We start from the raw sequence: 72,089 nt of genomic DNA on the forward strand, positions 1-72,089 counted from the left end.
TAAAAAGTTAAAAGGCCTGGGTGTGTAGCCCAGAGGTAGAATGCCCTGGCATTATATATATAATTATATATATAAATATATAAATTATATATAGTTATATATTATATACAATTATATTAAATATATAAATTATATAATTATATATTATATAACTATATATAAATTATATATATATATAATGATATATAAATAGATACTATTTTCTGATAAAATACATTATTGCACCAAAACAAATGTATATGCATTTTTGCATCCTTCACCAAAATTAAGCGGACTGATTTTTCCAAAGGAGTATTATATGAGAATATGCAGAAATATTCACCTGAGGGAATTTCTTAGACTCTCACAGACTAGGTAAAGTAAGTTATGAAAAAATATAATCATCACTTCTTATGTGTCTGTACTGATATTTGTGAATATTATCTTCATAGAGCAATTGTAAAAGAAATTAGAGATTGATATTTTGTGTCATGCTTGTGTCTAGGGTTATTTATAAGATTTGATTTTAAACACTCCACATCCGTTTTTACGATGACAGCATTGAATGTGGTAGCAGAATGCTTGAGCCTACTTTTCATTCCACTTGAACATTGATCTGTGAAAAAGCTGTAGCAGCAATGTTAATCAATGCATAAAGCTAGCACTGCCATTCCATAATTCACCCAGATAGAGACAAGAAATGGTGGACCCCGCGTTAATATGTGGCCACACTCATCTGGATTGCAGTCAGTTTAATTTAAGCAGGAGCCAAGTAGATCATTTATCAGGATTGAATGTATTACTGTAATTCATTGCAGTGATTGTAAGGAAACAGCAGTAGAGGAGATGTGTGGCTGTAAGTCATAATGACTCAACCTGGCTGCTTGCTTCCTATAGTGCTATTTTCAGCTAGAACAGTCTTTCTCTCCAAAATTCTAGTACACCGTTGACTTATGCAAAAAATGAGCTGGGATAAACAAAGCATCGCCTTCCACAATATATTGAGAAAGATTAAAAGTCAGTCCATTCATTTCAAAATAAAAGAGGCATTTGTGAGATAAATACATTATGCTGATCACCAATCCTCCCCCTTTTTTACAAAACATTCTGTTCTTCATTCCAGATTGCAAAATTTTGGCCTCATATACTTCTTAATATTTCTATAGCTTTTTGGAGAATTTAAGCATTTTCATCCAGGTGTGCCCATGCTAGTTAGCATTTAAATGCTGAACAATGGTAGTTAATTTTATTTTCCTTCACCACAATGAGGCCTCATATCAGGTGAAATGAAACTGGTTCAGTTATGTAATATATGTTCTTCCACCCAATCTTATTTTCTTTTCTTCAAATATAATTAAAACAATGATATGTTCCTGAATTATGTAAGTGAATTGCAAAACCTCTCCACTGTTTCTCAGTGTCCCCTCAAAGTCATTAATTTTTTACCATATTAGTAATAAAATAATAGATAAAAGCAGTTTTAGGTTTAACAATATATTTTTTACTATTTATATTCTGACTCAAACATTGGAAAAGAGCCTTTTGAGGAGTTACCCCATGTAAGCTTTGTGCGCGCCCTCTTTCTCTCTCTCTCTCTCTCTCTCTCTCTCTCTCTCTCTCTCTCTCTCTCTCTTTGGATAAAATTTCTGGGTGTAATAGCACACACCTGTAATCCTGGCAATGGTACAAACTAAGGCAGAAGGATTCCAAGTTTCAGGAGCGCCTCAGTAACTTACTGAGACTCTGTTTCAAAATAAAAAGCAAAAAAAAAAAAAAAAAAAAAAAAGCTAGGCATTTTAAGTGTATTATTTGGTTTTCTAAAGCATATTCATATTGTTATACCACTGTGAGTACATTTGAAATATCAAACAACTTATAATCTATTTCATTGTGATCTTGTGTTCTTTATCTTCCTAATGAGCCAATACCTATCTCTCTATCTCACTGTCTAGGGTCCTAGTAAACTAGATACTCATTAACAGGTTTCTACTTATTAACAAGTTTCTTACATTTTTTTCTGTGTCAACATTTAAGTACTCTATAGATGTCCTCTAAATAGAATGGTGATTAAAAAAAATACCAATGTCCAAGTATTGACTCCCTAGAAACTAAAACTTAAGCCCAAATTCTAAAGTACCACCTATAATATTTATATTTCATTTTTCACCCATCTCCCACTCAAATCACTCATTTTGTCCACACTTATCTGCTAGAATTATTGGACCTTACTGTTTTAGTAGCTGTGAATTTTCCAGTGTATTAATTTTGTGAGTGTATGTGTAAGTATATGTGACACTAGGCATTGAACTCAGGGGCAGTCTACCTCTGAGGTACATCCAAGTCTTTTTTTATTTTGGAAAACATTTTACTAAGCTATGGAAGGCCTCACTAAATTGATGAGTCTGGCTGCAAATTTGAGATCCACCTGTCTCAGCCTCCCAGGTTCTGGGATTACAAGCATGTGCAACCACATCAAGCTACTGAGTATTAATTCTTTGAGAAGGACCATCAACCCTTTTTAAATTTTTACTTATTAAATTATTATTGGTACATTGTAATTATATATTGTAGTGAGATTCAGCATGATAGAAAAAAACACATACACAGCATGTGTTACGTGTTTTCTTCCAGATCCCACTCTGCTCCCTCCAAATTTTTCCATCATCAGACATCCTTCTTCACCTTTCCACATCCCTCCCCAAATCCCTTTCCACTAGTGGCTCTTCTCATGTATCTGATGCCCTCTTTGTTTCCTGGTCTCTTTATGAGTGACTGGCTAATCACACTAAGTGTAATGTTCTTGAGTCCCATCATGTCTCTGCAAATGACAAAACTATCTTTTTTTATATGAGTAAGTAAAATTCCAATGTGTGCCTATACCATAATTTCATAATCCATTTATATGTTGATAAACAGGCTGGTTCCATAATTTGGCTATTGTAAATTGCTCTGATATAAACATGGAAATCCATATATTCCTCTAGTAATTTGATTTCAGTTCTTCTGGAGAGATCTTCAATGGTGATATAGCTAGATTACAAGGTAATCTAGCCTTTGCAGTCTTTCGCAGTCTTTTAAGGAGCACCCACACTGATCTCCATAGTCGCTGCATTACTGTGTAACGCTATCAACTGTGTATAAAGGTTCCTATGTCCTCACCTTTTTATCAACATTTGTTGTTGTTTATATTCTTCATGATTGACATTCTAACTGGAGTTAGATGAAATCTGAGTATTGTTTTAATTTGCAGGCCTTATTGCAATTTGCATTTCTTCTTTGAGAAGTGTTTATTCAGATCCATTGCTCATTTATATTAGATTTTTTCTTTATATATTCTAGATATTAAAATTTTGTCAGAGAAGCCTGCTCTGTATTTCTATATTTGTAGGGTTTTTGTTGTTGTTTAATTGTTGTTTTTTTTTTTTTTTTTTTTGTGTGTGTGTGTGTTAGCTCTTTTCCCCATTCCTTTTATAAGCTTTTTTCCTCTTTCCTGTCTACTCTCTTCTCTCCATTCTTTTGTTCTTTTTTCTTTTCTTTTCTTTGTTGTTCTAAATTTATTTCATATCACTACACTTAATACCCAAATGCTCTACACTCGCTACTAGAATGCTCCTATACATGCACTATCTCTAATATCTATTATATATTAACTTACTACATTCACAATCTCAATTTTCTCAATCCTATCCTATACCCTATTCTTGCATCCATTACTCCGGGTTCTTCCTCCTTATTCAACCCTCACCATTGAGTGCAACACAATTTTCTCTTCTTCATACACATTGAAACCTCGAAATCTCTACTGCTGAGACTGAACCAGATAGGTGAACCACCAGAAAGGACTTCTAGACACTAAGGACAAACTAGCCACAGCTAACTGAAAAACCACCCAGTATCTCACATATTGAAATGTAAAAATGTATAGAGCATAAACTGTTCTGCTCACACCTCTGAGCCAACTCTTATAATGGAGGTGACATACAGGTCCATGGATCTTAACACCTGGAACAAATCAATGTCTTATCCCTAAAGTGTTAGGGCAGAGATGGCTCAGTCAATTGATTTAAAATGTTTGTATACCTTTATGTTATTATTTGAAAATGAATTTAAGAAGGCTTTTTATCTCAAAGTGCTTAATCATTGTAAATTTTGGTAAATTTTAGGGGAATTCTTCTATTTATCTTTAGTCATTGTTATTATTAGAGCTTACCAATATTTTATACTAAATTGGCATATCATTTATCAACATTCATACTTCTCTATTAGGTATGTTGTGTTTGTTAAACACTATTTTTCTAAGAAAAACACTTATTTTCTAAATGGAATTAATAGTTAATAATGCTGGCTATACCAAAATAAGTTTATTTTTGTAATTTTTGACATGATATTTTTAAAATCTGTATGCTATTAGTGGTATAGGAAGACTGGTTCTGGGTTCAGAAGAAAAATAAAATGCTTGTAAGTGATTTTGGATGAGTACTTCTTTCATTCACTTACTAAAAGTAATATTTTCATTTAATAGTCAGAAACTAAAGATGCAAAAGTGCTACATTACAATCAAGCAGAATGCTACTGAATAAACAAGTATACCGATTATTGCCAGTGTTCTAGGCATTGTAATAGAGGCATAAGAAGTGTTCTAAAGAATACTGTGGAGAACAAAATTAGATCTTTTTTGAGAGATTGCATATAATTTTATAACAAAGGAGCCCCCAACTGGGCTTTTAAGTAGTAGGAGTTGTATTGATAAAGAAAAGGGTAAAAGAAAAAAATGTGAATAAATTAATGAGTGTGACCACACAGGCCTATTTGAGAATGCTTGATGTTCCAAACAATGCTTGTGAACTTGGGCTCTACACTGCAATACCATTTTTCACTTTTCATTCCAATCAAGATAAAGCAGGAAATGACAGGACTGACACAAAGAACCAGACCTTAAATGCAGGCTTCCTGTTTCTTTGGGACCTTACCACTATCCTAAGACTTTAGAAACCTTCTGCATTTGATTTGATTACTGTCAACTCTGTATGACAATAAGAATAACCATACTTTGAGACAGTTTTAAGGTCGGCTGTGTTGTTGCATTTTTTGCCCTTTTTCAAGTAAAAAATATATTTGAGAACTAAAAATCTTTGGAGGAAGAAACTCACCTTTCACCTGATAAATACTCTTTTTTTGGTAGATTAAAAAGTGTTGATAACATTTGTAAAAGGCATCCTTAAATATGATTAGTATTGCCCTTTAAGTTTAAATTTTGAACTTAATTTTTTATGCTTTTTTATGCATTGTAGTCTCATGCCATAAGGTAGTTCATATATATAGTAACTACATCCAGAAAGCAGTTGGGGAGATTTTCTTTACATCCCTTTTCACTCTGCACTTTCCCCATATAAAATATTGAGTTTGATACTGGAATTTTCACATATGTACATAATTTCAATGGAAGTGTACCTTCATTAATTCTCAATCCCTTTGACCTACCCTTCCAAAGAGATCCTCCCTGGCTTGATTGAAAGTTTTTCTTTATTAACTAAAATACCTGTTATATAAAGTCCCTTTTAGCTGGGCTTTGTGGTGCATGCTTGTAATCCCCACGCTTGGGAGGCAGAGACAGGAGAATTGCAAAGGTTTGAAGCCAGACATGCTGGCTTAAGAAACCCTGTTTCCAAATAAAAGATATAGAATAGGTCTGGGAGTGTAGCCAGGAGGTAGAAGGGTTTCCAGGTACCCCAGTACCAATAAATAAATAAATAAATAAATAAATAAATAAATAATAAATAAATAAATAAATTCAACAAAGTCTCTTTTATATGGCATTTACTTCATAGCTTCTGCCTTAAGAGAAAACATATGTCCAATCACTTTCTGTGACTTGTTAATCTCACTTAAAAGCATGTTCTTCTGGTCCATTAAATTTTTTGCAAATAAAATAATTTTTTCTTTTCTCTCTCTCTCTCTTTTTTTTTTTTTTCTTGTGTGTGTGTGTGTGTGGTACTGGAGATGGAACCCAGCAGCTTTCCACCTCCAGGCTATATGCCCAGACCTATATTTTATTTTATTTGGAAACAGGGTTTTACTAAGTTTCTGAGAGCCTCACTAAGTAGCTGAGGCTGGCTTTGAACCTATGAGAGCCTTCTGCTTCAGTCTCTCAAGTACTGGGATTACAAGTGTGCATCACCACACCCAGCATTTTTTTTATTAAGTAGAATTTCATTGTGTGCAACATTAAAAAGGTATTAACTAATCTAATATAAACACTATAAATTTTTGGAATTTTTCTATTATCATTTTCTTATATTGCCAGTATGAAATAGCAATTTTAAGATATAATATAGATTAAACCAAAATACGACTTAAACAAAATTTAACCTAAATTGACTAAATTATAACTAATAAATAATATCATATATTTAAGGGAATTCAATTCATCATTTTAAATGTCAAATTTTCCAGTTGAGGGAATTCATCTGTCTATTCCATATGGATACATTTTTCTGGCTTCCATGGGAAGACAATGGTAACATAAAATTTCTAACTATGGAAGATAAAATTTGACATTTAAAGATTCTATGTTAAAATGTTCAATCAAATAATAAGGTACTAATGCATTTTTTGTGTGTTTACTATAAGACCAGAAATTCAAAACATCTAACAGCATAATATAGAAGTACTATCTTTCCCTGTGATTTTAAAACCTGGGTGTATTTTGAAAGGGCAATCAGAAAGTCTTTGCAAGGCATTAACTATATAAAATAGAAGAGCAATATAGGGTGACCAGAATGAAATTTCAGACTTTGCTGAGAGAGCCTTGCACTTTTCTAAAATTAGTATAGTAGAAACATACATACATTTTAACCAGGATTGCAAATTAGAATAAAAATTTGAAGAAATACGTGACATGACAGATTCAAAATTGTATTGTTCAATAGATGCATGAAGGGATCATCAAGAATAAGCACAAAGCTTCCGGGAAGATGGCGACCGAGAAAAGCGGGGCTTAAGAGCCCCACTAACAACCAATCTCCATTACCACAAAATCAGCGCCTTTCATAGCCAGAAAACACCATCACCAGAGAAACAAAAAAATCACCAGGCTCCAGAGAGAAAGCGGTCTGAGAACAGAGTTGAGAGCCACAGAGGAGATACACCGGCCTCACGCCCAAGGACTCGGCAGCAGCGCCATATTGCCGGTCGCAGCGGCGAATTCACCAGATGGCTACAGCAAGCCGAGGAGAGACGCTGTGGAACAGCCAGGTGGGATTTTTCAGCACAGGGAACATCTAAAGCTCCCAGTGGCTGAGCTCAGCACACGCTGCAAGGACTCAAAGCGGAATTCAAAACCAAGAAGAAATAAGCCAGCCTCACGGCCAAGGGCGTAGCAGCGGCGCCATATTGCCACTGGCGGCAGCAGCAAAAAATTCAATGAGTCCAATACAGCTACATCTGCAAACTCAAGAACAGTGAGTCAAATTGCGGGCCACAGAGGAGAAATCCCAGTACTGTACTTCCTGGGACTTGACCCAGTGGGGGAGTGTGGTGGCAGAGATATCACACCATAGGAGAACGTGCAACCTGGCACACCCCACAGTCTAAAGCAGCCTCTATCGACTCCCTGGGTTGGAGACTCTGTGATACAACCCAGTAAAGGAGTAGTGGGGTCTGAGATACTACAGACTCGAGATTCAGAGCACCTTAAGTGAAGTCATAGTGACTCAAGGGAAGAACCCAGAGAAGGCACAAACTTCCGAAATCATGGGAAAGAGGAATAACAATGGAGCAATAAATGCCCACAACCCCACAACATCAGAACCCGATAAAACAGAAAATCAGAGATTTCTAGAAGATCAAATCAGGAAAATAACTCTAGAAATTATAGAGGTGCTTCGAAAAGAACTCAGAGAGAGCCAAAAAGAGATAAAGGATGCAATTAATGAAGTAAAGGCCTCAATTCAAAGCACAAACAACCAATTAGACCACATGGAGAACAGAATCTTGCTTTTAGAAGATGATCATTCCAAAAATGAATGCATAGTTTCTAATCAAGAAAAAAATATCCAACAGCAGGAATCTGACATTGAAGAAATATGGGCCCATTTTAAGAGAGCTAACCTAAGAATAATTGGAATAGAGGAGGGAAAAGAAAGTGATACCAAAGGGCTCAACAATCTCTTCAAGGAAGTAATAGCAGAAAATTTTCCAAACATAGAGCAAGAGGCTGATACAAAGATCCAGGAAACTTATAGAACTCCCCTTAGACAGGATCGGAGAAGAGGATCCCCACGCCACATAATTGTCAAAATGACCAATGTGGAAGCCAAGCAGAGAATCTTAAAGGCAACAAAAGCAAAGGGCCAAGTGACATTCAGAGGCAAACCAATTCGAATCACTCCAGACTTCCCAAACCAAGTCATGAGAGCCAGAAGGGCTTGGAGTAACATATTCCAAACTCTGAAAGAAAACAACTTCCAGCCAAAAATTTCCTACCCAGCAAAACTTTCTATCAAATTAGATGGAGAAATAAGAAGCTTCCATGACAAACAGAAACTGAAGGAATTTATGTCTTCAAAACCAGCGCTAGAGAAAATACTCAAAGAGATTAACTGCAAAGAAGAAATAGGTAACACATACCAGAACCAAACAAACAAGATTTTCCATCCAACAGACAACTAAGATTGGTTATCTGTGGAGATTCATTTTTTATGCTAGTCTTTTACCTATCTCTAAATTGTATTGTTTGCCTTTATTGTTGTTAATTTTTAGGATTTCTAGTTGGAATATTAATATACCTTCAGATATAGCATTTGGAAATATTTTATCCCATTCTATCAGTAACTTTTAACTCTGTTTATATTGTCTTTGGATATACAATTTTTTTTTTTTTTTAGGGAGTTTGTATACTCTTCTGTTGCCTGTGCCATTGAAATCATATCCAAGAAATTACTGCCAATTTCGATGTTGTGAGGTTTTATGACCCAGATTTTCTTCTAAAAGTTTATAGTCTTAAGATTTATATTTAGGTCTTTTATCTATTTTGAGTTAATACTTGTATATTGGATTAGTTAAGGGTACAATTTTATTCTTTTCCATGTAATTATTATTTTTCAACAATAGTTAGTTAAAAGATTATTATTTCCACCACCAAATGTTCGTGGAAACCTTGTCAAAAATAACTTGTTAATAAAGGGAAGAATTTAGCTCTGGCTGGTATTTAACTCCAATGGTTTATATATCTGCCTTTAGAACAGTACTACACTGTTTCAATTATTGTAGCTTTATATGGTTTGAAATCAGAAAATATATATCTTCTAGCTTTGTTCTTTTTCAAGATCGTTTTGGGTATCTAGAATCCATATTCCATATTAGGATAGATTTTTTTCTGAAAAATAAATATATAAATATATGATAGTTTCACCTAAAAAATAGAAAAAAATATTATCTGGTAAGAAAGAAAGCAAAAAGAAATATTAAAATGTTATCTTTAAGTCATCAAAAGCTTGGTATTAGACAAATGAAACTGTTATGTGAGATTATCATTTTTAATTTTGGATAAATTGCTATAATACTAGATGTCAACCACTAAGCCAAGCATGGGAAGGAGGGATGGGGACGGAATGGGGTGGGGATCGGGTGGGTGATGACTGGGCGATGTGTGCATGTATGTCTACAAAAGTTTGTATCCCACTATGATGTATGAATACAGTGCACCAATAAAAAAATAAATAAAAAAAGAATAAAAAAAGAATAAGCACAAGTTTTTGTGATGGCCCTTGTGTGTTGAGTTAGCTGCCTATGGTGCCTGGTTGTTTGGTCATCAGTCTAGCTGTTGCTGTGGAAATTTATTTTTTCAATAAATTTGCAGTCATATTCTGTAAATTTTACATAAACAAAATATTTTGAGTACTGTTAGTGTCCTTCATCCAATGAATTGAAGACTTTGAGAGCAAAAAGAAAGATCACCTGAAAAAGAAGAACTTTGGAATCAAGACTGAAAAAAAAGGCCATAATTAAATTTCCAGCTATTTTTTTCTGGCCTGACTTGTGTGCTATGGATCTAACACCTCAACTTTGAATTTTATCTGAATTTATACTTTGCCCTTTGCCCTACAGTTATTGAATCCACCAGCTCCACACTCTATGAGCCTGGATGAGCTAATTTATTAAAATCAATCCTTTTCCCCCCACTTTTCTTTTGCCTCTTTTCTCTTTTCCTCTTTCTCCCCCACCATGAGATATTTGTGTACTTAATACTCTGTTTTCTTGGATAATTTGGATTAATACAGAGTAGCTTTACAAAATATTTTAAATAAATTCAATTTTCACAAGAACTGCTTCTGAAATAAACTTATTGCTTTCAAACCATGTACCCTAAATATATTTTGGTTGAAATATACTGATTAAATCCTATATATTTTCAAAATATACATAAATTTATGTCAACTAAAATTTCAACAGTGACCTAATAGGCTGATCCTAGTTTATCTACTATGTGTGTAATAAATAATAATACAATTTTAGTTAATGCAATGAATTTTTATAATTGTGAATATAAAGTGAACATAAAGGGATCAAAAACAAATTAATGCAATTGGAAAAAATTATAGGAGAAATATAAAATGACATTCAATGAGACAGGAAGAGAAATAAGCCAAACATAGCATATAGTAAAAGATGAAAATTAATGACAAATTAAAATGAAAAGAAAGATCAGTGTTGAAATTTATTGACAAAATGGAATAAACTGTTCAGATTTAAGAAAGTGTCCATTAATTCTACTAATGTACATAATGTGGATTCAAAAACATATCAAAGTCAATTAGTTAGCCAATCATGGAGAGATGGAGGGGGAAGGAATAGTGTGGAAATTGAGTAAAGGCTAATTAAGTGATGTGTGCATGTATGGCTCTACCATCTTGTACTCCATTAAGTTGTATGACTACAATGCACCAATAAAATAATGTAAAGGTTAATTCTTTTTTTTTTTTTTTTTGGTGGTACTGGGGTTCCTGGAAGCCCTTCTACCTCTGGGCTACACTCCCAGACCTATTTTATATTTTTGAAACAGGGTCTCTTACGCCAGCGCGGCTGGCTTCGAACCTGCGCGATCCTCCTGTCTCCGCCTCCCAAGCGCGGGGATTACAAGCGTGCGCCACCACACCTGGCCTAAAAGTTAATTCTCAAAAACAAATAAAAAGACATTAACTCTCAGTGATCAGTAGGAATTGTCTGAATTTCTCCTTATGAAATATAGAACTACAAAAAGTAAAGCCAATTTCGTATAGTATAAAATGTTAATAATAAAAATAAAAATAAATAAAAATTTAGTGACTATTATGTACCAAAAATATTATTTAAAATAAAATGCTATAGTGTTTGTGTGAATCTTAAATATAAATCTTTACCTTAAGGATAATTCTGAATATTTTTATATTTCCATAGGATTTAATTATTTATAATATTATGCTCCTAAATGAAATCATGCTTGGACCAAGAATGAAAGATGTTCTAAATCTGCCACATTTTGATTTATCACTCTCAAATCTGATCATACACAAATTAATGCTTTAATTGCTTCTATACCCAGTTGAATTTGAAATATGATTTAACAGATTTATTAATCTTCTGAGTCTAACTACAGCTCTTTATTGCTTTTACTCCTTAGACAAATTTATCTCTTTGCTATGAAGTTAACAAATAGCCTACAGCAAAAGAGGAGTTTTATACTGATAAAATTGTAATATAAATTTATAATGGTAAACCATCATATTACTTTACTTGTTATTTTTTCTAGTATATAAAACTAAATTGTTAGCAAGTGGAGTAAAACTAATAAAGTTGCGGGGAAAAAGACCTGGCCTAGCCTGTGGGTATGTGTTTCAAATTATTTTATATCACCAGAACTGTAAAGAACATAAAAAAAAAATCTGTTTAAAAGTTTTTCTTGTTGGGGTTAAAATACAAAAAGACTAACATTTTTAATAATTTATTTCAGAAAAACAGACTGGTACAATATTCCGAAGAAAAATTAAAGTGAAAGAATATCATTATATATCCATTAAAATTCTTGATCAATTTAAAATATTCATAATATTTAATATTTTAGAATTTTATATAGAAAGTTCAATAATCTAGGATCAAAAAGTAAAATAAAAAGGTTTATAGTTACTCATTCAGATGAATAATCTAAATAAATAAACTTTTACTAACTTCTATCACTATTCTTTTTTGTCCTTTTATTGGTGCATTATAGTCTCACATCTTAATGTATATCATGTTGACAATTACATATATGCATATGCTATTGGTGCGCCCCATTTCCCATTTCTCCCTCTCAACATGGAGTATTCAGATTGATGTTAGTATATATTTACATGTATATGCATAGTCTATGGTATTATTTCTATTAAGGAACCAAAGTCTCCATCTCTACCCTTATATCTTTTCCCTGGCTCCCCTGAGATTTCTCATGTTTCCCAGATCCTTCCATTTTCTTGCAAATTATTTAATTTTATTTTTCTTTATTGCTGAGTAGAATTCCATTGTGTGCATTTCCCAGAATTTGTAATCCATTCATCTGTTGCTGGACACCTAGGCTGGTTCTATAATTTGGCTATTGTGAATGGTGCTGTTATAAACATGGATATGGATATGTTACTGTAGTTCTCTGGTTTCAATCCCTTTGGAAAGATACCCAGTAGTGATATGGCTGGGTCATATGGTGGACCCATTTTCAGTTTTCTATTGGACTCTCTACACTGATCTCTAGAGTAGCTGTACTAGTTTGTAATTCCAGCAACAATGTACTGCCTATTTCCTCACAACCTCACCAACATGTGTTATTTGACTTCTTTATGATTGCCATTCTAATTGGAGTTAGATAGAATCTCAATGCTTTGATGTTCATATTCCTGATTGCTAACAATTTTGAACAGTTTTTTTTCTCCTATTTGAAGCATGCAAATGAAGTGGCTGGTGCATTTGCATTTACTTTTTATTCACTGCTTTGACCTTATGAAATTCATATTAACTGCTTTTTATTTTGAAGTTCTATATCTGTCATGAAATTGAAAGATTCAGAAAAAATCTCAAGGATCTTAGCATAGTTCATGATTCCACTGTTAGCTTTCCTGATTTCAATATGGAATTTAAGATATTCATATTGAATATTTCATATACTATTATAACAAATATGTTTTTTATAATAATCAGTGAGTAGGAAATTATATGCTTTACTATCCACTCTCCATCATTAGCAATTACTTATGAAAAGACAATTTACAAAACTTACAAAAATGTAAAAATTATTTTTAATAATAATTTATATAAATACCTTATTTGATAAAGAATCAAAATAATCATTTGCTGTATCTTTTTTTTAATTCTTTCAATATTACTGATCATAGAGAGGCTAGCCTTTTTAAATGAAAAAAAATGTTAGATAACTGGCCAGAGAAAATGAAACTCCATTTTGGGAAGGGTTTCAACTTACTGAAAAAGTCCCCTGTATCTTTCTTCTTTCTTGCAAAAATTTCCCCATATCTTCCTTGGTTTAAAAAAAAAGAAAAGCAAGGGGCCTTTAATTCAAATCAATAACTGACTTTTTGTGAAAACAGTGAATATTAGTCTAATTCATCTCACTTTACAATGTTATTTTATTTGAATAATAGCTAAGTAAACACATTATCACCACTGCTTTTAGTTTATGGTAATAGAAAACATAGTTAAATACTATTCATTATTTCAAATGTGCTGACAATAGGTTAGACATGCAAAACCATATAATCTTACACTTCTTCCCAATGATAACAATAAAGGGCACATTTTAAATTTAGAATCTGAAATGCAATGACATCTGCTAGGTAGTTCTTTTTACAGAAATATGCCCTAAATAAATTCAGAAACATATTGAACACAACTAATCTCAAGATAGTCAAGTGTCGAATTAAATAAAAATAAATCACATTGTCTTTTCTCTCAGAAATCTTACATTTACTAGAAAAAATTAATATAATAGAGTTTTATATTCACCAAAACAAATAAACAAACAAATAGTTCTTATGGTATCAAATTTAAATTACTTCTGTAATGTTATTAACTTAAAATCAGCAGTGATAATTTGGTTTTTTTGCTACAAATGTGAAAGATTTTCTTAGGAGCAACACTTATTAAATAAGCAAAAAATAAAATAAAATTTTAAATATTTTTCAGAGATGCAAGAATTACAAGTAAAATGGTGGTTTTATTTTAGGAGGTATTTGCTGAAGTAAGTTGAAGTATGTTAATATACATGTTCCAAACCAGCAACTCATATTTGTTCATGTTTATAATGATATGTATTGAGTTATATTTCTTCATTTCTCACTGATGTTTGCCTTTACACCTCAAGTATTTACCTTTTTGTGATTTTTATCAGCATTATTTTTGGTAATTGACACAAAACTTTTTATGACATAAATTATTTGTAATCATTATACTAAATATATGTCTCAAATTTTAATTATATTTAACATTGCAATAGGAATTAGTTTGCTTATAAACAAAATTGTAATAAGCTTAGTAATTAGCAAATCATTAAGGAATACAATGATTTAAAACACTAATAGTATATATCTTTTGTTTTTATTTAACAGATCTATCCATATAATACATATGTATTGAAAAGTAACTCCTCTATATTATTTTATGATATCAAGAATAATTTTAAATGACAAAAATATTAAATCAAGTACTTTCAATCTCCAAGCAATGTTTATAGACCTTTTGATTTATTACTATTTTTATTTTATTTTTTATTTACTTTTAATATATTTTTATTGGTGCATTATAGTCAAACATCTCAATGGAATACAAAACTTGTGAGGATATACAAGCACACAGCACCCAATTAGCACACCAATAAAGCACACTTTATCCAATCCTCATCCTATTCCCTCTCCCTCCCTCTATCCCATGCTTGATTTAGTGACTGACTTTGACATATTTGTTTAAGTAAGTACATCACGTGATTTAAAAAGATTCTGTCTTCCTCCCTCTCATTCCCTCTGATAGGTCACCTTAATTGCTCCTCCATATGGCCCTTTCTTCAACTAGATTTCCTCCTATTACCCATTTCTTCCTAGTTTTTGCATATTGGGGAAAGCATCTGATTTTTTTATTTCCTGTGATATTTCCCTGTGGATACCGCATTGCAGGCTCTGATCCCATTCTCAAAGGCCCCAGCACCGGCCTTGCCTCATGGCAGGCTCCAATCCCTGCCTCACTGGCTCCAGCACTGGACTAAAGCCTCATGGCAGGCTCCAATCCTGGCCTCAGAGGCCCCAGCACCAGCCATGCCTTTATTTAATTTTAAGATTTTAAGCTATATCAATTCATGTGCATTCATCTATTCACATGTAAAATTCATTAATTCATAACAGTTTACCCTCATACATACACTCTCAGTCCTCTTTCCAGATGTAGATATTGTTTTTTTGGTTTTAGAATATAAAATATTCTGCCGGGTATGTTGGCGCACACTTGTAATCCCTGCGCCTGGGAGGCTGAGACAGAAGGATCACACAGGTTTGAAACCAGCTGCAGCTACTTAGTGAGACCCTGTTTCCAAATAAAATATAAAATAGGTCAGGGAGTATAGCCCGGAGGTAGAAAGCCTCTGGGTTCCACCCCCCAGTACCACCAAAAAAAAAAAAAAAAGATAAAATATTCTATGACGGTCAATATATTATGCTGCATATTTGACAATATATCAAGGTAAAGTTTATATAGCATAATATTTGTCCACATTTGGGTATACAGTTTAATGAGATTTAGAAAATTCTATAGTATGTAAAATTACCATAATATAGTTTTCACATTTTCTTTTGCAATCAAAGCAACCACTATTCTACTTTTTATTTTATTCACTTACTATTAGCTGGACATTAAAGTTAGAAACAATTTTTATCTTTATAATATTGTTCTGGATATTCACACATGATTGTTTATAAATTTGGGGAGCCTGAGACAGGAGGATCTCAGGTTCAAGGCCATCACTGAAATACTTAGGGAGACTTTGTTTCAAAAACAAAAATAGTAAAAATAGGACTGGGGAATTTAGCTCAGAGGCAAAACACACTTGGGTTCAAACCAAAGGACCACGCATGTACAATAACAATAACAAAACACTGCTTATACAAATCTTTGGCTATAGGTGTGTCTGTGATTATGCAAACATATACATCTTAAAATTTCATTATTTTTCAATTTTAAGTATTTTCTTTACCAATATATCTAAGTAGCAGATTTCACTATACTTTTACATTTTATTTACATGCATGTTTTTAAAAAAAACTTCTGATTTTTAATATTTAGATAAATATCTTTGTATATAATAATAATAATAATAATAATAATAATAATAATATTTTTAGAAGTGGCTCCAAAGAAAAATGAAAATATTTTAACTAAGACCATAGGTTATATTGCATCATTTAAGTCTCAATTAGAGTCTTAGTAAAATGTTAATTGGTAGATGTAAATTTTTAAAATTATTTTCTGTTAAGCAAGGTTCTATAGATTTATTTTTATTTGACTTTCTCCCCTTTTTATTATATGACTAATCCCTTATAGATACTAGCCTAATTAATCAGAATCTTCAGGGAATAACATGAACATTTAGTTTAAATTCTGATTATTTAAAAACTAATTAAAGATTGGTTTGCTTCCATGCTGTGGGAAAATTAAAACCTAAAACAGATAACATTTTAATGACCAAGGAAAGTTTCATTTATTAATTATTAATGATAATTGATTAAGTTATTTTTCTCTTCTCATTCTGAAAATTTATTTTATAGAATAGTTTAAAATTTAAAAATACTAATGCATGAAATGAGTTCATTAGTAAATTAAAATGCTACTTTATTATAATAGCAGTTTTTTAACATTAAAATAACTTTTGAATGAGCAATCTTGATTATTTTTTATTTAAACACAACTGCTGAGGAAGCTGTGGCAGGAAGATCAAAGGTTAGAGGTCAACCTGGGTAATTGAGTAAGACTCTGTTTCAAAATAAAATCAAAAAGTTAAGATGTGTTTTGATCAATATTCTTATAGCTATAATCTAAAAATGAATCATGAAACTTCAAGGAAAGATTTACTGTCTTATGGTTTTGTATTCAGTCCATGTGAGGCCAGGGACTGAGGATCTCACGGCAAGGAGGCAAAAAGTAGAGAGAAAGAAAGCAAGTAGATTATTAACTACTTTATCATGCTCTTAGTTCTTTTATATATATGTTCAACCTAAGTATTTTTAAAAAGGGCTATATCTGATTTTTAATATGCACATAATATAGGATTTTACAATGGGCTGTGCTGCTCACATCATGGAAGCCAGAAGCAAGAGAGAGAAAGACACTGAAAGGAACCAGCCACACTTCCAAGAACCTACCTCTAGCAACACCCTACTTGTTTATTCAGTATCACCCAGGTAAATTCATTACAATGGACTTATATACTGCTGGAATTAGAACCCTCAAGATTTAATTGTGTCAACTCCAAACACTAATTTATGAGATCTTTAAGGGACCATTTCATAACAGCTTATTACTCAGTAGTAGAATTCTTCCATAGAATGTATGAGACCCTGGGTTTGATTCCCAGTACAATGACAACAACAACAACAACAACAACAACAACAACAACAACAGCAACAACAACAAAAATTTTACCTATAAATTAAAAAAAATTTTGTATTTTTATTTAAAATTATTAAATGATAATCTATTTACATATCATAAAAATCAACTTATTCTAGTTCATTTTTAGTAAAAATATTTGAAAATGCCAAATACTCCTAACCCATTCTAATCTACCTGTGAATCTTATCAAAAGTAATATAGGGCATCCTATATAAAAAAGAGTGAGTAATAAATTATTTGGGTTTTAAAAAATATCCAACAAACACATCACAAATTTTTAAAATTATCATTATTTTATATGTAACTTTTCAGGCATAAAATTGTAATTGCATATATTAAATTGAAATTAATTTTGACTTAGATACCCTTTTGTGGGTGCATTATAAGTCTGGGCTACCAAAACACAGCACCATAGATGGGATGCCTTAAATAAAAAACATGTATTTCTCATTGTTCTGTAAGCTAAAGAGCCTAAGACAGGCTGATGCAGTTGGCTTCAGGAGAGAGCTTCCTGCCTGGATTGTAGGCCTTTTTTCCTGAGTCTTCACATGGCAGAAAGAGAAGTCTCTATAGTGTCTCTTCACCTTTTCACATGGCAGTAATCTCTACATTAGGCCCTCACTTTGTGACCTCATTTAACCTTTTGCACCTCTTCACAGATCCTATTTTTAAATGTAAGCATGTTAATATCTAGAACTTAAAATGTGAATGGTGGAGGAGGTACAAATCAGTCTAAAATACATACCAAAATGATCTAGGTAAACAATATTGAATGAATCCACATTATTATCTACTTTATCATGCTCTTAGTTCTTTTATATATACGTTCAACCTAAGTATTTTTAAAAAAGGGCTATATCTGATTTTCAATATGCACATAATATAGGATTTTACAACACAGGAATTTTTTTTTTTCTGGTGGTACTGGGGATGGAACCCAGGGGCCTTCTACCTCGGGGCTACAGTCCCAGACCTATTTTGTATTTTATTTGGAAACAGGGTCTCTTAAACCAGCTGAGGCTGGCTTCGAACCTATTCGATCCTCCTGTCTCAGCCTCCCAAGCACGGGGATTACAAGCGTGCGTCACCACACCCTGCTCAATATAAGAATATTTTTATCAACATATTCTCATTTTTATATAAATTTTAAAAAATGAATGCTGAATTTCATCATAATTTTTTAAAACTTTTTTTATTGGTGTGTTGTAGTAATGCATTTTAATGGAGTACAAGGTGATAGAGGCATAATATATACATCACCCAGTTAGCCCTTACCTAATTCTAACCCCATTCCCTCTCACCTCCCTCCTTTTCATGTTTGGCTTAGTGATTCAAGTTGATTTGCTTGTGAGTGTACATCATGTCCATTAGGAAATTTTCTTCTCCTCACTCCTATTCCCCTCAGTTAGGTTGCCTTATTTGCTCATCTCTGGTTTCTCCTTCATCTAGTTTCTCATGACCCATTTTCTCCCTAGCTTTCACATATTAATGAGAAGATCGAATTTTCCACTTTCTCAGCATATTTTTATAATCTATTGCATTTTCTTTAAATATTGACAAATAAAATTAGACTACATTTGAACTGGGAAAGTAGACCAGTGGTAGAGTGCCTGCTTAATATGTTTGAGGCCCAGAATTTAAAGGATAGCCCTAAAACAAACAAACAAAATTAGTCTATATTATACTCCAAAATTAAAAATAATAGTTTTTTGTTTGTTTTTCTTTGGATATCCCAGTTTCCCAATTATTTTAACTACTAAGTAACTAGTAAGTACTTAACATTAGAGTACCACTATCATGATGCTAATGATGATAATCTTAAAATAATTAAAATAATAGCTAATGTGTGAAAATAATTTTATACAGTTAAGTAATATATTAAAATTATTCTACATGAATGATCTAATCAATCTGAAGAACTTTACAATTTATGATTATTATTATAATATTTTAGAAATAAATCTCATGCCTCATCTGATTTGTCTTTGTCTTTATGATCCTAGAAAACCATAGCTCTGAAAAGAATTTGTTCATTTAAATAAACTCAAATTTAAAACAGTATTAAAATAATAGAATAGAAACTCATTGTTTCTATATGGCTATTATAAATAATTTAAGCCAACTTTTAGACAAAGCAAGATTCCATTTTATGGAATTATTAAAGAGAAGCAGGGATATTTGTTAGTCATCAAAATTTCTAAATCACGGAGGAACACATTTGAAAGTAGATTATCACTATGTTTTTATAAATGTATTTAATTTTTATGTAGTTACCTTTTACTTGCATTATTGAAAAAATATCAGCATTAAAAATTTTTGTTTCCTGAGGTATCAAAAATAAAGTACAATAGTGCTAGTAACATTTTGTTGAAAACAAATTATTAAATTTTTAACACAGTGTACAGAAATACTATTAGTAAAATATCCCAAATATGCAATTATGTTAGACAGTAAAAAATGTTTTCTAGTTGAGTGATATAATTTCTGTGCTGTGGAAATCATCCTTTCCCTTTAGCCTACCTATTAGAAAAGGCTTCATTTATCTACCTTCCTTAAGTCCCAATTTGATACAATTGACTGAACCAAACTCCCTTAAAACAGAACAAGGTGCTGGTGATGGTCAATTAATTGAAAAATATTAGGGTGTGAAAATTGTGGAGGACAAAGAGATGGATTAGGAAGAAACCCAAAGGAAGCATCTCCATTACAAACGTTTGACGGGTGGGAGATAAGTGTTTTCTTTGTCTGAGAATTGCATGGACATTAGTGTAGGTCAACTGGTTTTTAATTATTTTACCTGAGGTTTCCTAATCATATATCTAGTTTTAGAGATGACAAACACTGAGTAGATATATTCTGATGTCAAATAAATGAAAGTGACCTTGCATGTAAGTTAGAAACTGAGCTGAGGCACCAGACCTAGTACTGTGTAGTTTCATGATTCTCCAGAAATCAGCAGTGCATCCCCATAAGATAAAAACAGTTTTTAAGCACATCATACCAAAAAAAATCCTAGCCAACTATATTTAAATCTTTCTCTAAGTGGGCTGCTTGAACAAAATATCTGAGACTGTAAAATTTAAAAACAAATGTATTTCTAAAGTTCTGGAGTATGGGAGGTCCCAGATCAAGGCAAAAGAGATTTGTTTGGTGAGGGCTACATCCTCTAAAAAGAAGAAAAATGGTACTTTCACATGATATAATGCAAAATGGCAAGAGAATCTAACGTGCAAAGGCAATTTTATTAAGGTCTTAATCTTATCCACAAGAAAATGGACTCAATGATTTAATCACCTCTTAAAACTCCCACCAACTAATACCATCCTATAAAAAATACCTGAATTTGTGAAAAAAGAAACATTAGAAGCAGCAAGTAAGTAGATGACTATGCATAGCTGTTTATTAAGAAAACAAATAAATAGTAATCAATACCTTTTATTTTCAGAACTGTAAAATGGGAAGACAGTGGGAGTGATGAGAGGGTCTAATATATTTTTCTATTTTGCCCAGAGCTCTTGGAACCATAAATAAAGTTTTGGTGGTATCTTACTCTGTTAGATAAGGAGATTACATTTATATGTTAAACAGGTAGTAAGCCTTATTACTATCAATTTTAGTAATTGTAATCATATAAAAAGTTATTGAGCCGGTTGTGGTGGCACACTCTTATAATCCCAGCATTCAGGAGTCTGAGACCAGAGGATCATGGTTTGTGGACAGCCTCATTTACATATGCCCTACACAACGTAGTGAGACCCTATTTCAAAATAAAGATTTAAAAAATAGGGCAGGAGGTGTAGCTTGGAGGTCAAATGCCCCTGGGTTCCATCCCCAGACCTACAAAAAAAAAAAAGTTATTGAAATCAGAGTAAGATATCAAGGAAAGATCCCATTATTTCTCAGCAAAAAAAAAAAAAAAAAAAAAGTGGATTAAAACTGCATAGTTGGCAACCCTTATAGTAAATATGATGCCAAATCATGTTTGTCTCTCAACTGGTTGAGATGTAAAACATAATGCCAAATCATATTTATATCTCAATCAGTTTATTCATGCATACATACATAGATGTGTGTGAGAGTTAACTTTTTTAGCCTGTCTACTTGATAAACGTTGTTATTGCTATCAGAATATTTACAACAAAAGTGCTACTGACTTAATATATTAAATGCTAATATATATTTTTATTAATTTATAAAATAACTTATAGTTCATATAAAATATGGATTTGATATGTTGAATATATTATAATTTATGTGATAAAAATGACATAGGTGTTCACCATTCTGCTACTATTTAATTATCACTTGGATATGAATAACTATGTCATTATTCTGCAATGTAGGACGTGTTTAATCTTTATTCTCATCACATGTAGATTTGTCATGGGGACATCCACCAGACCAAGAGGACGAAACTATAAAAGTTTTAGTTCTCCATAGATTTTGTCAGTTTTCTTATCATCTCCAAGGTCATAATTATTCAGAAAATTGAGAACTATATTACCTAAGGAATTGATGGAGATCACAATCTAGTCACTTTAATACTAAAAGGTTTAACTTCTTATGAAATTAGAAACTCTCACAAAGACTAAAACCAACAGAAGAGATGTATTATAGCTAAGTTAATAAAAATGCCCTACAGCTATGATCTGTAAGATGGAGTCTGATGGGAATTAAATATGTCACTTTACAACCTGTCACAGTGCTCACATCTTCTGAATTTTTAAAGTTAAAACAAAACCTAGTCTAAAACTTTATATTTGAATGTCAGTAGAAGACATTTTAAATCCCTTATAAACAATGCATGACTTCAGGTTTCTGTAGAAAGCAATAGTTATTACAGGTAATATTTTAGATAATTTAGTTTTAAAATATTGTTTTTATCAAGATCACCAAGAAATGTAAAGCAATATATTTCACATTAAAATGTCATTACTTCTTAAAACCAATATTGTTCCACTATGAACTTTCCCAGTAATGATACGATAAGTATCCATAATAATACAGATATGTAATTTAGATTTTTTTCTATTTTAACTTTAATTATCAAATATACAAGTATTTTTTTGATTGTTTACTACTTGCTGGTACCTGGCTTCAAGTACTGCAAAATGGCACTAGAAAAATAATCAGCATTTCTTCTTAACAGAAAGATAACTAGAGCCAGGCATGGTGGCACACACTTGTAATCCCCATGCTTGGGAGGTGGAGACAGGAGGATCACACAGGTTTGAAATCAGCCTCTTAAGAGACCCTGTTTCCAAATAAAAATATAAAAATGGGTCTGGGAGTATATCCTGGAGGTAGAAGGGTTTCCAGGAACCCCAATAAAACAAAAAAAAATAAATAAATAAATCTAGAATAAATGAATATATGTATTAAAAAATATATATGTGTGTGTGTATACATATATATATATATATATGCAATGTTATTTTAATAGGTTATATAAAATTACTAAATCAGGGTAAAAAAAACTAGATAATAAAAAATAGGTGAGTCCAAGACTATGCACAACTTTTCAGATATTTGATCCATGTTTTCAAATAAGGACCCACATTCAGAAAAGGAGTAAAATATTCTTATTTAACTGTTGGTGAGACCTTTGGGAATGCGAATACAAAAACATATATCCCTCAGTATACATGTAGAATTAGTTTCAGGACCACTGAAGATAACAAAATCTGTGGATAGTCAAATCTTTAATATAAAATGGCATAGTATTTGCATATAACCATACACATTTTTTCATATTCTTTAAATCAACTCCAGATTGCTACCATATCCAATAAAATGAAAGTGTAATTTAAGTACTTGTTTATTGTATTATTTAGGGAATATGGTAAGAAAAAGTCTCTACATGTTCAGTACAGATGCAATATTACTTTAGAAATTTGGACCCATGGTCATCTGAATCTGCAGACATAAATAAGAAGCTGTGGATATGTAGACCACATATCCTAAGGGACCACTTGCCATAATATTTCTGGTTTAAAGCAGCATTTATTGTTCACAGTTCTTGAGGTCAGAAAGCCCATTAACAAATTACTGCAGATTTGTTGTCTGAGAGCCAAACTTTCCATTCATAGATGGTATTTTCTTACTCTCTAGCTGTGCACCCACCTGTTGAAAGTGGTGATGGAGCTCTCTTTGACTGTTGTTACCGGGAACTAGTTACATTTGTAAGAATTCTGTCCATATGATCTTCTCCCTCCCAAAGGCTGACTTTCTAATATAATAACATTGCTCATTAGCTTTTAACATGTGAATCGAGAAAAAATATACCCAATTTTTTCATACTTGTCTTCAAATTATTGACTTTTAACAAGTGGCCAAATATTTTTATGATTTATAGGGCCCTGAAAACTATGAAACAAGTTATAGGTCATACTATATAGAATATAGATACACGAAGGAAGGGATATGTTGCAAAATTATATTTTGTCAGAAATTTGAAACCATAATTTATAAAGATGCAAACTTGGAGGGATCAACTAGTGATGAAGAAAGAAAAAGAAGAGGATTTTTGTGTGTGTGTGGTACTGGGGTTTCTGGAAGCCCTTCTACTTCTGGGATACACTCCCAGACCTATTTTATATTTTTATTTGGAAACAGGGTCTCTTAAGCCAACTCGGCTGGCTTCGTACCTGCGCGATCCTCCTGTCTCCATGTCCCATGCATGGGGATTACAAGTGTGCACCACCACACCCAGCAAAGAAGAGCATCTTTAATGAAAGGAAGAAAAGCAAACATCAACAACAAGCACCAAGAAAAAACTGACTACATATATCCCATTCTGGCTGCCATAATTGTATAGCAGATGAGCTTACACACCAATGGTTAATATTCTTTTCTTTCTTCCTTTTTTTCTTTCTTCCTTCTGTGTGTTTGTTACTGGGAACTAAACCCAATGGTGTTTCACTTCTAGGCTATACTCCTAGTTCTCTTTTATTTTAAAATAGAGTCTCTCTCATTATGTTTCTGTGGCTGACCTTGAACCTGTGATCCTCCTGTCTCAGCCTTCCAAGTACTAGAATTACAGATGTGCACCACTACACCCTGGTTTGATTTATTGTCTTTAAAACGACACTACTTTTTTAGATACCTAGAAAAAGAACAAGCAATGGCTCTGAAGGCGCAATACTACCATATTTATGGCTTGCCAAATAATATGAAATCAAACACTAGAATATTTTTGACTATTATATCTTTTACACAAGAGCTTGATTTGGCTGCTCATATCTCTTCTACTACTTATTCCATAAGTGACTCATTCTAATGAAGGAACCTTACTTCTAAGGACTTTATTTTTATTCTTTTAATATGATTGCATAATAGATAAGAGTTAATATTTTCTTTTATTGGAAAAATCACTATCACGAGAAGTCATTTAGTAAAAAAAAAAAAATCCCACTAAATATGTCTAAGCTATAATGAATTTAACAAAAACAACATGAAAAACCAATTTCTCAACCCTAAAAAACCTTGCATTGTCATAAAAATGCTTAGGATTTTATGTTAGATTCGAGATATTGGGTAGGAGAGATGGCTATACTTTGGGATTAGCCTATGTAGTTAGCCTCTTTGTAAATCTACACTTTCTGAAATTTTACCAATATTACATTTCAACCTTCCTTGTAAGCTTCAGGTGACCCATCCAGGTGTGTAGGAAACCTTACAATTAGCTAACAAAAGAAGACTCACAGTTGTAAAAGTTCACAGTTTTGTAGAGGCATTTATGCCCTCCTGAGGAAAAAAATAAACTGGATAAAAACAGAGCCATAGGAGGAACTCTAGAGGAAGGAGATTCTATAAATGAACAAATAAGGCAACCAAACTGAGAGGATAGGAGGGGGGGAAGGGTAAATCTCTAATGCACATGATGTACTTTAACAAACATATCAATATTAATTACTAAGCCAAACATGAGAAGAAGAGAGGGGAAGGGAATGGGGTGGGACCTGCATAAGGGCTAATTGGGTGATGTGCTTGTATGTCTCCGTCACCTTGCATCCCATTAAGATGCATGGATACAATGTGCCAATGGAAAAAAATATATAAAAATAAATAATTTACTTTAGAAAACATATTTGCACAAAGAAAACATCAAGGCACACAAAAAATGTTCTGTGTGCCCAGCTGATACATAATTCTTTTTAAAACTTCCTGCTGGTTTACAGCCAAGGACTTTCTTAATGGCCTGGGAGATATCACTTAGAAATAAAATTATTAAAGAAGATAGCACCTTTGTCCTACCAACAGGTACCTACCTTGCTCTAGTTTTAGAACTACCTGTCATAATATTAAGAGTTTACTTCTACATTTTGAAAGCAATGAGCTCAAATATCATTTTTTGTCTGTATGTAATTTACATATTTATTTGATCATAGATTAAGCTATACTTTTTGGTATGCAAGTACAATACCACACTAAAAATAGAATACGTCAAGTAAGTGACCCATTAAGATGAGTACAAAATCTTTATACTAATAAACAAGATAGGAATTAGAATTTTTGTAATTAATTTTAAGCTTTCTGCTTTTTTACTATAAAATGTAAATAAACTCTCACTGCATAATTATGGCTATCAAAATGTTGCCTACCTTATTTTCAGAAGGATGCCTATGTCTATAAGTGTAACAACTATTTTCTTACATTATTTGTTTTTAATTTCCATGTTATTTTAAAATTTTAAAAGTAAATTAAAGCCGGGCGTGGTGGCGCACGCTTGTAATCCCTGCGCTTGGGAGGCAGAGACAGGAGGATCGCGCAGGTTCGAAGCCAGCCACGCGTGCTGGCTTAGGAGACCCTGTTTCCAAATAAAAATGTAAAAATAGGTCTGGGAGTGTAGCCCGGAGGTAGAAGGGATTCCAGGAACCCCAGTACCACCAAAAATAAATAAATAAATAAATAAATAATTAAATAAATAAATAAATAAATAAAGTAAATAATTTGTTGTGAAGTTGGTCGTGGTGCCACACTCTTGTAATCCTAGCATTTGGGAGGCTGAGACCAGAGGACCATGGACAACCTCAGCTTCTTAGTGAGGCCCTCTGCAACTTAGTGAGACCCTATTTCAAAATAAAAGAATAAAAAATAGGGCAGGGGATGTAGCTCGGATCTCAAATGCCCATGGGTTCCATCCCAACCCCCCCCCCCCACACACACACACAAAAAAAATAAATAAATAAATAAAAAATAATAATAATAATAATTTGTTGTGGTCATTACTTTGGAACTGGATGATTAACTCAACCTAAAACAAGTTTCCTAAATATTGGTTTGACATTATTTTCTTTCAACAATATGCAAACTAATATAAAATTATTGATAATTGAATGCTGAGGTATATTTAATTTTAAAAAGAAAATAAAGCTTTTGTGTCTTTTAAAAATTAACCTGAAATTGGTTGTCAGATGTTAAAAAATAACAATAAGAAAAGTAAAAACTGGATCACAATCAGAAATCATCTATAACCTGGAATCAATTTGTAAAATAACACCCACCTATTATTAGTGACAAGTTAAAAAGATTTTATACAGAAATTTGCTGAACTATGAAAGTAATATATGTAGCAAGAAATAATTTGCATATTATATATTTTTCTACTTTTTACTTTTTTCTATTATGTTTGATGACAGAAATTTTTCAAAAATAAATTGAAAGCAGCAGCTGCTTGTTCATCTAAATTAATTTCTTTCACTTTTATAATTGTTATGCTTTGTTCAACATGAACAACCACATAATGTAGTAATGATTTTAAAATGAGATTACAACACAAATAACAAATAGACATAACTGACTATATTATTAATTAAACAACTATTTCTTTAAAAACAAAACAAGAAATTTTGCTTAGTCAGATGTTTTACTAGGTATTACTATGTACATTTTGGAGTAGAAATAAATGATATTGCTATAAATTAAATATGAGAAATCACTAACACAAGAATAATTTTGCAAATTTTAAATCAATGTTCATACTTTATAGATGGAATAAAAAAGTTTTGGCTTCTTTATATATTTCATTGTTTTGAAAAATGAGTATGTCCTCCTGTTTCTAAGTTTATCACTCATTTTTATCTATAAACTGTAAGGTAAGCCTGCATAAATTTAAGCACAATATCAAACCAAATTAAAAAATGGAACTTAAAAATAATTAAAAAGTACTGGCATTAGTATACAGATAAAGAAATATAAATCAGATCAAATTGAATTGGCTGGCATACAAATATGAAAATATTGTTGCTCTGATTAATTCTGTGTGGACTCTACATGACCTAATGCTTGATTTATCTAATAGAATAATTCAATTTTCACTCTTCTGAGAGCCGCTGTAAAATCATGTCAAATAGAATTAACTTGTTAAAATTGTGTACATTTTAGGCAACAACAAATAGTAGTATAAATACAACAAAACTTGAAATTTAGAAATACGAAGCATGTAAAATAAGAATGGAATTTGAATAATTATCATGAATATGAGTAAGTATTATATGCTAACAGAGCTAAGTAAACATGTCTAACTTCAGATTTTTTTGTTTTTTTGTTTTTTGGTGGTACTGGGGATGAAACCCTTCTACGTCTGGGCTACACTCCCAGGCCTATTTAATATTTTATTTGGAAACAGGATCTCTTAAGCCAGCGCGGCTGGCTTCAAACCTGCGCCATCCTCCTGTCTACACCTCCCAAGCACGGGGATTACAAGCGTGCGCCACCACGCCTGGCTAACATCAGATTTTTAGAGTAGAAGTGAGTTGGAGTGATTCATGACTATGTAGGAGAGTAATTGATTTATTAATAAGGTCTGAATTAAGCAATGATTTTAATTTTGCTGCAAACATATTACTTAATTTTTGAAATTTGTGAATTTTGAAGTGATTTTAGCAAATAGAGAAACTGATGCCTTCCTCAAAAAACTTTATGCCTGTCTTTATTTTGTTCTTACTATTGTTATCGTTGGAGCTGGCTCACTAAAGTTGATTATGTTTATCACTTCTTAGCTCTATTTTCAGAAATGTTGTGTTATGTAGCCATGGTGAGAATATTTATACCATAGAAAATGACAATGATAAAAAATAACCTGTCTGTATATTTGAAGAGAAATCCTTCAAAATAAAATACAGTTGGGTCTTGCCTTCCTGACTTTTGTTTGGTTGCTTAGTACCTTTACATTTAACCTAAATATTTATATGGTGAGGCTTACGTTTACCAGTCCCCAGTTTCTTGATTGGCACAAAGCAGGCACACAAAACAATGAATCAGAAGATACAGAAACAAATTCAAACACTTATAGTCAATCTTCAACAAAGGGGCTAACAACACACAACGGAGAAAAGTCATCCTTTTCAATAAATGGTGCTGGTAAAACTGGCTATCCATTTGTAGAAAATTGGAATTAAATCCTTACCTCTCCCTGTGCACAGGAATCAACTTGAGATAAATTAAAGACCTGGAAGTTATACCAGACTATGAAGCTATTACAGGAGGGCATAGTTTCAATGCTCCAACATACAGGCACAGGTTGAAACTTTCTTGACAAAACTCCCAAAGCTCAGAAAATTTAAACAAGAACTAATAAGTGAGATAACATCAAACTAGAAAGTTTCTACTCATCAAAGAAAATCATCAAGAGTCTAAAGAGAAAGCCTACTGAATGAAAAAATAATATTTACCAGCTCTCCTTTTGACAGAGAACTAATATCTACAATATACAAGGAATTGTAAAGACTTAACACTAGAAAAACAAATAAGCCCTAGTGTTTTCAAAATGAAAATACACACTGCCTTCAACCAGCAATCACCAGATGCATGTGTACCTATATAAGACAGTTTGTTGAAGCTTTGAATCAAGAAATGGACTTATCCTTATTTAATGAAAGTCGTACATGGCATGTTCTAATATAATGCTCCTTTTTCTTTATTGAAGATCTGATATTTAGACACTTTCATAATTGATTTTAGCAAGATCTTCTAAAAGACTTATTGCACTTTCTACATCAATATGTGGTTTCTTATTTGACTTTTATGTTATAGAAATGGACTCTTCAACTTCATGAGTCCACACATGCTAGCTTCAAATTTTTTTCTTCCTAATTTCTCTCAGCCTTCATATTATTAAATGTTAGGGCTTTTAATGCATTAGGCTTGAGCTTCTGGAAATGTGTTGTGGCTGGTCTTCTGCTATATCCAGTTCACTAAAACTTTTTTCATATAAACAAGGAGGCTTTTCTTGTTCCTATCATTTTTGTGTTTACTAGAAAAGCACTTTTTTTTTTTTTTAATTAATTTATTTTTTAAATTGGTGCATTGTAGTCATATATCAATCACATTGGAGTACAAGACTTGAGAGGATATACAAGCACACATCATCCAATTAGCCCTCCTGCGGCCCCCGTCCCATTCCCTCCCCCTCCCTCCATCCCACACTTCTTTGGTGATTTACTTTGATACATTTGTTTATGTACCTCCTGCATTTTAAAGAGGCTCCGTCCTCCAGTATTACATACCCTCTGATTGGTCACATTAGTTGCTTCACTATAGGGCCCTTTCTATAGCTCAACCTCTTCCTGTTGCCCGTTTCCTCCTAGTTATTGCTGATTAAGGGAAGCGTCTGATTTATATTTTCTGCGATATTTCTCTGTGCATGCTGCGTTGCAAGTACCAATCCCACTCTTGATGGTCCCAGTAGTGCCCTGGCTACTCAGTGGACTGATCCAGACCTCGCTGGCTCACGCAGCGGCCTTGCCTCATGGGAGGACCCAGTTCTGGTCTCGCTGGCCCCTGAACCGGTCAAACCCCTAAGCTGGCTTTTGTCCCGACCTTGGAGGCCGCAGGAGTGAACTTGCCTCACGCCAGGCTCCGATGCTGGCCATTGGCCCCTGCACCAGTCTAACCCCTTGGCAGGATTCCAGTCCCGGCCTCGGAGGCCCCGACACTGGTAATGCCTCACGGCAGGCTCCGATGCCGGCCTCACTGGCCCCAGCACCGGCCTAACCCCTCGGCAGGCTCTTATCCTGGCCTCGAGGCCCCAGTACCGGCCTTGCCTCAAGGCAGGCTCCGATGCCGGCCTCGCTGGCCCCAGCACCAGCCTAACCCCTCAGCAGGCTCTTATCCTGGCCTCGGAGGCCCCAGTACCGGCCTTGCCTCACGGCAGGCTCCGATGCCGGCCTCACTTGCCCCAGCAGTGGCCTAACCCCTCGGCAGGCTCCGATCCCGGCCTCAGAGGCCCCAGTACCGGCCTTGCCTCAAGGCAGGCTCCGATGCCGGCCTCGCTGGCCCCAGCACCGGCCTAAACCCTCGGCAGGCTCTTGTCCTGGCCTCGGAGGCCCCAGTACCGGCCTTGCCTCACGGCAGGCTCCGATGCCGGCCTCGCTGGCCCCAGCAGCGGCCTAACCCCTCGGCCGGCTCCGATCCCGGCCTCGGAGGCCCCAGCACTGGTCATGTCTCAAGGCAGGCTCTGATGCCGGCCTCGCTGGCCCCAGCACCGGCCTAACCCCTTGGCAGACTCTTATCCTGGCCTCGGAGGCCCCAGTACCGGCCTTGCCTCACGGCAGGCTCCGATGCCGGCCTCGCTGGCCCCAGCACCGGCCTAACCCCTCGGCAGGCTCTTATCCTGGCCTAGAGGCCCCAGTACCGGCCTTGCCTCACGGCAGGCTCCGATGCCGGCCTCACTGGCCCCAGCAGCGGCCTAACCCCTCGGCAGGCTCTGATCCCGGCCTCAGAGGCCCCAGTACCGGCCTTGCCTCACGGCAGGCTCCGATGCTGGCCTCGCTGGCCCCAGCAGCGGCCTAACCCCTCGGCAGGCTCCGATCCCGGCCTCGGAGGCCCCAGCACTGGTCATGCCTCAAGGCAGGCTCCGATGCCGGCCTCGCTGGCCCCAGCACCGGCCTAACCCCTTGGCAGACTCTTATCCTGGCCTCGGAGGCCCCAGTACCGGCCTTGCCTCACGGCAGGCTCCGATGCCGGCCTCGCTGGCCCCAGCACCGGCCTAACCCCGCGGCATGCTCCGATCCCGGCCTCGGAGGCCCCAGCACTGGTCATGCCTCACGGCAGGCTCCGCTGCCGGCCTCGTTGGCCCCAGCAGCGGCCTAACCCCTCGGCAAGCTCTTATCCTGGCCTCGGAGGCCCCAGTACCGGCCTTGCCTCACGGCAGGCTCCGATGCCGGCCTCGCTGGCCCCAGCACCGGCCTAACCCCTCAGCAGGCTCTTATCCTGGCCTCGGAGGCCCCAGTACCGGCCTTGCCTCACGGCAGGCTCCGATGCCGGCCTCACTGGCCCCAGCACCGGCCTAACCCCTTGGCAGGCTCCGATCCCGGCCTCAGAGGCCCCAGTACCGGCCTTGCCTCAAGGCAGGCTCCGATGCCGGCCTCGCTGGCCCCAGCACCGGCCTAACCCCTCGGCAGGCTCTTATCCTGGCCTCGGAGGCCCCAGTACCGGCCTTGCCTCACGGCAGGCTCCGATGCCGGCCTCGCTGGCCCCAGCAGCGGCCTAACCCCTTGGCAGGCTCCGATCCCGGCCTCAGAGGCCCCAATACCGGCCTTGCCTCACGGCAGGCTCCGATGCCGGCCTCGCTGGCCCCAGCAGCGGCCTAACCCCTCGGCAGGCTCCGATCCCGGCCTCAGCGGCCCCAGCACTGGTCATGCCTCACGGCAGGCTCCGATGCCGGCCTCGCTGGCCCCAGCACCGGCCTAACCCCTCGGCAAGCTCTTGTCCTGGCCTCGGAGGCCCCAGTACCGGCCTTGCCTCAAGGCAGGCTCCGATGCCGGCCTCACTGGCCCCAGCAGCGGCCTAACCCCTCGGCAGGCTCCGATCCCGGCCTCGGAGGCCCCAGCACTGGTCATGCCTCAAGGCAGGCTCCAATGCCGGCCTCGCTGGCCCCAGCACCGGCCTAATCCCTCAGCAGGCTCTTATCCTGGCCTCGGAGGCCCCAGCACCGGCCTAACCCCTCGGCAGGCTCTTATCCTGGCCTCGGAGGCCCAAGTACCGGCCTTGCCTCATGGCAGGCTCTGATGCCAGCCTCGCTGGCCCCAGCACCGGCCTAACCCCTCAGCAGGCTCCGGTCCCGTCCTCGGGGGCCCCAACACTGGCCTTGCCTCACGGCAGGCTCCGATGCCGGCCTCGCTGACCCCAGCACCGGCCTAACCCCTCAGCAAGTTCCGGACCCGACCTCGGAGGCCCTAGCACAAGCTTTGCATCATGGCAGGCTCCAATGCCGGCCTCGCTGGCCCCAGCATCGGTCTAACCCCTCTGCAGGTTCCAATCCCGGCCACGGAGGCCTCAGTAGTGGCCTTGCCTCACAGCAAGCTCAGATGTCGGCCACTGGCCCCAGCGCCCGCCTAACCCCTCAGCAGGTTCCGATCACTGTCTCTGTGGTTATTATTTCAAAGGTTCCAGTTGTAATGTATCAGATCTCTGCCTCCCCCGAATATTGGCCACTGGCATTGTCACTGCCTCCACCGTTTCAAATCCTTCCCAGGCTCTTTTTCCACTCTGAAAGTTGTCCAGTGTTCCTAAGCATGCGTGATGGTAGCATTCGACATTTAGTGTAATTTCTCCAAAAAAATAAAGTTGGTAAGATCCGGTTTCTGCTTCTCCTGAATACAAGTCTCCACCACCATCGCGAAGAACTCTTTCAACACCGCATTTCTCCTTGGTCTCCGCTAAGCTCTCTCCTTATATGTGATGTCTGAGATTCTTAACAATATAGAGAAATAGCAGTCCTCTTTCACGGCGAATTTTTCCATAAGTTCCAGTGCATTTAGATAAGTTTTGTCTGCATCTCCAGTGTCCTGGCATCCATAACGGCTTTCTTACCACCTCTCCGATATTTTTCTTTATCTTTTTCTGTTCTGAGCCCGGTTTCTCCAGGGGTCTGGCGTGCTACTCGCAGTTCGGCTGGGACCCAGAGTCCCGCGACCCGGGCCCCATCTGGCATGCCCAGCCCGCGACCCCCGCCCAGAACCCAGCGTCTTACTGGGTCCGGTTTCTCCAGGGGTCTGGCGTGCTACGCGCAGTTCGGCAGGGGCCCAGAGTCCCGCGACCCGGGCCCCATCTGGCGTGCCCAGCCCGCGACCCCCGCCCAGAACCCAGCGTCTTACTGGGTCCGGTTTCTCCAGGGGTCTGGCGTGCTATGCGCAGTTCGGCAGGGGCCCAGAGTCCCGCGACCCGGGCCCCATCTGGCGTGCCCAGCCCGCGACCCCCGCCCAGAACCCAGCGTCTTACTGGGTCCGGTTTCTCCAGGGGTCTGGCGTGCTACGCGCAGTTCGGCAGGGGCCCAGAGTCCCGCGACCCGGGCCCCATTAGGCGTGCCCCGCCCGCGACCCCCACCCAGAACCCAGCGTCTTACTGGGCCTGGTTTCTCCAGGGGTCTGGCGTGCTACGCGCAGTTCGGCCCGGGGCCCAGGGTCCCGCGACCCAGGCCCCGGCTTTTGTGCGCCGCGCGCAACCCCTGCCCAGAACCCAGCGTCTTACTGGGCCTGGTTTCTCCAGGGGTCTGGCGTGCTACGCGCAGTTCTGCCTGGGGCCCAGAGTCCCGCGACCCGGGCCCCATCTGGCGTGCCCAGCCCGCGACCCCTGCCCAGAACCCAGCGTCTTACTGGGTCTGGTTTCTCCAGGGGTCTGGCGTGCTACGCGCAGTTCGGCAGGGGCCCAGAGTCCCGCGACCCGGGCCCCATTAGGCGTGCCCCGCCCGCGACCCCCACCCAGAACCCAGCGTCTTACTGGGCCTGGTTTCTCCAGGGGTCTGGCGTGCTACGCGCAGTTCGGCCCGGGGCCCAGGGTCCCGCGACCCAGGCCCCGGCTTTTGTGCGCCGTGCGCAACCCCTGCCCAGAACCCAGCGTCTTACTGGGCCTGGTTTCTCCAGGGGTCTGGCGTGCTACGCGCAGTTCTGCCTGGGGCCCAGAGTCCCGCGACCCGGGCCCCATCTGGCGTGCCCAGCCCGCGACCCCTGCCCAGAACCCAGCGTCTTACTGGGTCTGGTTTCTCCAGGGGTCTGGTGTGCTACGCGCAGTTCGGCAGGGGCCCAGAGTCCCGCGACCCGGGCCCCATCTGGCGTCAGAAAAGCACTTTTAATTTTCTTCTAAACCTTTTTCTTTGTATTTACAACTTCGTGGTTTGATACACGAGGAATAACTTCAATTCTATCTTAATTTTTGACATGTCTTCTGTAGTAAGTTTAATTACTTTCAGTTTTTAATTTTTTTTTTTTTTTTTTTTTTTTTTGGTGGTACTGGGGTTTCTGGAAGCCCTTCTACCTCCGGGCTACACTCCCAGACCTATTTTTACATTTTTATTTGGAAACAGGGTCTCCTAAGCCAGCGTGCGCGGCTGGTTTCGAATCTGCGCGATCCTCCTGTCTCTGCCTCCCAAGCGTAGGGATTACAAGCGTGCGCCACCACGTCCGGCTCAGTTTTTAATTTAAAGTGTTAAAATGCTTCTTATTTGTGCATTTTGAAGACTATTTTATGATAATAAAATGCACTGATTTTAATATTATTTTGTCTCAGATAATAGGGAGTCATGGCCAGATAGAGATGGAGAAATGACTAGGCAGTGGAGGAGTCAGGACAAAACATCTGTTGATTAAGTTTACCATCATTTATTAAAATATATCATAGCACTTCAAAATAATTACAGTGTTGGCATTGAAAAAAATCTCCACAGATCACATAACAAATATAATGATAATAAAAAGTTTCAAAATATTTTGAGAATTACCAAAATGTGACAGTGTCATAAAGTAAGCACATGGTATGGGCAGTGGTGCCAATAGACCTGCCCAGTGCAGGATTGCTTTACATCGTTGACCAAAAGGTGCAGTAATGCAGTATCTGTGAAGTATAAAACTAAGCACAGTTAAAAAATATATATATATATATGTATATATATATAGGCAATTTTATAACTGCCTTCCATCTACACTGTATAATGATATTTGTCTAAAACAGTGTTATGATTTAGTGTTTTACATTATCTTGATCTCATTGACCTAATTGCTTATTATTATAATTAATTATTAATGTTATTATTTGATGTTTCTTATGTCATAGCTAGTCAAATAAGAGCATTTTTTTTACTGCATTTTACATGTTTTTTACCATTGCCTCTGCTTTTATTCAAAGTATCTCTAGCTCTGCCAATAACTGTACATTTTACATCTATCTTGATTTTCGTTCTCCAAGCCAGAAAACCAACTACCCTCCAAGGATTTCTGGATTTCTTAGTAACTAAAAATTTAGAAAAAAGTCTGAAAATTAATAGTGATGCTGAGTTTGATGGTGGGCAAGAAAAGCACTTGCAGTTACTATTCATTCATGTTAACAATGACAGAGCAAGAAAGTACATCTTTTAAGGTAATGAATTTAAAATGATTTGTTTAATGATTTGAGCAGAATAAAACTTACTTTCCTTACAACATATAATTATATAGATGATCAAAATTCCTTCAAATTTGACATTAAGTAAAGGGTTTCTGAGGTGGATTTATGATGAATATGGATAAAAATATATTAAATAGAAAAATTAAGTAGTTCAAAAATAAGAATAACACTTGATGTACTTAAACAAACATATCAAAGTCAATCACTAAGCCAAGCATGGGAAGGACAGATGGGGAGGAAACGGGGTGGGGATCGGGTATGGGAAATTGGAGGATTTGTGCATGTATGTGTCTACAAGTCTATTAAGATATATGACTACAGTGCACAAATAAAAAATTAAAAATAATAACATTTTCAAATTATACTGTATTTAAAGGAAAATATTACTATTATAGCTAGAAATTACATGAGATAAGATTTATGATACACATTGGGATAATAAATGACTTGTTTATAATATTGGCTTAATGCCTGGCATGTTGGCACACGTTTGTAATCCCAACATTTGGGAGGCTGAGTCTGGAGGGTAGTTGTTCAAGGACAGCCTCAGCTTCTTAGTGAGGCAATCCAAAACTTATTGAGACCCTGTTTCAAAATAAAGAATAAAAAGAAATAGTTGAGGGGGTTCAGTTTGGAGGTCAAATGCTCCTGGATTCCATCTCCAATACTGGAAAAAAAAAAATTGGCTTTAAATTTGTTGGTTTTGTGTTTTAGTTTTGATTTCACTTTTTTTTTTTTTCAAATAAGTACTGATTGACAGTGTAGCAAAACAGACACTTATTTTAAAATTATATTTTCATTGTGAAGATAGACTATCATATATTCAAGTAAATTAATGAAGGGTTACTGAATTTATAAATTTACAGGAAAATGTTGATTTGAATTAGAGTGAAGGAAAGATTAACAACAAAAATAGTTTCAGAAGCCGGGCGTGGTGGCGCACGCTTGTAATCCCGCGCTTGGGAGGCGGAGACAGGAGGACCTCGCTGGTTCGAAGCCAGTCCCGCTGGTTTAAGAGACCCTGTTTCTAAAAATAAAATAGGTCTGGGAGTGTAGCCGTGAGGTAGAAGGGCTTCCAGGAACCCCAGTACCACAGTACCACCAAAAAAAAAAAAAAAAAAAAAAGGTTTCAGAGTATATTTTAAGGGAGATTTATTTATTTATTTATTTATTTATTTATTTATTTATTTATTTATTTATTTTTGTGGTACTGGGATTCCTGGAAGCCCTTCTACCTCCGGGCTACAGTCCCAGACCTATTTTATTTTTGGAAACAGGGTCTCTTAAACCAGCGCCGCTGGCTTCGAACCTGCCCCATCCTCCTGTCTCCACCTCCCAAGCGCGACCACGCCCGGCTTTAAGGGAGTTTTAAAATAAAAATCACATTTATTTAAACAGGTGATCAAAACAGAAAATAAAAAGACAAGCATCCATGATAAGTATCATCTTTAAACTTGCTGGTTTTTTTGTTAAATTTTTTTGTTTTTGTTTTTGTTTCTTTTTGTTGCTGAAGATATAACCCAAATGTATTATCCCTCAGAGCTATACCTCCAGTCCCATTTTATTTTTTGTATTTTGAAACACGGTCTCACAAAATTGTTGAGTCTGACTTTGAATCTGCAATTCTTCTATCTCAGCCTCCCAAATACTGGGGTTACAAATTCTGTGCCATCGTGCAAACCTTTAGTTGGTTTTGATACACTGAGACAGAAAACACTAGGTGAGGATTAGGATAAGAGACAATACTCTGAGTACCATTCCGGACATATTACATTTAGGTGCATGTGAGATATTAATTTGAGAGTATAAATAGACTCCTGATTTTATGTGTGTCATGTAGCAAGAGAGCCTGGGAAGCAGTTACAAATTTAGTTTTATCTGGTGAGCAATAGTAATTACTTGAGAGCAGATTAGACCACCTCAACAGCCACTCAGAGAGGAAGGGGGACTGAGCAATTAATATTGAAGCATGCTAATATTTATAAATGTCACAACAAAAGGTAGAACAACAAAGGACACTGAGAATGAAGAGCCGGCAAAGGGGAAGTTCATGGTGCTGTAGTGAGTGGTGGGAGGGTGGACCCCAAAAGAGAAAAAAGTAATCAAGAGTATTGAATGAGGTAGAACGGAGAGGGGACACAAACTGAGATTCGTCAACCATGACACAAAGCTTCCTAGAGACTGTTGAAAAATTAATTTTATAAAATATTATGGGCAAAATTGAGTTTTATTACCTTGAGAAATAAGAGAATAAAATAAGTATATATATATATATATATATATATATATATACTTATTTTGCTAAAAAAGAGATGTGTTATAGTTGTTAGAAAAAAACTAGGATAGAAGATTCTTGTATATTTTATATTATTATTATTATTATTTATTATTATTATTATTATTATTATTATTATTATTTAGTACATTTTTGTGACACTGAGGATTGAACCCAGGGGCATTCTACCTTCAAGCTACAAACCCAACCCTATTTTATTTTAAAACAAGGTCTCACTAGGTTGGTGAGAGTCTGACTACTTGCTGAGACTGTCCTCAAACCTGCAATTTTCCTGCCTCAGCCTCCCAAGTACTGGTTGATAATTTTAAGATATATTTAAATTAGAAATGTCATTATCAGATGATCATGTTGATTATTACAATTTGATTAATGAGAGCTTCCTAAAAAAAAAAAAAACGACCTAACTGGTACTAAGAAAATGGCTTATCAGAATTAGTGTTTCAATAATTTAGGTGGGGTAAATAATATAAATGAAGACTGAAAATTGTACCGTTAAAATTTAGCAAACATTTTTCTATATAGCATATATTTTATGACTATAATATTTTAAGAAATGCCAATAAAATACTTAGAAACATAGAAATAAGTTTAAGGCTTACAAAACAGATGTATTCATCATGTATTAGTTATATTACTTTAAATATATATATATATATATATTATAAACAAACCATATTTAAATCTGTAACCAACTTGTAATCGAAAGAAAACTCCTTTCGCTAACATTCCTATTCACCTACATAAATATTGTGTTGAAATGGTTATGTTTCTTAACAAATGATGTGAAAGCATCTTATACTGGAACCAACTTTTTTTCTTTTGCCAAAAGGCAGGGTGATAAAAAGATGTATTGCAACAAAGGTGATGTCAAGGAAAAGACAGATGATCATCACCCAGCAAACAAATAGACGTTTTCTTGTCGACTTTTGTCTCTTCTGTCAAAGAAGTTCCTTTGGGACTTCAGCCTTTCAACAAATTTGACACAATAGTGTGGAAGTGGCTAATGCTGTTGCAGAACATCATATAAAAATAGAATTTTTATTGTCACTCTTGGTGCTGTAAATTCTCAATTTTTTATCCTATTAAGTTTGTTCTAATGCAAACAATAAAAAGAATCTTTATTTTCTAAACACAAAGATTATTGCTTGAGTTGAATATTATTTTGAACAATGGTTTCAAAAATCAAACATTACTTTTTTAATGTTTCTCTGTATATATTAAAGACCTTGATTCATCATGACACATTTTATTTCTTTTCTTCTGCTGCACCATTTATTTGGGATTTATTAAGTTCAACTGATGATTACTCATTTTATCTCATAAAATAAAAATGTGACAGGAAATTAAGTAGTTGTCCAAAAAAGTTCTTTACTACATTGTTCTTTTTGTAAAAACAAGTAAATTATCTTTAAAATATGGTTTTGGTATTGCTCATAAAATAACTAATCTTGTTAAAATGTTTTATTTCTACAATTATTTTAAAGTTAGTCTTTGCCTGTTAATTTTCACTGTTAAATAAAACAAGAATAATGTTTATGGTTCAGAAGAAATGAGTTCATTATGTCAAGAGAATATCTTATAAGGACATTTGGAATGTATATAATAGTATACACTGATATATTCGTGCATAATACATTATATGTAAAATATACATACAATATATGTAATATGTTTTATATAGTATGCCATATATTATATAAAATACTGCTTCTGGGTATATTTGTGAGGCTCATTCTAGATGAGATTAACATTTGAATTGATGGACTCAGTAAAGCAGAGAGCCCTCTCCAACGTGGTTTGACCACATTCAAATGGCTAAGAACTAGAATTTCTCATTATTTATTCCTGAGGTTCACTATGTTGTGAATGGTACATAATGAGACTTCGGAGTGATGGCTTGGATATGGGGTATCCCCAAGTCCTCAGAAAAATGAGATGGCAATGTTGAAATCAGAGCATGAATATAAGCTCAGAAGTTAGTTGATAAATCCATTTTAGTGGAGATATCTGGGTGATGGCCCAGGCCAGCAGATTATGGCTGGTAAATTGAGTCCCTGGGGCTGTGGCCTTCAAGATTATGTATGGTTTCCTGTTTTCTTGTTTGCTCTCTTGCTCATAGCATCCCTGATGTAAGACTGCAAGCCTTGTTCTCTCCTTTTCTATTTCCTCTGGCCATACCCTGAGCTCTGTAGATGCTGGACTCAACTCAAAATCACCAAACTGTGAGCAAATTAATCTTTCTTCTTCTAAGTTACATAGTCAGGTCTTTAGATTATGGCTGAGAAAATGCTGACTAATGTGCTTAACCTCCATAATGGTATAAGTAATTTCTCAAAATAACTTTGTGTGTGTGTATATATAAACATACATATGGATTAAGACATCACACACAAATATCTGTATACATATATTAATGCACAGTTGGCTGGTTTTATGCACAAGATCTACATTTGTAATTTGAGTTACAGATTCAAAAACCTTACTTAAAAAATGCATCAGCACTGTATGTTTATAGATACTTTCATGTCATTATTCCATAAAAAATGTAACATTTAAATATTTTCATAAAATTTACTTTAAATTTAGTGCCTTGAGAACATTAAACATGTACAAAAGATATATATGAATTATATTTAAACACTATGCATTTTACAAGAGATATCAGCATTTTTTGGATTTTGGTATGCTCAGTTTGGAAGTGGACAGATCTGGAACCAATTCTTAAAAATTATTTTAAAATATTAATCACTTTTGCCCCATCATAAAAATAAAAAACTGTTAGTCAAACTATTGTAAATTAGAGACCATCTTTACACTTGTATGTGGTAGGTATATGCATATTCATGTATGTGGTTGTGTGTATTTTTACAAATCTCTGATGGAGGACATGGACGAAGCCTGAGGAACGAAAGGTTCCTAAAGAGTTAAAGGAGATTCTACGGAAGGTTGAATCCTCCAAAACTATGGGTGTGACTCCTGTCCTTTCTGGAATTTGCCCTCTAAGGCCCACTAGTGAGGGCAGGGGTCTGATCTTAATCACAAGACCTGTAAACATGGGGCTGATCTTAATCACAAGACCTGTAATGTCACAGGTCTTCCTTTTGTCTTGCTTATGATTGTACCTTAGCAATTTACCCTCCATTGTATTTTGGTATTTAACTCTTTCCCATGAGAATTTGATAATTAACCTAACTGGAGAAGGGTATAAAAACCTAGTTTTAGAGAATACATTTTGTTAGTTCACCAGAGGCAATTGTCCGTGTGTCATTAATTCAGGTTTCTCCCTCCCAAGTCCCGGAGAGGAATCTACACAAATCTCTATGTATTTTTATAATTCTTTCTGTAGTATATATGCATACACACATATTTACATATATACTATGAATATATGTACATGTGTATCCATACACACACACACACACACACACACACACACACACCCTATATATTGTATTATTTTTTGTTTCTGTTTTTGATTCTCTGGAGGATCCTGCCTAACAAAGTGCTTAACCTAAAAAAAATTTACACTGGAAAAAAAACACATGTGTATGTTTCAGTATGCATATAAGGAAAGAAAATATTCAGCTTGATTTTTGTTGTTGATGTTGTATCTCTGTACAACCTTTAATTTAATAAGAATATTGGCTTCCTTAATAATAAAACAGAAATAATATGTATATTGAATAACATGAACAATGTAGTATATTATTAATTAGCAACATATTATTCTAATAAATATTTATGGTAGTTTTCTTAAATAATAAACATTTTTAAAATATGAAGTGTATAATATCAAGTATCAGAAAGTTTGCAAACTAAGTATCAGAAACCTAAAAGTTTAAAGTAAAATATAATCATACTAAATGAGGAATATAAATAAATTACCATTTAGTCCACATAGAAGAAGAGGATAATCCTGCTTCATAATTGCACGGGGGAATTAGGTGGACTTATGAAACTGATGAGTTAATGATAATAAATTTTATACAATAAATTTAATGTAAAAAAGTAAAATGAAAAAAATTGCTGTGGTTGGGATATGGTTTAAATGTCCTCAAAAGTTTTATTTGTAGCAGTATTTGTAGGTGTTGAGCCTTTAAGTGGTGGTGTTTAATGAGAGACTCCTAAGCCTCCAGTGTCTCTTGCATCCTTGGTAGAATCCAAGTTTCTTTCTGATTTTCTGTTTTAGGACGTGGTCACGTTCTCCTTCAGATAGAAGCCAAGAGAATCCTCATCAATGCTGAGAAAATGCCAGCACCATGCCCTTGAATTTGAACCTGTGAAGAAATAAAACTTTTTTATTGAAATATAAAATATATCATTAAATTGTATTAAAAGCTGGAGCACAAATTCATTTTATCTGCATATTTCTTTCTTCAAAGCCATACAATATTTGATTTTTATAGCATTTATTTTGCATAGTCAAATTTTCCTAATCTGAGTAAAATTATTTATACTTTTTTGGAACTTTGTACAATTTACAGATTGCAAATCCTCCATGTTTTGTAACTATATTTAACCATGAGATAATTTTTTCTAGTAAAAGTTTAATTTAAACTTATTTGGTCATTTGTTAGCAATTTTGTATTGATCTATGCTTGATTAAATTGAATAAGAAACTGAAAAAAATCTATCTGTAATATAATGTTTCATTCTTTCTCCTTCTTTCCTTAATTATGTTCACTAGGAGAGTTATTTTACATTTAAGTCAATTAAATGGCATATAAAAGCTTAGCTTGATACCCATGCTTGCCAGTCTTGCAAGTTTATAAATGACTTTCTCCTCATTCTTTAAGCCTTAAGGTATTATTTTGTAGAAGTAAAGTTATTACTTTTGAGAAAATTCTGTCCAGTTCTTTCTTCTCAAAAAATAGAAGAAAAATGTGATATTTTACATAATTATATTGGTGCATACTTCAAAGTTTACAGTGTATTTTTATTCTATAGCTTGGATAATTGCTTTCAATTTTCAATTGCTTACGGCTAATTAAGTAGACAATTATTATAATTTTATTTTTTCAATTAACCTTTTGTAAACTTTCAAAAATTTAAATTTTTCTTTAGCATGTGTGATGATAGAAGGTTAGAGTAAGCTAATTTGTATTCATGATTCAAATAAAAAATGTAAAAAAGTATTTTTTAAAAGTACACATATACTTCACTGAAAACCAATATTAAAGCAATATCATTTTTATTTTATAGCTATGTATTTTGTCTCTTTTGTTAAAACATGTACATATTTTACCTGTCATAGTAATATGAAAATACTATATTAAGGTTTATATAAGATTATATAGTGTCAGTTTTACAATACAGATCTTATCAAATTTTATTAAAAAGAAAATGAGCTATGTATCTAGACAAGCTTATTAATCCTTTTTATTTCAGGTTCTTGCTAATTTATTTTTCAATGTTTGCTTATTTGTTTGGGAGAAAGGTATAGATTGATATGTATTAAATAATCACTTGTTTGTCTAAAGTTAAGGCATGGTGTTTGGCACTTCTTATAGCTTGCATTTAGACCATCCCCCAAAACAGCATGTATGGAAAGTATGTCCCCAGTACAGCAGGATGTAGAAGTGGCCATGGATGGAGGAGGCAAGTCATTCAGGGTATGATCTTGGGAATTTTATATGCCTATGATAAGAGTGGAGTAGTGGCAGAATTCCTGTACATAGGCACCACAGGGGCCACTTGTGAAGCCATGATAGAGAAGTCAAAGCTTTAATGGAGACCACAGGAATTAAGAGATATATAAAAAAAAAAAACATCTTCTTCCAAGAAAAACTGCAAACTGTGGGCAGTGGAGTCAAACTAAGAGAATATTCACATTGGCTAGTACAGGCATGGCCACAAGGATGGGGTTGACAAAGCCTTTTGAAGATCACATTTCATCACTTTGTGCCCAAGATGGCAGATGTACAGTGTCAGGATGTACTATCAACCTTGCTGTTTTTTTTTTTTCTTATCTTACTTTGGTCCTATCATTTCTCTCTATGCTTTAATTTCTTTCTATTAGAGTATTTACTCTGTGCCACTGTATATGAAAATCAGTAACTTGTTTTTATTGTTGTTGTGGTTCTTATAGGGGCCTCACAGTTTAAAGTTTCCATTGAGTCTCAGAACAGAATTTGAACTTGTACTTTTAAAATTTTTCTTCATAGTGCAGTGGAGTCATACATCTTAATGGAATACAAGATGGTAGAGGCATACACACACACACACATCACTAAATTAACCCTTATCCATTTTCTACCTCATTCCCTCCCCCCTCCCTCTTTTTCATGTTTGGCTTAGTGATTGACTTCGAGATACTTGTAAATGTACATCATCTAATAAGGGAATTTTTCTCATTTCCCTTTCAATCACCCTAAGCTTCACTTATTTGCTCATTATAGTTTCTCCTTCTTCATCTAGAGTTTCTCCTCTGACTCATTTCTCCCTACCTTCCACATATTAGCGAAAGCAACCAATTTCTTACTGTTTTGTGACTGACTAATCTCACTTAGCATCATGTTCTCCAGTTCCATCCATTTCCCTGGAAATGACATAATTTTATTCTTTGTTATGGCTGCATAAAATTCTATTGTCTATATAACCCATAAGTTTGTAATATATCCATCTGTTGATGAACAACTTGACTGGTTCCATAGTTGGCAATTATGAAACACATGGCTATCTACATAGATGTGCATGCATTAGTTTGGTAGTTTGGCTTCTATTCTTTAGGTGGATTTTTGAGAATGATGGAACTGTTAATACTGCAGGACTCTTGGAGATAGACTAAATATATTTTGCACTGTGAGATGACCATGATATTTTGAGGACCAGAGTAGAATGTTTTAGTTTGGATTGAATATATACAATGCAGTGTGGCTCAGAGGTGGGGCATAACTAGAGGGCATAGGTCATTGAGAGTGGGGTCTTGGAGACTACAAGCTTATAGACCCCCGACTCCCCTCCTCTCCTTTTGCTTTCTGCTGCCATGATGTGAGAGCCATAACCTCTCCCACCACTGCAGATGCAGTTTATACTTCAGAGTTGGATCCATAAACAGAAACTTCTGACCCCATGAACCTTTCCTCCTCCAAGCTGTTTTTTGTCAGGTGTTTTTATCACAGCAATGGAAAAGCTTACTGGAACATGTCCTTTCCTATGCATTTGCTGGAGAAAAGAAATGCTATGTTTTTCCAAGCTTTATAAAACCATCTGCCTTGCAATTAAATCCATTTTTATATAGTGTTGACCAAATCTATAATGAGTATATTTGTTTTATATAAGGCTCATAATTTAGAGGGTCTCAAAAGTTCTAAAATATTTTAAATGCATAAGGAATCAATAGTTAAAAATCAAAGTCGAATGAGTGGACATCTGAATTTTACACTTTTATATTTGCTTTCTTTCCTTTCAAATTATTTTTTTAAATGAATGAATACTTTTTTCTTTAACTTTTTTATATTGGTGCATTGTAGCCATACATCTTAATGTGGTATAAAATAATAGAGGCATACTCACACACATCATTTATTTTGTCCTTCTTAGTTTTCCGCCCTCTCTTTTCCCCCTTCATTTTTTTCATGTTGGCTTACTGATTGGCTTTGATATGTTTGTGCATGTTCCAAAATCTATGATAACAGCTCTTCTTAATGAAAGAATGATGCCAAAATAAAACATAAAAAATTAGAAAATGAAAGTTCCTAATGATTAGAAAAATTTTCCATTAATGAAAGAGCCATGTTTGTATATTTATTTTTTTTTATATTTCATCTTCTTTGAAAAATTAGTTGCAGTTTTCAAGTTAATTTCAAATAAATGGCCCATAAATAGAATAAGATTTACATGTTTATTTATCTATTAACAATCAAAATCTTAGTAGAAAAATAATATAATATATATAATTTTATTAATAAATAGAATTATGATATCATAAACTAAACTTTATAACATATACATGGAGTAAACAAGTTAGAACATAAAATATATAAACATGGAAATTATAATTGTACCACAGTGAAAACATAAAATTACATGCATTTGAATATAAGATGATACAGTAAATTCAGAGTGGAATTTTTTTTTCTGAGTAAAATGCATTATGTGAACCAAAAATAATGATATAATATACATCAAATTAAAAAAACATAATAACAAATGTTTGCAAAATATGCAAAGCTTAGCTCTGTACAACTTTACACAGCTTCTAGCTCCATTGTTTGTTGAAACACAAGAAAATTAACTGAGAAAACTATATCTTGAAAAACTTTACTTATCTTTAACTTGGAAAGAGGTGGAATACAAAAGAGTGTAGTTGTCATGAAGAGGTGAGGGGAAAATTTTAAGAAGAATAAGGAATTCTAATTACTTTCTGTCCCAAGAGACATGAAAAGATCAATATTTTGTATTTGCCAGCTGTGAGAAAAATGACAAAATAATGAGAGAAGGATCATAAAAACTCCAAGTTAATTAGAATCGTCAATGGCAAGCACTTAGCCAGAGCAAAAAAAATTAAAAGTGCAGGAAGCAAGAGAATAAGAAATGGAAGAAGGAGATCACCAACATCCCAGGTGTAATTTCATTTCCCATAGAATGTATCTTTAAGGTAATGTCCCAGAAGGAAGTTGTATATACTCTAATTTAATAATTTTATAATGTGCCATAGCATTTCTAAGTAACATAACTTTTGCAAAAGATAGATATTTAATCATATTTACAAGTGATTAATTTACTAAAAGGAAAGAAAATTTTAAACAAGGGTACAACAAAGGAATAAAAATTTGAAAGACATATTAAAGTTTTAGGGATGGTCTTAAATTTTTTATGTCTACCTTCAAGTTATACTATTTATTCTCTACTATAAGAAATTTTGCCAATAAGTGATTTTTAATATTAATCTTATATGTTTCAATACTTTATGTATTATAAACTCCACAGAAGATTTCATTGGCTTGAAGCTATCAATTGTATTTTAAAGACATTTAAACAAGAAGAATAGAACACATTATTATTTACAATGTATTTATAACTTTCACTGCACTTGATGGTTTGTTTACATCAGCTGGACAATTGGTATCTTTTTCTTTATAACCATATTGTAGTGTAGGTGATCTATGTTCAAATTTCTCAGGATCTGTAAAAAAAAATCACTTCTGTATCTGAGAAATACTATCCTTGGGCATAGAATGCAAGCTTTTTCATGTTTTTGTTTAGTTTTATTTTCTTTTACTTTCTTATCAACACTTTAAATAAAGTATTTTAGTGTTCTGCCTTACATTGTTTCTCAAAATTTTTTAATTCATTTTTCTCTTTGTAAAGAGATTATAAAACAAGTCTTTTTGTGTAATTTGTCCTCATTTATAGCTACTTGTAAGTAGACTAACATTATTGTAAGCAATTTGATTATGATGGTCCGTTTTAAACTTATATTTATGTGTGCGTATGTTTAATTTTATTAATTTTATTAACATTGTTAGATCTTTGAATTTATGGTTTTCAATAATTATAGATTAGTATAGATTATACTTCATAATAATTAATAGTTTATAAAAATCAATAATATAGATTATAGTTTTCAATAATATAGATTTAGAGTTTTCATTAATAATAAAATTATAAATAAAAATTATAAAAATTCTAGGTTACTTTTTATTTTTTATAAAATTGTAATGGGATAAAAGACTTGTGGAGACATACATGCACACACCACCCAATTAGCCCTTACCAGATACTCTCCCCATTGCCCCCCATCCCTCTTACCCATGCTTGGCTTACTGATTGACTTTGATATGTATGGTTAAGTATATCAATGTGCTTTAGAGAGCTTCCCTCTTCCCCCCTCTTATCCCCTGTAAGGTCACCTTATTTGCTCATCTTTAGATTCTCCTTCCTCATCTAGAGTTCCTCGTTATCCATTTCTCCCTAGCTATCATGTATTAGGGAAAACATCTGATTTCTTCATTTTTGTGACTTACTAATCTCACTTAGTATAATGTCTTCCAGTTCCATCCATTTCCCTGTCAATGATGTAATTGTGTATTTTTTTATGGCTGAGTAAAATTCCATTTATCCCACAGTTTTGTAATCCATTTATCTGTTGATGGACATCTTGGTGGTTCCATAGTTTGGCAGTGGTGAATTGTGCAGCTATGAACATAGATACGCATATATTATTTGGTAGTTTGGTTTCCTTTCTTTTGGGTAGATACCCAGAAGTGGTATTGCTGGGTCAAATGGTAAATTTGTTTCCATTCTTCTGAGGATCCTCCATACTGTTTCCCAAAGTGGTTGCACTAATTTGCAGTCCCACCAACAGTCTTTTAGAGTTCCCACTTCTCCTCATTCTTGCCAGCATTTGTTGTTGTTTGTGTTTTGAATGATTGTCATTATAATTGAAGTTAGGTGAAATCTCAGAGTAGTTTTGATTTGCATTTCTCTGATTGCCAGTGATGTTGAGCATTTTTACATGCATTTATTGGCCATTTGAATTTCTTCTTTCATGAAGTGTCTGTGTAATTCATTCTCCCATTTTTTGATTGGGTTATTTGGGTAAGGGCTAATTGGGTGATTTGTGCATGTTTGTCTACACAAGTCTTTTATCCCATTAAGATGTATGACTACAATGCACCAATAAAAATTTAAACAAATAAAATAATAAGATGACGTATATCATGTGATGGCATTTTTGTAAAAAATAAAAGAGTGGTGCTATAATTCAGTGGTAAATTTCAAGTATCCAATATCCTAGGTAATGGATAAAAGTAGTTGTAAATACCAGCTATATTCAGCTGACATGTTACGAAAAGGAGAACTCTATTTGTCTTTAATTCTTATTTTGTTTTAAATATGTTTGTATGTTTGTGACTATATAGCTATTGCATATTCTTCTTTCATATTTTTAACATGCAATATAAATATATTTATATTATACTAAATTTATATCAAAGTTTTAGTATTACTAATTTTATGTCTTTATTTAAATTATAAGCCATAAGAAGAGTTATATAATTCAAAAACTTTACTTTCTCTTTGAGAAAAGGTTGAAGTAGCATATAAAAGCAATATAGTTCTATCATTCTAGATATAATTTCTTATAAAGAATATTTATTTTTTCTTTGGAGTATATAAAATATATATTTGAATACAAGAATTTAAGATAAATAAGTAGTAAAATTTTGAAACTAAAGGCTTCCAATTCTTTTTAAAAACCCATTATATTTACTAAGATGAACTTACTTTTATTGTCCTATTACATGTTACATGCTGAGACAGTATGATTGCACAGGTTCGAAGTCAGCCTCAGCTACTTAGTGAGGCTCTCAGCAACTTACTGAGACCCTGTTTCCAAATAAAGTATAAAATAGGTCTGGGAGTATAGCCCAGAGGTAGGAAAGCCCCTGGGTTCCAATCCCAGTACCACAAAGAAAAAATTAAAATAAAATAAAAATAAAACACGTCTACACATGTAAATTTGAAGTTTTCTATATTTTGTCCTATTTTTCTGAATATATTAGTATTTATTCATAGTTATTTGTTTTTATTTTTATTTTTACTTAATAACATAAAATTATTGGGCGTAATGTGCCATTTTTAATACATATAGATACTGTGCAATGATTAACCTAAGTTTCTATGCCTTTTCTCCTTTTAAATTCAATCCAGTAAGTGAAGAGAATAAATAATTATTCTTCATCACAAATGCAATTATAATGGGTCAGATATAAAATGTCCCAGTTTCTTGACTAAAGAAATTGGTTCTTTATAGAATAGCACAATATTCCTTAGAGGATTCATCAACAGAAAAAGACAGCTCTCCTTTTTGTGATTTTATATTTAACATTCGTAAGGTCATATTTTCTGTCAACAAGAAAGATTCCAAAAGAAATTGTTTTGTCACTCAAAAACATAAAATTTCTAAAAGTTTTTGGTAACAAATCACCAGAGGGCTGTTATAAGAAATAAAAGCCATTTCTACTCAAGTGCAAATATATTTCACCATTCAAATGACAAATAGGTTTTATATCTAAATTATAATATATTCTTAAAAATGTACTTCATCAGGGCGTGGTAGCACATGCTTGTAATCCCTGCACTTGGGAGGTCCAGACAGGAGGATCTCGCAGGTTCAAAGCCAGCCTTAGCTGGCTTAAGAGACCCTGTTTCCAAATAAAATATAAATAGGTCTGGAAGTGTAGCCCGGAGATAGAAGTTCCCTGGGTTTCATCCCCAGTACCACCAAAAAAAAAAAAAAAAAAAAAAGTACTTCATATATTTGGTTACATTAAAGTACCTGGGTACTTTTCTTCTACTGTTACTTTTTTATATCAAAGGTAATTCATAAGAGTTTGTTTTGCAGCTGCCAGGCGTGGTGGCGCACGCTTGTAATCCCTGCGCTAGGGAGGCGGAGATAGGAGGATCGCTCATGTTCAAAGCCGGCCTTGCTGGTTTAAGAGACCCTATTTCCAAATAAAAATATAAAAAATAGTTCTGGGAGTGTAACCCGAAGGTAGAAGGGTTTCCAGGAACTCCAGTAAAAACAAACAAACAAAAGAAAATTAACATAAGAGTTGGTTTTCAAAAAAGTTAAAATAAGATTATTCTAATAGCAATACAATGCTTAAACTATTTATTTGGGTAATATTAAGTATTAATAAAATTAATTAGATGATTGTGATCATAAAAATTAGATATCATACTTGTATACATGAAGTTATTAAATTCAATCTTACTTAAATGTAAGTTTGGAACTCAAAATTCTCATAATCGTTTAATAGTAGTTGATATTATTTCTTCTATCACAAGTCTACATTATCCTAAAGATTTCCCATCATAAAATGTTTTTGTTTTTAATCAATTTTATTTTTAAAAATTTTGAACAAATACTTTGCCATCATTATCTGAGAGTAGAATTTTTTGACTCAAGTCCCATTTATATGACAATGAGAATTAATAAAGAGACTAATTAACAATAAATATGTGTTTTAATAAAAACTTTATGGCAGTAAATGAAGCTTATTGCTACATATATTAAACCATATTACATTTTAGCAGAAGTTATCACCTCCATGATAAAAGAATCTGTAGTAACATAAGAGGAAATAGTTATTATAAGATAGAATATATGAATAAATATTTTCCAAGATTTTATTACACATTTTCAGGAAAGAACAAGTCATGCAATGAGATATGAGAGTCTCAGAGTATTCAGACGCAATAAATAAAAGAAATAAATAAATAAGCATATTAACACTCTTACTTTATATGTCTTTTCATTATATCCGTTTTTATAAGTGCATTTTAAATATACATCTTCATGAAGTTCAGGGTGATAAAGATATACATGCACACAGTACTTGAGACCTTCCCCCAGTACCCACCTCATTTCCTCTTCATGCCCACCTCCCTGTGATCAACACAGTGATTGATCTTGGTAAGTTTGTGTGTGGACATCATGTCTTTTGAGGGGGATTCGTCTTCAAGTCTTTCTCCCACTTCCATTTCCCACCGTTAGTTCCTGTCCTTACTCCACTGAGGTTTCTCTTCTTTGTTTGGAGTTTCTCCTGTGTTCCAGTTTCTCCCTGTCTTCTGCATATGAGGAAGAATATCTGACACTTTACATTTTGTGACTAATCTCACATAGCATATTTTTCAGTTCCATTCATTTCTCTGCAAATGACATAATTTTATTCTTTATGGCTGAGTAGAATTTCATTGTATATATACCCCACAGTTTTGTAATCCATTCATCTGTTAATGGGCATTTCAGCTGGTTTCATAATTTAGCAATTATAAGTTGTGAAGCTATAAGCATATATATATATATATATATATATATATATATATATATATATATGCATGTTTTACCATAGGAGATTGGTTTTAATTCTTTAGGTAGAGATCCAGAAGTGATGTAGCAGGGTAATGTGGTGGATTTATTTCCATTCTTCTAAGGATTATTGACACTGGCTTCTAAAGTGGTTGCAATAACTTGAAATCTCATCAAAAGTATATCAGAGTTCATTCTCTTCCACACCCTTTCTATAATTTTATAATTGTTTGTGTTTTGAGTAATTGCTATTCTAATTAGTGTTAGGTGAAATATCAGGGCAATTTTGATTTTTATTTCTCTGTTAATGATGTTAAACATTTTTTATTATATTTATTGGTCATTTGTATTTCTTCTTTTGTGTCTTGTCTATTTAGTTTACTTTTCCATTTTATAATTGGGTGATGTATTTTTTGTGTTGATTTTCTTTCTTTTTCATGTGTTTTTGGTATTAGTCCTATATTAGAGGAATATCTGGCAAAGATCTTTTCCTTTCTATCAGCTCTTTTCAGGTTCTTGATAGTTTTTTTTATATAGGTTCTTCAGTTTAATGCAATGCCACATGTTAATCCTCATGTTAATTTCTTGTGCTTTGGAATCTTGTTGTAAAGATTTTATCCATACCTCTATGTTGAAGTGTTGTTTCTATGCTCTCTTCGAGTAACTGAAAAGTCTCTGTTCTAAGGAATACAAATAGAAAAAGAACTGAAACTATCTATGATTACAGATAAGATTATTTAAAATTCAGAAGAACTAATAAACTCAAGCAAAAAACTTTTAGAACTGATTAACAAATTTAGCAGTGTGTCTGGATATAAAAAGCAATCTAAAAAATTCCCCAGGCTTGTAATCTCAGCATCTGGAAGGCTGAGACAGAAAGATCACAGTTCACTGACAGCCTCAGCTACTACTTAAGGAGGTCTTTTGCAAATCAGTGAGACCCTATTTCAAAATAAAGAATAAAAATTAGAGCTGGGTGTGAAGCTTGTCGGTAGAATGCTGCTTGGTTTCATCCTCAGTACTGAAAAAAAAAAAAAAAACCCAGAAACTTTTCTTTGTGCCAACCATAAATCCATTAGAAAAGAAATTCAAAAGACATTACTACTCAAAAAAACTAAAAAATAAGAAAAAACAGGAATAAATCTAACCAAGGAGATAAAATGCCTTTACAATTAAAAGTATGAGATATTAAAGAAATAAATTGAAGAAGTTATTAAAAAGTGGAAGGATTTTTCATGTTCTTGGGCAGGCAGAAAATATCCAAAAGTGGTCATTCTTCACAGACATGTAAAAATCAGTCCTTGAGTCAACAAAAAAATTCAAGAATATCCAAAATAGTTCTCAGCAATTAGAACTACGCAGGAAGCATCACAATATCTACCTTCAAACTATGATACAGAGCAATAATAATAAAAACTGCATGGTATTGAGAAAAAAGCAGATATATAAACCAATGAAGCAGAATAGAAGTTTTACAAATTCACACACTTACAATTAATTTATCTTTGACAAAGTGACCAATAACTTACACAAGAAAGAATATAGCCTCTTCAACACTTTTGAATGGCAAAACTAGTTTTTTGCACTGAAAAAAATAGAAATAAATCATACTTACTCACCCTGCACATGATTAAATTCAAGATGAATCAAAGGCCTGAAAAAGTATATACTTGTATTGGTGCATCAAAACTCTATTTTAAAGTGTGGTCTGGATTGACAATTTAAAGTGTGTGATACGTTTTATGTAGTCATTTTAAACACCAATACCATGGGGAATAACAATAACACAGCTGAAAAATATAAAATTTACAAGATTTATTTAGGATTTAAAAAATTTTAGTTTTTCAGACTAGAATTAAAATTGTTTCCAATTTTATTCTTATGTCAAGGTTTCTTAAAACTTTAGATTAACTTAATGATGCCCCTAGTGTTACTGGTGATAAAGTTACTGAAGTAATCAAGTTAGTAAGGCTACAAGGCAGTATGCCTATAAAATTATTTTCCAAAAATATGTTACTATTTGCTTCCCCACACCTCAAAGAAAAGGGTACTTCTCTATTTCACCGTCAATTCTGAATCACAATTCAAGGGTAGTATTCTATGACACTTGACAAAGTATGTCCCCATAGTATTCTGTGACACTTGTAAAATGTTTTTTTTTTCCTTTCATTTCCATGCAAATGATGTAGTTTTATTTTCTTTTATGGTTGATAAAAATTTCATTGCATACATATTTCATAGTTTTTTAATCCATTTATCTGTTGATGGACATCTTGGCTGTATTCATAGTTTGGTAGTTGTGATCTGTGCATTAGTTTGGTAGGATGCATTAGTTTGGTAGGATGGTTTTCATTCTTTTGGGCAGATATGTAGAAGTGGTATTGCTAGATCATTGTGGTAAGTTCATTCAAATTCTTCTGAGAACCTTCAATATTGTTTTCCAAAGTGCTTGCGTTAATTTGCAATCCCAACAACAATGTATTAGCATTCCCACTTCTCCACACCTTTGACATAATTTGTTATTGTTTGTTTTTTTAATGATTGCCATTCTAATTGGAGTTAGGTGAAACTCAGGGCAGTTTTGAGTTGCAACTCTAAAGAAATTAAAAGGATATTATGCTAAGTAAGATTATTCCATTACTTAAAGTAAAAATTGGATGTTCTCCCTAATATGTGGAATCTAGGAAGAAAAAGGGTCATAAGATAAACTCTAGACAAAGGAGGAGAAACCATAGATGAACAAATGAGGGGCCTAACTGGGAATGATTGGAAGGGGAAAGAGAAAAATTTTCTTATTTACATGATGTACACTAAAAAAAATCAGAGTCAATCACTAAGCCAATCATGAGAAGGAAAAAGGGGAGAAGAAATGGGGGAGAACTGTGTAAGGACTAATTGGATGATGTATGACTATATGCCTCTACTCCATCAAGATGTAAGACTACAATGTACCAATAAAAATGTCAAAAATAAATTAAAAACAGGATCAATATGTGAGATTGCATGAAACTACAGAGTTTCTGTACAGGAAAAAAAAAACTATCAAGATCCTCAACAGAGAGCCAACAAAGTGGGAGAAATTTTTTCTCAATATTTCTCCAATAGAGGACTAATATCTCAAATCTACAGAGAACTCAAGAAACTCAGTGGTAAGAAAACAAATAACTCAATTAAAAAATGGGCAAGTGAAATAGATACTTCACAAAGTTAAAATTCAAATGGGCAATAAATGTATGAAAAAAATGTTCAACCACATAGATTTTGATCAATATAAGTGAATGAGAATGGTTCCAGAAGAAATTATTTTAAAAAAATAAGGAATAGATTGGATTGGGTCAGTGTGCTATAGTTTGCTATTATCTTGAGTGTGTGTGTGTGTGTGTGTGTGTGTGTGTGTGTGTGTGTGTTTTGGCATGGAAGTAATTAGTAACCACTAACACTTGAAATAGATATCCCAAACTTTATTTCCCTGAGATATGTTTTTATAGAACTATAAAGCCATGTCATATTCATTAAAAATTAAGAAATATAATAAAAAGAAAAAATCTCACATGGTCAAATAGCTGAATATAATATTTGAATCTATCATCTATATTATATGATACCAAAGAAATGAGTTTCTTTTATTTGAAGCATGCAAAAAGAAATCAATGAAATGAAGGCTTATTTTTAAACAAAGTGGTAGGTATATAAATATTAAATCATTTTTGCAAACAGTATCTTTGATTGTACACAATTATTTTGTCAGCATGTCTGTTCAGCTAAGACTAAGTAGTTGATGAAAGCAAAAAGATTACAAGAAATCTTTCCCTAATCATGGGTTTTAAAAATATGGTACCTCAAAATATGATAACAGCAAGGCAATAGCACTGATTTTACATATAAAAGAAATCAAATTTAGTTTCCCTATTGATGAGAAATTTTTTACTTCGGGTATATTTGGCTAGCAAAAAGAAATTGAACAGCATGGGCTTGGTAGACAGAATTAAATACACCAGTTTACTTATTATGCCAAGCAAATGGAACCATTTACCAATTGGGAGCAGCACAAAACATTGTCATTCTGTGCAAGAGCAACATCTATCATTTGACACAGAAATAGAACACTGTTCAGTGTGTTCCAGCCTTGGCTTTTGATTCCCAAGATAAATCTTAACCCAGAACAAGGTAGCAACAGGACAAAACAGAGAGCACTAAAGAGACTTGACAATGCAGTGATTAGTTAATTAATCTAGGTACTCTGAGACTAGTATATAAGAAAAGGTACAAAAATGCTAACAGAATTTGTAAGCCTTTTTTGCATTTGTAATGCTTCATTTTGAATGTCATATATAACTCTGAACATTTGCCTATAGAAAAGCAATATATTTATATATTCCAAAAATATGCTTTAGTAATTGTACTAATACTTTGGATCAGGTTGTTAGAAATACACAAGTAATTAAATTCGCTTGTGAAAAATCAAAACAATTGTTTATGTTACTCCAAAATTTGTATGCAACCAAATGACTGATTCCCCTAGGGTTTCAGGAAACTTTGTTAACACAATTAACAAAGACACTGTAGGATTGCTTTATAATTAATTGTTTACATGTTTATATCCCCTTGAAGATACTAGAAGACACAAATTATATCTGTTGGCATTTGTATACTCAATACCGTATTTGGCATATATCCAGCAGTGAATAAGTAATTGTTAATTTATGTTATTTGAATATGGACTCCTGTTTTTTGTTTCTGGGATAGTATAATATAAATTATTAAAAGGATTTTTTCCTCTATTATTTCAAGTCACTTTTTAAATTTTCAGTTTAAAGTGGTAGTACTGAAACACCATTCAATCTTATATTGTCTGTGAAACTAATAAATAAAAGATCAAACTCATGCATCATACCCAATATACAGGCTATGAAAGACCCACAAAGCAGTCTCAATAATCATACTACAAAGTTAAGTTGACATATTAAAACTCAGGCTTTACCTCAATGTAAAATAGTTTTTTTTTTTATCTAAGCAACTAATACGATAGAAGATAGCTGTTCTAAGAAGTCAAGGCATAATGTTATAGTTTCATGCAAATGATTCACTAAAATAAATGCATGAATCACAAAATTCACAGATGGCTTAATATATTAGCTTAATATGTTAGACATGCATTTTATTAGCTATAATGTATACTGTTACAAACTAAAGCACTCCTTTGATTCTTCTTAATTTATAAACATCACCACTGTTTTGTGTTATTGAGACTTATATGGGATATATGAGAAAAATGACTTTCACTCACTGGACGAATCCTTAGATAATCAGATTTTGTGAAGGAAATTTTAGTGTGCACTATCTCTGGTAAAAACAACTCAAAAAATCTACACTCTCCTTCCTCCAGAAAATGGTTTCTGGATTGCTTTTCTATGCTATTTTATCAAAATCATTGAACCCTAAATTTGTCTTATAATCTATTCATGTTATATTTTACATGTCTGTTTTTATAAAACAATTACAAAAACCTAAAAAAAGTAATGCAAAGAACCCTTATAATTCATTACTAAAATTCACCAATTGTTTATATTTGACTTTTCCTCATAATTCAGTGTTTTGGTCAATGACACACCACATATAAGATAGTGGTCCAGGGGATTATATGACCTAGTGACATTGTAGTCACCTTAGTTTATGTATATTTAACCCATAATCTTCACAAAGCAATAAAATTACCTTAAAATGCATTTATAATAACACATTTCCATCAATAAGCAATGGATGCCTCCATTTTTTAGTACGCTATGCCTTTATCTTCCGTTTGCATAGTTTCTGGCATGAGTGTCACTCATGGAGTAAAATAAATATTAAGCATGTTCTCAAATTAATAACTGAGTAAATGTATAAATTAATAAAGATATAATTATTTCTTATATTAAAATACCAATTAATAAATGTAGAAGAAATCAAGGGGTTAGAGTACAATTTTAAAAATAACGATATTGTAGATTAACTATAGATTATAAAATACCATAATCATGAAACTATTGTAATAATACTATATTTATATTTTAATACTTTGGTGAACCATAGTCTCACATTCTAATGTATTGCATAGTGGTAGTGACATACATGCACAGAATTCTTGGTGAGCTTTCCTCTAGCTTCCTCTCCACTCCCCACTTTTCCCATACATGACATTGAGAGTAGTATTAGTGTTCTCATTTATGTAAATAATGTCAATGGAAGTATTTTCTTCATTAATGTTTTCTTTATGTCCTGTATTTTGCTTATATTAATAGTAAAGTTTCTGTGTGTGTGTGTGTGTGTGTGTGTGTGTGTGCGCGCGTAGTGCTGGGGACTGAATTTAGAGGCGTTATACATATAAGATACACTCCCAGCCCTATTTTATTTAAAAAAAAATTGTGTGTGTGGTACTGGGGTTCCTGGAAGCCCTTCTACCTCCGGGCTACACTCCCAGATACATTTTATACTTAAAAAAAATTATTATTCGGAAACAGGGTCTCTTAAGCCAGCGTGGCTGTGTTCGAATCTATGCGATCCTCCTGTCTCCGCCTCCCAAGCACGGGGATTACAAGCATGCGACACCACCCCCAACATATTTTTTTAAATTTTAAAACAAGGTCTTACAAGGTTGAGAGGGCCTAATTAAGTTGCTGATACTGGGCATTAACTTAAGATCCTCCTATTTCACCCTCTCAAGTATTATGATTACAAGCATGGCCACTATGCAAGGCTTCTATTTTTTTTATTTTTATATCGAACATATTGAAAATGGCATACATTTAGACTATGCTTGGTGCCCTCCACCCAGTTTCTCTCCCCCCTCCCAACAATGAGTATACAGGTTAACCATGTTATATCCATACTCTTACACATATTCAGGTGTAGCTCCTCCATTAATCAACCTCAGCCTTATTCCTTTCCTATCCTTCCATTCTAGCTTTGCTGAGATCTCTCTTCATTATCTGGAGTCCCTCTGGTATCCCTAATATTACAAAGTTAGGCATATTAGTAAACAACTTATGTCCCTTCTCTTTCTGTGCTTGACTGATTTCACTTAACCTAATGTTCTCTAGGTCTTTCCATCTTCTTGCAAATGACATGATTTTGTTCTTCTTTATAGATGAGTAGAATTCAATCGTGTGTATTTCCCATAATTTTGCAATCATTCATCTGTTTTATTTTATTTTATTTAGGGTTTGGGGATGGAACCTAGGGGCATTCGACCTCTGAGCTATACCCCCTGCCCTATTTTTCATTCTTTATTTTGAAAGTAGGTCTCACTGACTTAAAGAGGGCCTTAACTAAGTAGCTGAGGCTGTCCACAATCCATGATCCTCTGGGCTCAGCGTTCCAAATGCTGTGATTAAAGCATGTGTCATCATGTCCGGCTTCCATTCATCTGTTGATGGAGACCTAGGCTGGTTCCATATTTTGGCTATTACAAATTGTGCTGCTATGAACATGGGTATGCATATGTTACTGTAGTTCTCCGATTTCAACCTCTTTGGACATATACCCAGGAGTGGTATAGCCGGATTATGGTAGATCTATTCCCAGTTTTCTAAGGAATCTACACACTGATCTCCATATTAGCTGTACTAGTATGCACTCCCACCAACAGTGTAAAAGAGTTCCTCTTTCCCCACATCCTTGCCAGCATTTGTTGTTATTTGATTTTTTTTATGCTTGCCACTCTGATTGGGGCTAGATGTAATTCAGTGTAATTTCAAATTGCATCTCCCTGATGGCTAATGATATTGAACATCTTTTCAGGTATCTATTGGCCCTTTATATCTCTTCTTCTGTGAAATGTCTATCCAGTTAGTTGCCTATTTCTTGATAGGTTATTTGTTTTGCTAGTGTAGAGTCTTTTGAGCTCTTTGAATATGCTGGATATTAGCCCTCTATCAGAGTGATGGCTGCAAAGATCTTCTCCCATTTTGTATGCTTTTTCTTTAGGTTCTTGGTGGTTTCTTTGATGAGAAGAAACTTTTTAGTTTGATGCCATCCACTTGTTAATTCTTGCTTTAATTTCCTGTGCTTTGGAGGTCTTGTTAAGAAAGTTACTGCCTGTGCCTATATGTTGTAGAGTTGAGCCTATGCCCTCCTCTAATAACTTCACAATCTCTGGTCTAATTTCTAAGTCTTTAATGCATCTCAAGTTGATCCAGCGCATGGTGAGAGGTAAGGATTTAGTTTCATATTTCCACATATGGATAACCAGTTCTCCCATCATCATTTGTTGTTTTTAAGATTCTTTCCTTGGCCTCTATCTTGGTCATTTTGATTATTACACAGAATGGGGAGGGATTTCTTTGATCTTTCCTTAATTGTGTTCTGTATGTTTGGAAAATTCTCTGAAATTATTTCTCTAAAGAGATTACAAATGACCTTGGTCCTTACCTCTATTCCTTCCTCAATGCCTTTTATTCATAAGTTAGGACATTTCATATTTTTTATAGTTTTTGATATTTAGGTTTTGTTGCTGTAATAACTTCCAACTGTGCTTTTGGTTTTGAATGAGATCTCTTCTAACAATGATACTCTATTTTCCATTTTATCTAATCTTCCAGAATTTCTATTGCTATCATTTCATTTATTGACTCATTTCATTCTAGACCTTTTTCTGATTCTTAATGTCTCCATTTCCTCTTTCATTTTCTGAATATTTGCTTTGAGTCCTTTCATCATATTTTAGATCAGGATTCAGAATTCTCATTCTTGCATTTCTTAAAAGTCAGTATTTATAATTTCCATTGTTTCTTCACTATTCCTAGTTCTCATATTTTCATGTCTCAGGCTTGTTTTTTTGATGTCTTGGCATCTTTCATGGGTATTATGTCTAATCCAGTCTTAGTAGTAGGAATTTAGAAGTGTAAGCAGGTAAGCAGTCCTTTTTCTAATAGTGAGGGTTGGGTAATGGGGCAGGAGCTGGGATGATGGGTACAGGAGTCCAGTAAGGTAGAGGATATGATTAGGTTGAGTAAATATAATAAGGTAGTATCTGGTTGAGAATAAGAGGTTAGATAGTAGGACTCTTGTAGTTAGTAGAGTATTTAAGTATGGATATATAAAATACCTTGACTCTTAAGCAAGGAGATGCAGTAAGGAAAAACAGAAAGGTAACAGAAAACTTGGAAAATATTTTGAACTTGAAGAAACATGTTTATCATATACTTTCTGAATGTCAAAATACTAGTAGTGGATTACCTAAATAATTTTTTTTTTTTTTTGTGGTACTGGGGTTCCTGGAAGCCCTTCTACCTCTGGGCTACACTCCCAGACCTATTTTTTTTTTATATATTTTTTATTTAGAAACAGGGTCTCCTAAGTCAGCGTGGGCGGCTGGCTTCAAACCTGCGCGATCCTCCTGTCTCCGCCTCCCAAGCGCGGGGATTACAAGCGTGCGCTACCACGCCCGGCTACCTAAATAATTTTTATGAAACCAAGTCAAGGGATTGACTGAGACAAATTATGAAGCAGTACCTGAACCAGAAGATATGCTTCCAAGCTTTCTCACATTACTTTTAGATGAAAACTTCACTTTCTTATCATAAGGGACTTTCTACAGTGCTGATTATGCCATACAATCTAGCATTTTTCACATAAAATAATCTGAGAGAGAGCAAGAGCCGGAGCAAGAGTGACACTGAGTATCCAGCCCAGAAAATGGAATCTAACTTTTTTGTAATCTCCATTAAAGGTAACAAGCAATTATTTATGCAGTATTTTATTTATCATAGGTTAGTGGTTATAGCTTGAGGGAGGATCAGTACATAAGCATGTGAATGCCAGGGGAATCTTTGCATATTATCTTAGAGTCAGGCTGCCTAGATCTATCAACCAATTTGAGGTAGTTGTTTTATACAGCACTATATTTCCTAAGGAAAATACTACACACACTTTTTTGTTTATTTATTTTTTGGGAATATATGATGTTTATTTAGAGAAGTGGGAGCACAGTTTAGGAGAAGGCTATGATAAAAGAGTATGTTCCAGAAAATGGGTCTGAAAGAGTTCATTTCCAGAAGTGGAAAATGGCTAAACACACATTGTTTCCAAGTATACAGAAAATATTTCAAGTGATTAAGCATTCTCATTTAAAAACATATTTAGTTCAAAGAATTGATACCAGGCAGAATTTATTATCTGACTATTATAGAGTTGAAGTTGAAATGACTAACTGAGGAGTATCTGGTTAACCATTAAATATTTGAAAATTAACCCCCTGACACACACAGACGTATAAATAATTCTGAAGAAAAATATGTAAGCAAAATTCAAAATAAATGTATTTTTAATCAAGCTAGCATACAAAGATTGTGACCTAAAAAATTATAAACACTTGACATTGTTCTACTACTCGTTTATATTAAGAATTGTTTTATCAATGACTTAAGGTTTCTCATTAAAAATAGCAAAATAAGAGCAAAGTTAAAATAAATTATACAATAAAAGAAAAAGACCTTATAAAAGTAATAAAGAATATGGATCTTAATTAAAAGTAAAAATAGCAATAATAAAAATATGCATTAAAAGCCACCAAAAGGATAGGGTAGAGAGGGAACATATAATATTATGAAAAACTTTCTGGATATTATTCTTTATTTTTAAATTTGATGGTAGAATCTTGGATGTTTGTTTTGTTACAGTAGTTACTTTTCATATATGTAAAATATCAAGTCTTGTATGCATAAAATATTGCTTTTTTGTTAAAGAAAAGAATTTCTTAGCATATTTTTAGTGTCTGAATTTACTCAACTAATACAGTAAGAAATGACTACACATGTGATTCCAGTACTTGGGAGGTTGGGAAAACAGGATCTGAGTTTGCAGCCAGCCTCAGATACTTAGTGAGGCCCTATTTCAAAATAAAGAATAAAAAAGATGGCTGGGGGTATAGCACAAACGCAGAATGACCCTGAGTTCAATCCCAATCCCCAAAAAAAAAAAAAAAAAGAGAGATAACTACAATTTTGAGAATCAAGGACATAAGTGTGGAAAAATGAGTAAAATTCACCTAATGACATTAGCTCTATCACAATCAGGTCAGAGTAAAGCATGTGAATAAATACATTTCATGACCATTGTGTGTGCAAAAAATAAAACAAATGTAGAAATAAACAAAATGATAATTGTCAAATATAGCAAGTCAGAAAACATTTTATGATCTTTTCTGAAAATAATTAATTGTAATTATAATGATGTGGAATGAGCATGAACCATATGTAAAAGGATGAGGTATGATCCTCATGTCCTCCATTGCTTACTCTCTGCATTCACTTCAACACAAGAAATATCTCTAAGCCTCAGGTATTTGATATGCAAAAAATTTAAAACATTTTTTGACAGGTCCAGCCTGTCAGCGGTGGGGCTGATCAGGAAGGTTGAGTGCCTATGGCCCTGAACAACAGCAACAAACGGAGCCAGGAGCCGAGTAAAGCAGGACCTCATTTATTCTTCTTCAAGCAACATATATATAGCACAAGACCACAAGGGGGATTTCCAATGAGGAAATAGCCTAGCCTATCAGGATAAAGGTCACCAGCATGTACTTCGCAGCCAATCCCAGGCCATTCATGTGTGTGGAAGCTCCTTTAAAGGTAAAAAGGGTAAAACTACTCAGTCTCCCCACCCATAATGAATGGGGAAACCACGCCTTTGTAACTTCCTCCAGGTGTCATCTTAGCCCCTTTTCTGGAAGTTCTTAAACATTGTCTAAGGCTTAGCCTGCAGGCTGCTCAGGCTGAGGGAGGCTGCATCCCTTTAGGCGCTGTATGCACACGCCCCAACAATTGTTTTAGAATGCATTATTTAGAGAATTATCAAAAGACATGTACAAAACTCATCAAAGTGATAGCAATTATGAGTTATAAATGTTATGATGCTACTGATAGATAAAATAAATTATAGGCACCATCAAGATAAGACAAGTTGATTTTATTGTACAAAGTAAGACTACCTCAGAAATACTCTATGTCTGGAGGAAAAATGAAGGCAATTGGGCTGAAAAACATAAAAAAATGTGAGATAAGCTAAGCCAGTAATAGTTAATATTAGATGTGAGTACTCAGGTGATAAAGAAAAGAGAAGGTTGAGTCCAAACAATTTGTGCTCCTAGGTAGAGGACCAGTAAATGGAAACTTGTACACTAATAATTTAATAGTTAAAACAAAGAAAAGGATATGAAAATGAAAGTGCATAGATGGATTTAAAAAATTATAAAATTTTAAAGTGAATTAAAAATATCACAATCCTGGTATAATTGATAATTAAGAAAGAGGTCTTGTTGATTAAAGTGAGATAAAAGACAAGCAGAAACAAATCAATGACTTTTTTGGTGGTAATTTTCAGTGTTGGGTCAAATCCTATGACGGGAAAAACAATTGATATTTTTATATTTTCAATACAGTAAACACAGTTGATAAAAGTAAGCATATTGACTGTCATGTTAGTCCTTTACATCCATTGGTGTCATAAAATAGTACAACAATGTTAAAAATATGAATGAGTCATTTGTGGGTATCAATTAAAATAAATAAGATATTCTTCTCCTGGTTGATTGGATAGGTTAAAAGTATAAATGTGATGGTTTGTTTTCTCAAATTGTATAGTATAGGTACTTAATTCTGTTACTACACGTAAAGGAGAAAGAAGAGCCAGAGGCATCTATGCTGTGGCTTCAGATAGCCATTGAACAGCCTCTATAACTTAATTTATTCTCATTGCTTCTGGCCCAGTTCTGTCATTGACTTGAAAGACTTTTCATATAAATGACACAAATGCTCTTTCACACTGAGTGCTGCCAGCTCACATAGGAATATCATCTAGAAAGTTTTTTTTTATCAACTTTTGATTTGCTTTATATGCAATTGTAAGTGAATTCTTTATGAGTTATTCTTGAATTCTGAGAGAATTAAGTGAAATTAATCACTGGTGGAATAAAAATTTAAAAATGTAAATATATTCTGAATCATTTATTATTTTTTCATTATTATCATTATATGTTAATATAAAAATTGAGAAATAGATATTTGATTAAATTAGCTGATAAATAAATACTCTTTTTTTTTTTTTTTTTTTTTGGTGGTACTGGGGTTCCTGGAAGCCCTTCTACCTCTGGGCTACACTTCCAGACCTATTTTTGCATTTTTATTTGGAAACAGGGTCTCCTAAGCCAGCGCGCGGGGCTAGCTAGCTTCGAACCTGCGCGATCCTCCTGTCTCTGCCTCCCAAGCGCGGGGATTACAAGCGTGCGCCACCACGCCCGGCATAAATACTCTTTTAACCAGGAACATATACAAACAAACATGATATATGCATCAATTGACAGAAAGCAGTATAAAATATTGTTAAGTAATAAAATAAAAGATTCCCATGCTATACTGCTATATAATCTTTCAAAGGCAATTATGTTAACAACTTATTTTTATCTTCTTGGAAATAATAATATAAACACATTCAACATAGGATTGAAATGTGTTGACATTTATAACTGCAGTAAGAAGGAAGTTACTATTGCCAATACTTTAAACTTTGCACATTTTATTGAATCATATATTATCAATTCTAGCTTTTATACATTTAATCTTTTGGACTGTCAGCCACTGCACTATATTGCACAATTATAGAAATTTTCAAGCCTTAATGAGTAGCCTACTGTGATTTAAGTATTAAGGTGTTACTTTCTACTCAGACTTGATTCAGGTATGTTTTTCTTTTTCTGTGAAATTAAAAGCATAAGATATAAGTCAGAGGTTATCATCAGATACTGGGAAAGAGATCCAAGCCAGCCTTAGTTATTTTCCAACTATGAATTTTATCATAAGTCACTATCCAGTGGCAATGAGTTGATGCTCCCAGTCATTCATGGTGTCTTAACAGTAAAGAAATGATACCTTACACTGTATTGTCTACGTCACAATGTGTCAGTAGGTATATATATTGTTTTAACTTCTGTAATGAAATACCTGAAGCTAAACACTTGTAAAGAAAAGAGGTTTACATAGATCATAGTTCTGGAGAATGAAAATCTGAAATCAAAGTCATTTGTTTGACCTCTGGCAAAGGCCATATATTTAGTTATATAATGTACACCAAGTATGTTCATATAGTAAAACAATGTCAGAGAGTAGGGTTGGGGACCAAGACGACTTTTATTAACAACTCTCTGGCAACAAATATTCAGAGTCTCCTAAGAACTATTTAATTTTTTTTCTAATGGTACTGTCCCCAGTGACATAATGGGCGTGAGAGATTATTCACCTCTTAAAGGATTCAGCATATTACTCACCTCTTAAAGGATTCAGGACCTACCTTCTACCATCACCTCTGATGACTAAGCTATCAACACATGAACCCTTGGAGTAACCTTCAAATCATATTCAAATCGTAGTAGTAAGTTAGGTGTGTTAAGTAAAGTCCCTAACAGATGGTGGCAAAGACCAAAGAAAAGAAGTAAAAGACATACAGAGTTCCCATGGCAACACCCCTAGGGACCAAATGTTCAGCCATATCCTGTGTCCAGAGGACACACCCCCACACATCCAATGCTTTCTGAACATTGCTGTCTTCACATCTTGAGGTTGTCTGGACATTTTATTTTCAACACATAACAGACTGATACCTCTGAAATCTCTGAAACTGTGAGCTAAATAAACTTCTTTTTAAGATGTTCTTGTCAGGCATTTTGATCACAGCAATAAAAAGCTGACTAAAATATCAACTGGCTAAAACTTTTCTCACAAACATGATCATTTGACCTAAGTCTTAAATACTCCCCACCTCCACCCCTCAGACATTGACCTTTATATACATTAGATTACACTGTCTCTTACATTATCCAACAGTCCTTTCAGGGTGATAAAAAACATGCTCACAGTTTACTGATGAAAATAATGTTTTAAGAGTATATTCTAATTATGTTCTGTATTCTCTTCAAGATTAATTTTCTGCATCAGAAGTCTCTTTGAATATGTCTCTCTACCAATTATTTTTGAATGAACAGATTTCTAGCACAATGAATTTCCAGAAATATTATATTAGAGCAAAGCTAACTCCTAATGGGTCCATAGTGCATTAGAAATTTGTGGAACAGGGATGATAACACTATCATATATGGTGCTGACATTAACAATTTAAGGCATTGGTACAATTTAAAACTAAGGTCTGAACCAGTAAATACTGTATCTTCCATTAATCTCCATTGTGCAGACTCTAAGTATCTATATGTTTTGAGATTTCTTTTCACTACACTTACATCCTTTTATTATCTTAGGAGGGTATTATTTACAATATTATGATCCATCTCCTTTAAGCTATCAAAATACTATTTTTTTTTTGAGTCTCTGGTAATTGAACCCAGGGGCATTCAACCTCCGAGCTACATTCCCTGCTCTATTTTTATTCTTTTTTTTAATTTAAAATTGGTCTCACTAAGTTATGTAGGGCCTCACTAAGTACCTGAAGGTGTCCTCGAACCGCAATCCTCTGATCTCAGCCTCCCAAATGCTGGGATTACAAGTGTGAGCCACCACGCCTGACTCAAAATACTATTTTTAGTTTATTTAGATAGATTATAAACACACACATTTTATATATTCAGAGGAGGATACTAATCTGTCACTTGGAGCAAGGGATAAAATCTACTTTCTTTAGAGAAAGCTCTCTTAACATTACAGTATCTTGATTGCTGGCCATAGAGAGTTCAAAAACTATAGTTTTGTACTCAATACCATATTTGATTAATTAGTTGTGCTTTTTCTCAGGATGTATGAAAAATTATAAAGAATGGTAAACATAGCCTACTGACTATACATAAATAACTGTAGTCAGCAGCCCACAGAGTCATGAGGTGTGCATGCCCCATTACTTTAATCCACACTATTCAGATAAAATATTTGGGGAGTATGTCTTTATCTTCAGAAATTTAATATTTTCTCAGAGAAAATAAATGAGAATACTACTCAACATTTACAACATTTACAACAGCAATGCATTTTAGATCTAAAAGAGATAACTAACATTATTATCCTTCTTCCCTGATGATCTCAATATAAACTAAAAATTTACAACTATCCACCCTGAAAGTAACAGTGACTCAAGCATTTTTTACCTTGACAATAGTTTCTCCCAGCTTCTATTTAATATCTCTTTGACTATGAAGTGACTATGGGCAATTTTCATCAAATGTCTTGTGCTTGGAGATCTGAGTTTCTAAGACATGTAAATTTATACCACCTTTTTTCAGTTTTTTTTTTGTAGCACAATTTCTTCAGTTTTTTATGTAGCACAATTAATCATTCTTCTAGGTAATTGCACATATGGAATTCAGTTAGAATAACTATTTAAATATTCTTGTTAGCCAATTATCATATCTGTGTCAACTCTGAGTCAGTTTTTATAAATTGATTTTTCTGCCCTTGATAGGTTATATATTCTGCTTTTTTGAATATCTGCATTTTTTCGAATTAGAGGCCCAAGTACCATGAAATTTACTTCTTTAGGTGCTAAACATTTTTTTTATACAATAGTTTTCATCTTCATTCCAGAACATATTTAAGTTACATGAAACAACCTTTTTCTTTGAGCCTTGCTATTATGCTTTGTTAGTTATTAACAGAGTGAGATTTGTCTTAAGCCAGATTTTTATTTTTATTTTTTTATGGTGATAGGAATAGCTCAGAAAAAGGGAAAACAAGTAGAGCTTGGAAGACTATCAGAAATGAGGAGATAAAAATCAGAATCTGTTATGAGAACAGTAGTTAAAAGTCACAAGGAGGCTAACAAAGTTGGCCATTGGCCCTTTACTACAGAGCCACATCCCCAGTAATTTTTATTGTTTTAAGAAAGGGTCTCACTAAACTTTTCAGGCTGGTTTAAAACTTATAGTTAGTTCTCCTGTCTCATCGTCTGAGTCATTGGAATCATAGTCATATGGTAAGACACCTAATGTTTCTAGAATGATTTCATGTTCTAATTTGAATGGTAGAAAGACAAAAGTCTTAACTTCCTGGCCCTCTAGCAAGTGCCTGAGATAACTTATAAAGAGAAAAGCTTTATTTTACTTGATAGTTTCAGAGGTTTCAGTCCATAATCAGTTTGTTTCCTTGCATTAAGCCTGATGGTGAGATAGCCCATCATGGCAGAAGTGCATGGTGGAACAAAAATGCAGGAACTAAAGAGGAAGAGACATAACTCCAAAACTCCCCTTTGAAGAAATACCTACTAATAGGAGGATCTGCAAATTCCTCTGAAAATTTTCACTGCTACCAGCCAGTAGCATCACAGCTGAGGAACAAGTCTCTTATATGAGTCTCTGGGAGACACTCCAGTTCCAAAAGGTAGCAAGAGGTTTATTCACAGTCTAGTGGTAGTAATGCATCCAGTTCACTTAGAATATTTTAAGTGAATTTTTTTTTTTTTTTTTTTTTTTTGCTTATAGGTGATCTCCATATCTGTGTGTTGATAAGCAACCTCTTGAATTCCTAAAAGGAACCATGTATGGCTCTTCAGAGTTATCTCTATGCAAATAATCTGCTTTGTAAGCCCTCTTGTGATTTTTTTTTACCATCATGCTCATTATGGATTCTCATCTGTGTCTCCTCATTTCTGAGATTCTTCTGAGATTCCTTGAGTTTTTCTTGTGTTAAAGCCATAAACTCTTTCTTTTAAACAAATTTTTTATTGAACATAAATGGTATATATTTAAACTATACTTGGTGCCCTCTCCCCCCCGCCCCTGTTTTCTCTTCCCCCCTCCCACCAATGGTTATCCAGGGTAACCATGTCATATTCATAATTTTACACATATTCGGATGTAGACCCTCATTAATCAAGATCAGCCTTTCTCCTCTCCTATCTTTCCATTCAAACTTTGCTGATATTTCCCCTCCATTATCTGGAGTCCCACTGGTATCCTCTGTGTTCACTAGTTTGGGCATGTTAGAGGAAACATATGTACCTTCTCCTTCTGTGCTTGGCTGATCTCACTTAACATAATGTTCTCCAGGGCTTTCCATCTTCTTGAAAATGATATAATTTTGTTCTTCTTTATGGCTGAATAGAATTCCATTGTGTGTGTTTCCCAAAATCCATTCATCTTTTGATGGAGATCTGGGTTGGTTCCATATTTTGGCTATTACGAATAAAGCCACAAACTCTTTCAAGGTACTAGGCGCTATGCAGTTCTAGATCTTTGCTTATCATCTGCCATAATCAATACCTTTTGCCAACTAGAGACTAATTCTATAAGAAAACATGGTCTAATACATTTTGTTCAAGTTTTACTTATTTTAGGGAGGAAGGCAAATATAGCTCTTTTATTAAAGCTTGGCCTGAAATGGTTTTATAATTTTGCCTTTTGTTTAAAGCTCTACATTGCTTACTATACTTAAGTATAAGTATCTATATATTGTAGTCGATATTTTATTTATAGCCACTGCCCAGAAACAACTTTAACCTGAGACATTTTCTACTTCTAGAATCTAAACAAAATTATGTTTAAAACATGATGAATACACATTATAAAAGTTAACATACTAAGAAAACTGAAAATAGTTTCAAAGCATGATTTAAAATTGTGATGAAAATTATCATTGATGTACTTTTAGAAATTAAGCAGAGCTCTGCAAAAGTTGATAAATAATGAGTTCATTTTCATTTCAAAAGAAATGACTCAAATGCAACCAAAATTATAAAAAGACAGCCTCATGCTGACAAAGATGCTTTGCACAGTTTATCACTTCTTATCATGAGAATCAAATGAGCACAGTTGGTATGTGGCACTGTTATTCTTTAATTTCTCAGTTTCTTAATATTAATATCACAAAAAGTGAATGCTCACTAACATTCTCTTATAAATAAAAGACTAAATCAAATATTTTTAATATGCAAATCTGGAGTCTGAAATCTACTAAATTGGTATTCTAATTGACCTGTCTCCATAAGCTATTACTACACACAAGAATATTTATTGGGTACTTGCATATTGAGCATCGTGAATACCAAAGGAAATAATAGTTACAATATTAGGAAATTTTGGTTAAAATAAAGACAACAAATGATGACACATGACAGTAACTACCAAAATAGGTGTATGTGTAAAGGAAATGGGAGATATACAATATATTCACCCTGGAGTAATGTTAGTTGTAGCTATTTATATAATTTAAAAAAGCATTATTTTGGAAAATTCACTTACATTTGATCTCTTATTTGAAACTCTAGTTGTAGATCCCTCTCTCTAATATTATTTTCAGATAATCCAGTTGAGGAAGCTTTACACACACACACACACACACACACACACACACACACACACACACACACTTCCAAGTATGTTCCATAATTATGTTGTTCATTTAACTGATTTAAACTACCAAGGAGAAACTAATACATGAACCAATGAATTCCTACTGAAAAATGAATAAGTTAATCATATTTGAACAACTTCATGTATTTGAGGAAGAAATTCATTGTTCAATGAAATAATTTAGCTAAAGACCAATAAGCAAGGAAGAGAAGCTGAGCACAGTGGATATAGCATGTAATGGATGATCCAGCCAACATACAACTGGAAGAGAGACATGCTTGGACCATGATACTGGAGTGACCTAGCATTCTAACTGTCCCACCTGCCTTGGCTGTATTCCTTGTGTACTCAGTACACAAGGAATACAGTACACAAGTTCTGAACTGTTCCCTTTAATTCTTTTTTTTTTTCTGCTATGCTATGTATGCAAACCCAGGAGCCATGGATTACCTGTGAAAGTGATTCTCTCATTATCATCTTTTCAGTCTTTTCATGAGAGTAATCAAACTTTCACTGGAGCAATCACATGTATCAGCTGGAGGTTGGGCTAGGTCATGAATGAGAAGTGTTCAAATAGTTTATTCCTCATATGTCCTGCAAGATCAATTTTTCTTTTGTGATTT

Source organism: Muscardinus avellanarius (assembly GCF_963383645.1).
Source record: "Muscardinus avellanarius genome assembly, chromosome: 2".
Classification (NCBI taxonomy): Eukaryota; Metazoa; Chordata; class Mammalia; order Rodentia; family Gliridae; genus Muscardinus; species Muscardinus avellanarius.